Genomic DNA, 71,910 nt, shown 5'->3' with positions numbered 1-71,910 from the left:
TCTATCTCCCGTAACCTTTTGACAGTACCCGCTGGTATTGTCAAAAGGTTATTGGAGATAGACAACATGCGTTGTCAGCAGTATTACAGACATGCGCAGCTGGAACTCCGAAGTGGCTTATTTATAATGTGCTCTAACAAACACAAGCTTGGGGCAATGGTTTTGTTAATCTCCAGCGAGCACGCCCTCTTGTGGCTCACCAGGGAGTAAGGTTTTCTTTCATTGATCTTTGCAGTATAGTTGTTACAGGAGCAACAAACCGTAAGGTTGGTGCGGGGGTGGGCTATTAATTGTATAAAATCGAACGGGGATGATATTTTTGGTTTATTTCTTAGAGGGTATTGACAGGGTTATGGAACTGAGTGTTGCGATACTTGCTGCCAAGTGTTGAGTCAGTGTCCATCCCGAGACTTCTACCGTCTGAGATCACTTTTTGACGGTAAGACACCATGACGTGGGGCCGGCTCACACCAAAGAGCGTCTGTTTGTTCGTCTCATGTTTTCTAGCACCCTTCAACCCGGTGGTCAGCTTTCCAGCGGCTCAGCCAAACTTTGATCGCCTGGATGCCGCCATTTTCCCTCCACGACCACCTGCCGGAGTAAAGCAACCATTCCCGGGGTTTCTGGGCGGCGAGGCGGCACCAAAGCCACGGCTTGTGGTCCCTCTGATGCGACTCGACGATGCTAAACTTTCACCACCCGGTCACTCATTCCAGGACAAGACGCAACTGTTCCCACCACGGTCGTATCACTTTCATATCAGACCGATCAAACCCCAAGAACCGATGCCGTCCAACGCCTCTCACTCCCCGGTCGTTTCTTCGGCACGTGACTCCAAGGTGAAACAACGTTTCACCAACATGTTCTTCAACAGCGACGCGTATTTCCCGCCCATTCCGGACCTGCCACCGCCGCCAAGGTCGCCATCACGGCGGGCCCAGAGAAAGAGAATTCGCTCCGAGTACGACCATCACCAGTTTCCACAGATCCAAGAGTTTCCTACGATACCGAGATGGATGGAAATGCTCGGCGGCAATAACCGGCCGTTGCCCTATGACTTCGCAAAAGACACCATAAAGAGTCCCATGATGTGACTGGTGGACAAGCCACCGCATGCAGATGTATCAAGGTAAGAACACTGGACATCGGTGTATAAATCAAGTTAGCACTAAATCTGTTAAAGGGTTTGGGTACTTTTTGTAACACAAAACACAATGACCACAGATTTTCACCGTTTCAAAAATAACGGTAGTAGAAAGCTTACCTTAAAATATATCTTGCTGATGAGGTGATGTAGTTTTTGAGAAATTAGTAAAACAATGCCATGAAAATACGTTTTTACAAGCTCAAAATTTTGTCTCATGATCACTGAGACGAAAATTATTTTCATGACATTGTTTTACTCATTTCTCAAAACCTACAGCACCTCAGCAAGTAAGATTTTCAGGGAAGCTTTCTACTATCATTATCTTCAAACTGAGTAAGTTTAATGTAAATCTGTGGACGTGGTGTTTTTTGTTGTCCTACAATATGTACATAGACCCTTTAAGTGAATACGTATATTGAAAAACACAGTATAATACTTATTAAAACACATGTGCCAAGACCGTAACAGAAAACCAAACTGAATTTCGGTGGTTCTGACAAAATAAAACGTCCAGCATTTTGTCCCGAAAAGGACAGGGCCCAATTTCATAGAGCTGCTAAGCACACAAATTTGCTTAGGATGACATTTCTTCCATGATAAAAACAGGATTACCAACCAAATTTCCATTTGTTGTATGTTGCTTCTTACTGATATTCAGCTGCATTGTATGCTTGTCCTGAAAATAACGTGGAAATTTGGTCGGCATTTCTGTTTTTAAAGCCATTGGACCCTTTCGGTACGGAAAAAAAAAAAAGTTTACAGATTTACAAATAATTTACAGGGTTTACAGAAGGTAATGGTGAAAGACTTCTCTTGAAATATTAGTCCATGAAATGCTTTACTTTTTGAGAAAACGGTAAAACAATATAAATTCTCGTTAACGAGAATTACGGAGTTGTTATAAACACATGTCATGACACGGCGAAACGCGCGAAAACAGGAGTGGGTTTCCCGTTATTTTCTCCCGACTCCGATGTCCGATTGAGCCTAAATTTCCACAGGATTGTTATTTTATATATAAGTTGTGATACACGAAGTGTGGGACTTGGACAATACTGTTTACCGAAAGTGTATAATGGCTTTAATAAGGGAGAAATTTCATGCTAGCAAATGCATGGTTGACCTCGTCACTTTAACTCGTGGAACATTACTTCTTTCTCGAAAACTATGGCACTTCAGAGGGAGCCGTTTCTCACAATGTTTTATACCATCAACCTCTCCCCATTACTCGCCACCAAGAAAGGTTTTATGCTAATAATTATTTTGAGTAATTACCAATAGTGTCCACTGCCTTTAAATTTACCCCCAAATAAAAAACATGCTACAGTTCGCTCTCACATACAAACTACGGCTGTTCAGCCAATTTGTCTAAATGAACAAACCAACCAACCAACAGTCATCTCAACGTTTTGACCAGTATACTCTGGCCATCTCAATGGTTTGACCAGTATACTTTGGCCATACCCACCTTCTGACCAGTATACTCTGGCTATCTCAACGTGTTGACCAGTTTACTCTGACCATATCAATGGTTTGACAAGTATAAATTTGCCATCTCTACGTGTTGACCAGTTTACTCTGACCATATCAATGGTTTGAAAAGTATAAATTGGCCATCTCTACGTGTTGACCAGTTTACTCTGACCATATCAATGGTTTGACCAGTATAAATTGGCCATCTCTACGTTTTGACCAGTATACTTTGGCCATATCGACGTTTTGACAGTAAACTCTGGCCATCTCAACGTTTTGACCAGTATACTCTGGCCATCTCAATGGTTTGACCAGTAAACTCTGGTAATCTCAACGTTTTGACCAGTATACTTTGGCCATACCCACCTTCTGACCAGTCTGCTCGTGCCATCTCAACGTTTTGACCAGTATACTCTGGCAATCTCAACGTTATGACCAGAGGCCCATACGCTGGTCATCTCGACGCTTTGACCAGTACAGTATACTCTGGCCAACTGGCCATTTTGATTAATAAGCTCATGTCGTGTTGTGGTGACTATTTGCCCATTTCGATTCGACAGCTGGATTAATGACTTTGATGTTTGTGGACAACCCCTCAATAATAAGATTTTTTATTATTATTATTCATGCACACAATTGAAAAAGAAGAAAGCACAAACTCAGGGGCTCTAGAATTTAATAGATTAAGAAAAAATCCCTAATTTTCGTGCGAGTATCAATACTTCAATTCTACGTCAAGAGCTGCAAAGCTCATCATCCAATAACAGTAACGTGATCACTGTCGGGTATAATGCTGGATCGTATGAAGACATGGTCGTAGGTATTAAAACGGGATCAAGTGTGTAGGCACAAGTAAGTCAAAGGAAATCGACTTCATCCAAGGGGGATTAACTTAAATCCAAGAGGATCAAGTACTTTCTAAATATTGCTATTTATACTTTTTGGTGATCTGCGCTACAAAAAAAAAAAAAAAAACACAAAAAAACTTAAATATCAGTTTAATAATAATTATTGTTTAAACTCTTGGAAGTTCAAATATTTTAGCAAAAGCTGTCACGGGAACAAAACAACTCGTCCAAATTTTGTTTTGATTGAACAGAACAATTAAAAAATCTGTGAAAATTTGACTCAATATTATTTGTTATCGAAGTGCGCAAGAGAATACTGCAAGAAAAAAACACTATTGTTGTACACAATTTATGTGCTTTCAGATTCCAAAAGTAAGGTCAGGCCCGAAGTCTTCATTTTAGTGAGAAATTAGCTCTTTCTATAAAACCACGCTACTTCAGAGAATTTCAGAGTACTTCGAGAATTACGGATTTATTTTAAACACATGTCATGACACGGCGAAACTAGCGGAAACAAGTGTGTGTTTTCCCGTTATTTTCTCCCGACTGAGATGACCAATTGAGCCTAATTTTCACAGGTTTGTTATTTTACATATTATAGGTTGTGATACACGAAGTGTGGGCCTTATGGACAATACTGTTTACCGAAAGTGTCCAATGGCTTTAAAACAATAATTTGGATTTTCTTATCTTTGTTCTTTTATTTTTTGTTTTTTTTCAGACGACTGGCTTTTTTTGATCAGGAGGAAATCTTCCCGAGCTACGGAAACTCAGAGAGACAATGATCCCTAGACGCCATCTACAACTACAATCTCAAGATAAACCATGCCCGAAGCCCAGGCGGATGTGTCCGACAGGATTTCTGTTCCAGATCGGAACTTTTCACTAATTTTTTTCTCTCTCGTAATTTTACTTTAAATAGAACATTTTTATCGTTTGGCTACAATCTCTGCGACTCTGTGTCATTGCCAATTATTCAGAATTAAGGAGCGCCATTCAAAAATGGTCATAGCCTAAGGATGCCACGCGGTAAAAGCTCTCCTGAACATAAAAGGTTGTTGTGCGTTTTCGAGAGAGGTTTTTTGATAATGAACGAGGTTTTCTGATAATTATTTGAAGAAAGACTTTGCCACGTAACCTCGTGGTCACTTTATTAAAATAATCTACTCATTTGGGTAGAGATATTTTAGTTCTTACTATTGTTCATTTAGGAATAAGAAGGGACCCAGACAATTTCCCCCTTCGAACCTCGTTTTCGGTTACATCGATTTAAATGGGAATGCATTCACTGTACAAAAAAAAATATTAGTCAAAACAACGCTAATTAGTCGTACGAGACATGATTTTGATGTAAGTTAGTCAAAATCATGTCTCGTACGACTAATTAGTGTTGTTTTGACTAATAGTTTTAGAGTGTAGGAGGATGGAGGAACTCTTATAGGAGAAACATCCACGAGGCAAGATTGTTTTCTTCCTTTCTTTTCTCTATCTTTAATAAACTCAGATGATTTCATCCATACTGTACATTTCCTTCATCGGAGTCAACATACTATTCAGTACAATAGACGGGACATCCATCTTGTATTTCTCCCATTTAAATCAGCGCCACCAAACCGAGGCTCGAAGAGCAATAATAGTGCATGTTTTAGTGCAGAATTGAATCAGATGCGGTATGTACACGGAGCACGTTTTAATATCACTAAACGCTTTCGAAGACATAAGAGGGTTTACTTTGAATTTGTTGGTCTAGTATTATGCCGATAACATGTTCCGAAAAGCAAGTACAGTGATAAGCTGTTTTTCCATAAAACGGGATGAAAGTGTAAAAAGAGGCAGAGATAGGACATATATTCATATCCGTACATAGTACAGTTTGAAGGGGGAAAACGCTCTAAATTGGCCCAGAAGTGATCTTAGGGTGCGTTCGTTTAGCTTCCCCGGGTCGACCCCGGTGTGTGGCGGTTTTTCCAGGACGAACGTGGGTAATTATCTGCACACGCTCGTCCTGGAAAAAGATTACGCCACACACCGGGGTTGACCCGGGGAAGCTAAAAGAACGCACCCATTTATAGGAAGAAACCAACAATTGAGTTCGGCCGTTTTGCACAATAAAAGGGCCGCGACGCGGAGAATTGTATTCAACATGATTTGCACAGTGACATCTACAACCAGTACACAAGTGTCAAAAATACATTTCATACACTTACTTAAAGGCAGTGGACACTATTGGTAATTGTCAAAGACTAGCCTTCACAGTTGGTGTACTTCAACATAAGCATAAAATAACAAACCTGTGAAAATTTCAGCTCAATCGGTCGTCAAAGTTGCGAGATAATAATGAAAGAAAAAACACCCTTGTCACACGAAGTTGTGTGCGTTAAGATGGTTGATTTCGAGACCCCAAGTTCTAAATCTGAGGTATCGAAATCAAATTCATGGAAAATTACTTCTTTCTCGAAAACTATGGCACTTCAGAGGGAGCCGTTTCTCACAATGTTTTATATCATCAACCTCTCCCCATTACTCGTCACCAAGAAAGGTTTTATGCCGATAATTATTTTGAGTAATTACCAATAGTGTCCACTGCCTTTAAGGATGTTTAGTTGCACGTTACGCGAGCAAAACCGTGAACGTGAGCGTCAGAAAATTTTGTTGGAAAATTCTCACGTTTTAAGCGTACGTGAAGTTACCATTTCTCACGTCAGGTACGTACGTGCGGTCGTCAAACGTGAGCATGAAATAAGACCAAAGTTGTGACGTCACACCTAGAAACGACACTGTTTCCTGACATTCATGTTCACGTTTTTGCTCGCGTAGCGTGCAGCTCAACCTCCCTAATAACGTCTCTTGGCATGCATGTCCAGTTATTGTTTGTAATGAATTCATCGGGACAAATGAAAACATGCAGGGGTGGATTTCACAAAGGTAGTCCTAACTTAGGACTAGTCCTAGGCAATGCTAAGAGATAGGACTGGTCCTAAGTTAGGACCAGTAACTCATCCTAACTTAGGATGGTCCTATCTCTTAGCATTGCCTAGGACTAGTCCTAAGTTAGGACTACCTTTGTGAAATCCACCACAGGACATAGATAACATTACAGTTTGGCTGGTGCTATGAAAAGTTGTGCACTTCCTGTGTGATAAAGAAATCACAACAATGCAAATCGTAGTAATTGGTGCTAAGACTGTTTAGCAAAAACAATAGAATGTTTTTATTGTCACCATTATACAAAAATTAAGTTTAAGAACAAAACAATTAAAACATTTTTTTGCTATGGGCAAAAATGGGCAGGGGACCAGTCACAAACAACTGTATCCTTTACGCGTAAATTTCTGTTTAGCGTAAGTTTTCTTCTTGAGTACATTTCAGTTTAGTTTACATTTCTACTTAGCGTAAGTTTTAGTTTAAGACAGTGGACACTATTGGTAATTGTCGGAGACCAGTCTTCTTACTTGGTGTTTATCAACATATTATGTATAAAATAACAAACCTGTGAAAATTTGAGCTCGATTGGTCGTCGGAGTTGCGAGATAACTATGAAAGAAAAAACACCCTGTTTTATACTATCAACCTGTCCCCATTACTCGTTACCAAGTGAGATTTTATGCTGATAATTATTTTGAGTAATTACCAAAGTGTCCACTACCTTTAAGCTTATAGGTTTCAGTAAAGCGTAAATTTCTGTAAAGCGTAAGCTTCAGTTTGGCGTAATTTTGAAGTAAATGTCTTTAAGCGTAAATTTCGTTTAGTGTAAATTCCTGTCTAGTGTATTTGCTTTACAGCTTTTTAAAGAGCAAAATTTGTAATTTACTGGTCAGCAATTGTTACATTAAAACCGTATCCTACAACTTACTAATACTTCTTGCTTTGTACGAATATACTGCTCCGTAAGTTTCTTGGAACAATAAATTATTTTGACAAGCACGAATGATTGCTTTAAAGGCACTGGTAGTTACTCAAAATAGATGGTAGCATAAAAACTTATTTAAAGGGAACGTACACGTTTAGTAATGACTCAAAACAAATATTAACTTAAAAACTTACTTGGTAACGAGCATTGGAGAGCTGTTGATAGTATAACACATTGTGAGAAACGGCTCCCTCTGAAGTAGCATAGATTTTGAGAAAGAGATAATTTCTCACTAAAATAATAAAAGACTTCCAGCCAGAAGTATTTTATTCCTATCTGAACGCACACAAATTCGTCCAACAAGGGTGTTTTTTCTCTCATCATTTTCTCGCAACTTCGATGACCAATTTAGCTCAAATTTTCACAGGCTTGTTATTTTATGCTTATGTTGGGATACACTAAGTGAGAAAGTGAGACAATTACCAAACGTGTACCTTCCCTTTAAACGAGCAATGAAGAGCTGTTGATATTATACAAATATTGACTGCTTCGAGTGCTATGGTTAAAACTATGACTCCCGAGGCGATCCCCGGAGCGTTCTATTTTCCCGAGGCGAAGCCGAGGGAAAATAGAACGCTCCGGGATCACCGAGGGAGTCATAGTTTTAACCATTGCACGAGTAAAAGCAGTCAATATTTGTTTTATAACACCCCAAACATTTCTGAATACTGTACTATTAAGTTACAGACCTAAATGCTACAATCCACGGACGATGCGAATGCAGATTGCGAAAACTTTTACTGTGCTACTTACTGTGTCATGTAATCCGAAATGGTTACAGACTATTTTATCATCCTCGTACACGCAACGGACGTCTGGGTACTGTACGCCGTGTGATAGTCTTCGGACTAGCGCACGGCAAACCGACGCACTATCACATGGCAAACCGATGCACTATCACACGGCCGTCGTCTAGTAAAACTAAGACATATCATGTGACGCGCTCTAAACCAATGAAAATGCAGAAGATTGGTAAGGGTGTTATAATATAAAACATTGTGAGAAACGGCTTCCTCTGAAGTAACGTAGTTTTCAAGAAAGAAGTAATTTTCCACTAAAATTCTATTTGAATATGATTTCGAGACCTAAGAATTATATTTTGAAGTGAGAAGACTGGTCTTTGACAATTATCAAAGGTGTCCAGTGTCTTTCAGCAGCATCCGGAAAGGTTCTGACGTCACGCAAGAAAGTGGTACAGGAAACAAGTAGCTGTGACATCACAAGAGTAAACCTTGCCCGCAGGCACGGATTGTACACAGCTCAATATAGAAGAAAACTTAAACTCTTTATACAGCTTATTGAGATTGAACCGTGAACAGAATTGGGGCACATCTCAAAACTTGTTCAGCTGTCATTTAGCCTTTAATTGATTTTGTGGTTATTGATTAATATGATACAATTTCAAGTTTAGTGTCTTGCCTGCTAGGAAATGCCCGTTTGTAGAAACGTACACGCTCACTATTTTTGCAGAAAAGGTGACAGGGCTAAAAGCCACAGTCAAGTGTCTCTGGCTTTGACTGTGGCTAATGGCTACAAAACGCTACAACATGGCTACAAAAGTCAAAGAAAGAGGAAGTTATTGGGTCTTGAACTTTGTGCACTGAATATTCTCCGGCCGTTTGCGAAACCACAATTTAGTCATGGGCCCTGGCTTTGACTGCCTGTTGAATCCCTGTAGAAAAGGCGCACATTTTCGAAACTAAGCAACGGAGCCTAAAGCCAGAACCCAAGCCAAATACGTATCTTCGAAAGGACCCAGAGCGTCTCGTCTCAATGAACATGACCGCATTTCAGTTGCATTAATTCCAGAGTTTCGTGACGTCATGAACACCCACTGACGTCAAAAGGATCGATTGCCGAGGAAGAGCCCGCTAGAGCCTTGACAACAATTTTAATAATTATAAATTTAAATCGCAATTAATCTGTCCATTACACTTCCGCACAGGCGCGGCGTATACCAACCGGAAAAAAATATAGTGTTGAATAACAAGAACAAAACGTGGGCGAGGATTTTGTTTTGAGAGAAAAACACGTTGACTTTACTGCTTATTGGGGGGCGAGCTAGCGAAATTACCGTAATGGCGCAACAAAGTCTGCGCCAAGATCCGAAGTAAACAAGACGCTGGGGTCTATTAACCTCGTTCTCAAACTAACGTCCACTCTCTCTCATCCCTTAAAGGCACTGGACACCATTGGTAATTACTCAAAAAAATTGTTAGCACGCATAACAGCTTACTTGTTAGGAACAATGGAGAGCTGTTGATAGTATACAACATTGTGAGAGTTGGCCCCCTTTGAAGTAACATAGGTTTTGAGAAAGAGGTGATTTCTCACTCAAATATTAAAAGACTTCCAAGTCTGAAGCCTTTTATTATGCACCTGAAAGCACACGAAATAATGCATTAATCTTTTACAACATCCGGTTGACGTTGACCAATCAAAATGTTCACATGTGTGTTATTTTATGCATATGTTGGGATACACTAAATGAGAATACTGGTCTTTGACAATTACGAAAGGTGTCCAGTGCCTTTAAGTTCCCCTGGACTTTAATGAACCACACGCTTCCGCACGTTTTATTTGTGACAGCTACATCTGCGGGGCATTCCTTCAAATCAATCGATAATATTCTTTCCGCAACTCTTATATAAAAGCATGAATATTTTCTCTTAGCTAATGGTGAATTAATTATAGGCTATACTAAGTTAAAAAGACACAAGAAGGCCTCGTATCTACATTACGTCTTGGGATGATGGGAGTGTAGTTTCAATGCAGAGAAAGCGTGTATACAAACAAAAGCGTTAAAGGCATTGTTCAAAGTCCAGCCGTCGATTTCACCAATCTCTTCCTAACTTTAGGATTAATCTTAGGACTTAGGGTGAGTTAAAGACACTGGACACTATTGGTAATTGTCAAAGACCAGTCTTCTCACTTGGTGTATCTCAACATAATTTATGCATAAAATAACAAACCTGTGAAAATTTGAGCTCAATCGGTTGTGGGAGTTGTCCCACGAAGTTGTGTGCTTTTAAATGCTTGATTTCAAGACCTCAAATTCTAAACTTGAGGTCTCGAAATCAAATTCGTGGAAAATAACTTCTTTCTCGAAAACTACGTCACTTAAGAGGGAGCCGTTTCTGACAATGTTTAATACTATCAACCTCTCCCCATTACTCTTTACCAAGAAAGGTTTTATGCTAATAATTATTTTGAGTAAATTACCAATAGTGTCCACTGCCTTTAAAGGAACACGTTGCCTTGGATCGGTCGAGTTGGTCTTTGAAAGCGTTTGTAACCGTTTTTTTATAAAATGCATATGGTAGAAAGATGTTGTAAAAGTAGAATACAATGATCCACACAAACATGCCTCGAAATTGCGTGGTTTTCCTTTTACCTCGTCGACTAACACGTCGGCCATTTATGGGGGTCAAAATTTTGACTCCCATAAATGGCCGACCATGTTAGTTCGCACAGTAGAAGGAAAACCACGCAATTTCGAGGCAAACTTGTGTGGATCATTGTATTCTACTTTTAAAACATCTTTCCAACCATATGCATTTTATAAAAAACGGTTACAAACGCTTTTGTTTTGACCAACTCGTCCGATCCAAGGCAACGTGTTCCTTTAAGTTCCGTATCTGAAGACGTTAGGACGCATTGAACCCATCTTAAGTCGGGACGAGTATTGTCCTTACTCGAGATAGGATTAATCCCAGCGTTTCGTGAACTCGGCTGCAGTCTTCTCACTTAGGGTAACTCAACATTATGCATAAAATAAGCAGCCCGTGAAAATTTTGACTCAATTGGTCATCGAAGTTGCAAGAGGTCAATGAAAGAAGAAAAAAAACACCCTTGTTGATAAAATGTGTGCGCTTTCAGATGCATACTACAAGACTTCAGCTGACAGAAGTGAGAAATTACCACTTTCTCTCATTACTTCAGAGGGAGCCGTCTTCTCACAATGTTTTATACTATCGACAGCTTTTCATTGCTCATTACCGAGAAAGTTTTTATGGCAACAATTATTTTGAGTAGTACCAATATTGTCCAGTGCCTTTAAACGATATTCAAACTACGGAGTTCCATACATGACATGAATCTTGCCTATAATATGAGATAACGAGGTATCTCGATACATAGATGGCATGGAAGTTCTGAAGCTCCGTACCGAACTTTAAAAAAAAAAAATTAAATTTGCCCTTATAAGCAGCGCTATGAAGTGGAAATCGCACAGTAAGCACAAAATCGGCCGCTAAGCAGCTCTACGAAATTGGGCCAAGGGGCCGATTTCACAATGCGTTTTGGTCCTCGCAAAGAACGCCGAAATCGATCGCTAAATCCACAAATCCATTGCAACTGAGCGATTGATTTTGAATACAGGATAAATTGCGCCATTTTGTGCTTAGTTACTGGCGGTGTACGTCTTGACGTATAGTTCGTCCGTGAATTAAAGTAAAATGACGCTACATTTACTCTTCGCGGTCTTTTACTGTGGGAGACTCAGATAGCCGATGACAACTATATCAGCGACGCAACTGCTGCGACAAAAATGAGATACTTTCTCGGGCTCGATTATTTTAACCATCATTTGTTACTATGTGTAATGTGGGCGTAGGCATTGACACTGCAGCATCGTCCTTTCTGATTTAGATCATGTACCATTTTTTGTGACAACTCTTTTGATTACATTATTAATTGCATATTTCAAGCTTGCTTGGCGCTGCGTCCTCCACTCAGAGTTTGTCGGCCAAACCATCCTCTGGGAGAGTCGAGCCCACACAAGACAAGGCTTCTCGTGGGAGAAGATGTATCTCCTTCAGAGACACCCTGAAACGAGCCAGCGCTGAGGAACTACGCCCCTGCATGCTTGATTTAAGCAGATGATGTTTTTCCATCAGAAAATACTTTTTTTTTTTTTTTTTTTACTATGTCGACGTTGACAAAATTCACGTGAAAAGGACATTACTTTGTTATTGGCTCGACTTTTTTTCTTTTCTTTTTGTACGGGGGAAAGCAACATAATATGGATGCAAGACAAATAAACCAAAGTTTGTTACTCTTACTTCCAACATCTGTGTTCCCACTCGCACAAGCTACATATTTCCCACTGGGTTTATTCTAAAGTTTTAAGAAACACAATTTTCGTTCAATAATCTCTTTCAAATCAACCCAGGATACTAAATAAATTGAAAGAAAACAAGTTTTACACGATAAGTCAAACACAGTTCACTTTCTTTCTATGTCTAGATTTTACTTTTATTGTATTTGTATTATCCCCCCTTTCACATTAAAGCAACAGCTCTCGGCAAAGCCCGATTGCGTTAGAGGACTTATTTTGTTTCTTTTAAGTTTCCTATATAGGTAACTGTTTGAAACTAGGTTGATTTAATTTGACTAAGCTACTAGAAAGCAACATGACCTCACTTTAGCCATGCAAACACCACCCACACGCGACGCAACTCTATTCATTTGAAGACTATGTCCTCAGTTCACGCCTTCGCAATTTTCTTATAAGTGGGCGGACTAATCCCCAACGGGTGTTACTAAAAAGAAAATGGTTTTTCGAAGGAAACAAAAAAGGCGCACTGGGATTTGTTTGGAAGTCTCGGATGTCACATGTCACATCATCACTAAGTGGGCTTTTGAAGAAAACATTAGACTATAATATTGAGTGAACTTTTTAGCTGTAACAAATTATTTCGGCAGTATTAATACACTACAATATAATATATCCGTGGGGAAAGATGTTTCTTCGATTTTGCTTCATAAAAAGCATTGCCTTCACCACGCATTATGAGCAGTGAGTCCGACTTAAAGGCAGTGGACACTATTGGTAATTGTCAAAGACTAGCCTTTACAGTTGGTGTATCTCAACATATGCATAAAATAACAAACCTGTGAAAATTTGAGCTCAATCGGTCATCAAAGTTGGGAGATAATAATGAAAGAAAACAACACCCTCGTCACTCAAAAAAGTGTGCGTTTAGATGGTCGATTGCGAGACCTCAAGTTCTAAATCTGAGTTCTCGAAATCAAATTCGTGGAAAATTACTTCCTCTCGAAAACTATGGCACTTCAGAGGGAGCCGTTTCTCACAATGTTTTATACCATCAACCTCTCCCCATTACCCGTCACCAAGAACAGTTTTATGCCAATAATTATTTTGAGTAATTACCCATAGTGTCCACTGCCTTTAAATGTCCACGTAATGATTACACAGGATTCTATCAAATTTAGTGCATCCGATCCATTAAATGGTTCTAACTATTATTGAGTTATATGTTATTTCTTGTAAATGTCACATTCGATATCGTCCCATCTTCATGAGAAACGCCAGCTACAGAGGGCGGGCTGCACGATTTCAGAGTTTTCATTGCAGAGTCGCAGCAGAGATTCTGAGAATCTGAGATCAGCCATGTGAAAACACACACAATTTGCAACATTATTTTCTTGCAACTTCGGTGACCACTGAGCCAAAATTGTCACAGATTCGTGGTTTCGAGTCCCATCAGAGTAATCAACAGAACTCTTGAATGTACTGAGTAGGTGAAGGCTTGATGTAGCATGATCAGGCTGTTTACACCACTTTGCATACGCAATTTGTACGCGACACGAAGTCTAAAATGACTAAATAAGTTACATGATTATATAATTTCTCCCAATAAAAAGCCTCTGGGAAAGGTCCCGTTGACCGAAACACCATCAAAGTCGGGAAAATGCTTTTAGAGGACCTGTAAAATACATTGTTGCTTCCTTTTCCACACTAGCCATAAGACTGTTTTACATGCACACAAACCCGAGAAACAACCCTTTTTTTTTATATCTTCCAAATAAGACTGTCTAATGAAATGTTCACACGTAAGTTGGATCCTTAAGAGTATGTATAGCTCGTGGATCGGACTTTTTGAGTCATCGACATATAGTCTACTTACAGGCAACAGCTACCTCAACCCATGTTTACCTGCGGTGAATGTTTTCCTCGACACCAAGGGATTGCCTATATACCTATATATATTATGTACCCAGTCAGTTTCCCTTGTGGTTTATTATTTGATATATATATTATATATATGCACATTTAAAATAAAAAACTACAACAATAAACATGTACTCTTTTTCAAGATAAACAAACCGTTATACGCGCGCAAAACCAAGCTTCAAATCAGCAACTAAAAAAAGTTACATAATTATAAATTATGTAATTTCTACCAATAAAAGCCCCTATTAACGGTCATGAAATCTGGACAAAATAGATTGACTCCAATTTTCTTCTCAAGATGTTGTTGAATGTGGACGAGAGGACCACGATCTCTGAGGAAAATAATGACAATGAGCTTGATGTACATGTAGGACTGCTGTAAAACGTGTACAATGCATCCAATGATAGATCTGTAAAACCATGGAGGTAGGTATTACTCCATGGTAAAACCAATACCTTGTGGATTAAGAAAGGGGACCAGTATACCCGGCAACCCGCAGACACCCATAGTTGATCTCGATCGGGTTGAACCATGAGTTAAACCATAGTTAAACCGACTTAAAGTACTGTGCCTGAACACTCTGAACATTTTAAGAGATGTTAAATTTGCACCGGGATATAGAATATTACTCCTGAACATTGATATCTGATGGAGATCAACGAGGCTGAACATCTGACCGCACACTTCGCGGCTCGTGAGTTACGCTAGACACCTGGGCCCAATTTCATAGTGCTTAAGCACAAAATTCTGCTGAAGCAAAATAATCAATAATGCTTAGTAAAATCAGAATACCGGCCAAGACTCCACTCAATTGTTATGCTAAGTAAACAACAGCTAATACCGGGTCACAAGCAATGTATATGGCATGAAATTTTGGCCAGTAACGTGTAAAATAAGCAAGCTATTTTCGTGCTTAACCAATTTTTTTTGCTTAAGCAGCTCTATGAAATTGGCCCCAGCCTTGAGCGAGCTTATACGGATCCTTATGGATGTACCTATGACCTCACATTCATTTCACATGGCGGAGATTGACAGTCAATTCCTTCCAACATGTAATATAAAACAACATTACAATACATGCAGATAGGTACATGTACATGAATGTTCAAGAACTAAGCATTGTATTCTGCATGCACGTTTATACACTGAAATCATTATATCCAATGAATTAATTGGGTCTGTAAAACCATGCAGGATCCTACATCCAAAGTATTAAAGCTTGTACCTGTCTTTAGGATAAAGAAAGGGGACCGGTCCACATCATAGGCTAATGTGTCATGAAGTACACACAAACATGTATTTACCCATTACAAATAATCTCCAACCTACCACAAACACTACTTCCTACAAAACCGTCAGTGGCGTATCCATTTTCAGTTAGGGGTGGGGGAGCAAGCGAGGACCTGTGGATGTATGGAAACATTCCTTATGCTTTAATCATGATCGGGGAGAGGGGGCAAGGTTTTTGGTTTCGGTTGTGGTAGGTACCACTCAACAGCCCTGTCAGCACCATTCATCATGGTCAGATCGCGGGCATTCACTCTGTACTGGAATGGTACAAGTCTATTCAGAGTCTTCCGGAAGTCGTTCATCTGCATACCATTGTACGTCATCGCAGCATTGAGTGAAGGGATGTTCTCAGAGGCGGCTATGCCGAGGCCACCTCCCATGATGTCGGCCCGAAGAAAGGCAAGGAAGTGAGGGGTGCTGTTGAAGTACTCACGTGGATTACAGAATGGATTCGCCTTCCTGGTGTCGGAGTAATCCTTACTGACGCAGTTCACATAGTCTTTAGAGTGTTGGCAGGACATGACGTCAGCGCCTGGTGTACACAGAAACCAGTTGGTCGTCTCCGTTACGATGGCCGAAAAAGTGTTCTGGCGATTCAGCAATGGCTTGAATTTACGGAGGATTTTAGCAAAGCCGACGTAGTCAACAAGATTTGAGGTGAAAATCCGATCGTAGTTTGGTAATTGTAAGTTCTTATGATGGCTGGGAAAGTCCAGACAGTTTGCCAGAGACACATGTAGACAAAGCCTTTTTTGAGTGATGAGCGATTTCATCTTGAGGAGGAGACTAGTCACGTAGGTGTGGTACATCACCATCGGGGAGGAGCCAGGTCTGGGCACGGACTCTTTCACCCTCAAGCAATCCCACACCATAAAGGGGAACGAATCTGCTCTGATGCAGTACTGGAACGTGTACTCCTCTGGAGCTTTCAGACCATGAGCCTTTTGTTTCGCATTACGCACATTAGCGGAATCGCAAGCATAAAAGGTTGCTAAACTCGTCCGCCCTGTTAGCGTCGGGTTATCAAAAGGTATTGTATTTTGGTGAACTTCCGAAGGTAAGAACAACCCATGGTCAAACCAACTTTCCATCAGTTTCTTATCTTTCTTGCTTAGCTTAGAAAGATATGTTGGGATTGCTCTTTCGTCTTCCTTTGCAAAAATCTCCCGTCTCTGTTTCCGAAGGTTGATCGACGTTTTCTGGTCACGTTGGCAGTTTAAAGAGCGCCAACCTTGCCAGACCTGGCGAAGATATATCATGTCTGCTGAGTCCAGAACATTGATCAATCCTTTACAAGAATCACGGAGATTGTTCATATCCATCGGAATGAGCTCATCCAGGCATGTGACGATTAGGTCGAACTCTTTCTTTTTAATGTGGAGGGAGTACCAGATGGTAGTCAGACGGCTCTCAATTCCCTCGGTGTCTGCAAAACGAGCCAGCATGTAGAGGAACAAGACATTCCTCGCCATGACGAAGGGATCAAAGTCATTCAGGGTGATGTAAAGTTTCCCGGTGTATTCGTCCGGCAGCGAGCCGACCGTAAGTACAGTGCTTCGTAGATCTCCGCATCCAGCTGACAGCACATGGAAATCTCTCACCAGCTCCCTCTTGACCTTCTCGTCGGACCATTCGTTGTCGAGAAGCCGGAGAAAATCCCTTGCGATGGTGTTTCCGAAGTAATACGGCGGGTCGGAGGTCCTCTCGGTCTCTCCTATACTAGTGTTTCTGCTGCCCAACATAGAAGCCAGTGACTTGATGGTTGACTTCAGTGCAGTGCATGCTTGTTTATGCTGTTTCCAGTTGCTCACTTGACACTCCCTGTTACAGTACCATGCATTGCTGCACTGTGCACACTATGAGAAAGACAAAATATATCGTTTATCCTAAAATAAGTCAAAAAGATTAGGTTCTCAAGTCTCAACCACACATTATTGTTAAGAGTTTAACATATTTATTGGCTGCCCGCTTCTCAGGTTTTATTGTAAGTATGGATGAAATCACTGGCTATACAGCAGATAAAATATTGCATGGCTTCCTGACTAGCACCCCGAACAAAGACATTGGCCTATATCACGCATTGTTGCTCACAATGTTGGCACTCTACAAATATATGTGCCTATAGACGATGTGACCTCTGACATCACTCAAAAAACCGCAACATGATTCGCGCGCATACCCCTGGGCAAAACCTTTGTGTTTTGGCAGCCAGCTAGAAAGTGTATGCAATCTTACCATGACTACACGTCTTTTGCCCAGCGAAACATGACGTATACAGAGTTTTGTAAACAGAGGGCGGTTTGAATGTAAACATAGGTCTTATCGTCTATAGGCCTCCACTGATTGCAGTGCATACCTGCATGTTGTTGAGTTCAACACTAACCACCCATTTCCATATTGCTGGTTAATATATTATCAACACATTCAAATTGAAACGAGTGACCCAAATCGCTTCCATGTCCAAAATTAAATGAAAAAAATTTCATTCAAATACTACAAAGTTACAATTACAAAAATACAGCAAACAAAGAGCAAAGTGGCTTGTGCACTACACAGCAATCTGAAAAAGAATTCAACTTGATACAGAGCCGAGAAAAAAGCCGACAGCTAGTACTCGTCAGAGCTGTTGCCACACAGAGGGACCAGTCTTCTTTGGTCACGTGGTTGCTAGACGTCATTTTGTCTCCAAATGCAGCACAACCCGATGTGTAGACTAGTCTGGCACCCTGTGTTTGCCCATGTGTTTGTTGGGACACAAAATGGCTTCTAATCGCCAGTTGGGATAAATTTTCCGTATGCGCCACCACTTTTTCACCCAATTTTATAAAAAGGGATATCTCATTGAGGTAAATTAGGTCCGTCTTATTTCATATCGAATGACAAAGTCGTGGCGCCATACAGAAACTTTTCCGCAAGTTGTCATAACTCCCCCCATATACGGCTCTGGTACTAGAACAGCACCCTCTATATATGTGATTATCTTGTCAATGTTGGCAACAGATTCACCAACAAATTTTAAATAAACTTCCTTTGTGAAACTTTAGACTCACCTCTTTGACATCATCTTTACATCCGCACTCGCTGCACTTCTTGGTGCCGAACACCTCGCACTCTACGGCACGGTGTCTGATGCGATCTCTCTCCCTGCATGCCGCATCACAGTACACAGGCTGAGGGCAGTAGTCGCAGTACATGACGCGGCCTGAGGGAAGCTTCTCCTCGCAACGCCAGCATCGTCCGCGTGGAACATCCATGATCAAGAACCTGGTGTGATGGGTAACATGAACAATTTCCATTATAAACTCACTGAGCAGTATTTATCACAAGGAAATACATAAAAGCAGGAAGGTTTAATTCTAGTAAAAAGCTAACTGGCTCCTCAGTAAAGTCAGTTAGTTTGATGGCATTAGTCATATAATTATGACAAACATTCCATGAAAGACATTTATAATTAATGTGAATATGCGAAACATCCCCATGGCTATCACACAGCAATAACTCACAGTCTCATTCCTAATACATAACATGTACAATTTTGTATATCCGACCATGTATACACAAAATGTACATTATAAACAATATTAAATGACAACAATTGAACATTATTCAACTCTGAGCATACTGATCGAACCGTCGAGTTGAAACCAACAGTTCTTTTCAGAACTACCCCAACTCATTACAGATAGTCATTACATGGTGTTACCGCATACCTTTCCATATTGTGTTTGCACCGTCCATGCAAATTTTCAAATCCTACTTATTATTCAACTCAGTAACATTTTCTTTCATCGTGACGGTAAAACAGAACATGTACAGGTTATTATAAGAGTAGGCATATATCTATAAGGTATAAACAAGTTGCGATAACGTAACCCTCCTGCCGACGGCGTAGGAGGGTTACATTATCGCAACTAAATAAACACAGGATCTAAGGAAATTACAATGCCTAAATAGACATATCAGCATTGTACAAACAACCATAGTGCTTTTAAGTTTTCCCCACGACACTGTCCAGACAATGACTTTGGCATGACATTAGAAAACAATGAGGGTGATCAGATCAAGTATGAATATTTGAGCATTGAAACTACCTTACAAAACTATTGGTCCCGACTCCCATTTTGTACAGTGCATGGTATTATTGGTTAATTTAAAACCAACAATAACAACACTCTTTGGGGAAAACTGGCTGAACTGCAGCTACTTTGACAAAACAAAAGATAAAATTTAGCAACACAAAATGAATGGTCAGAAAATTTACTTAATTTAATAAGTTATAAACAAAACATTAACTTTAAACTTAAAATGCCACATGAGATTTTAACATTCATAGAAGGATATTAATTTCAGTCCTGTGCAGATAATCCGACCAAAGATTGTTTTGGACTATCCGACATAAAGGTGTACAAACCAATAATGCACGTATCAATTGTAGTTCCGGCCCTGGGGGACCCGGGACTTTGGCAGAGGTAGCCGGGACATAGACGGGGATGTGCAAAAACCGTGCACCGCCCTACCGGGAAAATAGCGGGGTCTTTGCCCAGGTTGTACAATTTATTTCCCCGCCCTACCGGGAAAATAGCGGGGTCTTTGGCGAGGTTGTACAATTTGTTTCCCTGCCCTACCGGGAAAATAGCGGGGTCTTTGGCGAGGTTGTACAATTTGTTTCCCCACCCTACCGGGAAAATAGCGGGGTCTTTGGCGAGGTTGTATAATTTATTTCCCCGCTCTACCGGGACAATAGCGGGGTCTTTGGCGAGGTTGTACAATTTGTTTCCCCGCCCTACCGGGACAATAGCGGGGACATACCTAGCCGGCCTTGAATGAAAAGCTGTCCATATTTCGTCGACGGACGCACAGCCAGCAGCAGTGTGGCACGGTTCGATCCGATCCGTTTACGCACGCACACAGGCCGATGTAACCAGTTTCATTTCAGGGCTTTGCGGTAAACGTAATATTTAACAAATTATTTTTGTATTCAATACAAAAGTTAAAATACATTTTATAAAACTTGAAATGAGTATTTCTATTGTTCACATTTCTTCATAGATATAATTTAAAACAAACATTTGATTTAAAAAAGAAAAACAATTATAATATGTTCTTTGTTTAACGTATTTTCTCGTTCCGGTACGCGCGAGACTTGCACAGTCTATTAAACTGGTAATCGCACTGATCAGTGGGTAATCGTGATCAAAAATATCTGTTGGGTACCAGGCAATGTGCTAACTTGACAACTGACTGTTCTGTGTGCGCGCACGTGTGTACGTGTGTTGTGTGATGTTCATGCAATATTAACTGTCAAAAAAGTGCTGTTGATGATCATCCCACGGTTACGTTACATGCACTGGCCCACTCTACTCTAGATCCCAGAGTAAGGACCCCATTGTCAAAAAAACATAAAATCAAACAACAGATATCCTTATCATGGGCTTATAAAACCTGGGAACTGAAATATAAACAAAAACATGCATGTATGCATCAATAATGAAAGCTGATTTTAAAAACGAAGACGTTTTAAATTTTCAGTCCTGATCAATACGACCTCATCAAGCACAACAGCGATCGCAAGTGAAAATGTCAGCTACTGGTCTACATCATATGTATGGCTTCCTTGTGTTGAAAAATAATCATGTTTATTATGCAAATGACGGGTATTGACCGAGCAAAGCATTCTGGGAAATATAAAAAAAGGCACGGCAAAATCGTACACCTGGAAACGAGGTTGACAAGGTATTGACCCCCAAAACAGTGGAAATGATAGACGCACATTAATTTGCAGTTGAGCGTTCCGATCCGCGGCTCTCTGCTGCAAGCAAGGGGTAAATAGCCATCAGTCAGAACAAATGCCCCGCATGTCGGGGCCGGGATAGTGCAAGGTTTGTAACAAATGCCCCGTATGTCGGGGCCGGGATAGCACAAGGTTTGTAACAAATGCCCCGCATGTCGAGGCCGGGATCGTGCGGGGTTTGTTATAAATGCCCCGCATGTCGGGGCCGGGATCGTGCGGGGTTTGTTATAAATGCCCCGCATGTCGGGGCCGGGATCGTGCGGGGTTTGTTATAACATGCCCCGCATGCCGGGGCCTGTGTATAGCCGTGGATGTACAAAAAACAAGTGCCCCGCCCGGCCGGGCCGTAGCGGGGCATGGCAGGGACTATCACGCCGAGCCATTTTTACATCCCCGGCCAAGTCGCCGCTAGTCCCGGGTCCCCCAGGGCCGGGACTACAATTGATACGTGCATAAAGATTCCCATACCTAAAATGATGGCAAGTTAAGCCACTTGAGGGCGCTATTTGATTCATCAAAATCAAACTGTAGCAGAATCCGAGCGAACAAAAAAGGGTGTTATAATACTGTAAGATTAAAATAGGTATAGAATAAATGAACCTTGAAATAAATTGAACTTGAGGAACTGTGTGGCTTTAATACATGCACGGGATTTCCCACGCACGTATAGGTCCAGCTTGTATATTTATAAAGTATTAATATTATAGACCTATCTGAGTGCAATTGTTTTTTAACGAGTCCGTTTTATATCTACATGGTCGTTCTCTGCCATGTGTTGTCTGTCTGCACTTGCAGTTATAATAATGTCAAGCCTTACACAAGTTGCGATAACGTGGCCCTCCTGTCCGCCGTCGGGAGGGAGGAGAGTTCTTTATCGCAACTAGCCTTACAGTTACACAAGTTACAAAAATTAATTCATTAGTACCATAGTAAGTACATTCATTCATTACATGTCACGACGCCGTCCCAACTCACCTTGGCAAAGGGAAACTCCGTCACTATTATCCAGGTCGTCTCTAGTGTCTATAGCCAGCTCTCCAAATCAATCTGGGATTCTGTGAATATTATTATGGGAAGGGAATGAAGTGCGTAGAATGTATGCTACCCTTTGAACCCCTCCGGCACAAAGAATGATTAATTACACACTCTTTTGTTGATTTCACTGTGCCGGAAATTTCTTTAACTGGGAAAAACACATTGAACACAGTGATTGCGAAATATGCGTGTGATGGTTTTACACAGGGATAATCCATATTTTTAACAGAGGGTCGTATTCCTTACTGGATTGCTCTACACAGTGTGTTTGTTTACATTATCTGACAAGTAAAATTCTGCAAATTTAAGAAAAAAGGAAAGTGTGAATATATTTCACAGAAATGGTGATAGAGTAGTGCTGAAATTACGCAACATTTGTATGACACTAACACAAGGTACAACGTACACCCCTTTTAGAATATTGGATCAACCCTAGACCTTTCATTGCGTTTAGGGGAACAACCTTTTACGTGGAACAGATTTCGCAACTCAAGTACAGCGTTTGGATTATTACATAGTTTTATTTGATAGTCAATACTGTGGGGGTAGAATCAGTCATCAAAATAATGCAAGAAATTAATGAAGAAAATAATAAAGAAATCAAATACAAGCAGGTCGCTTCACCACAAATAACTACAGTAGAACGCCAGGAACATGTCACCAGTATAGTAAAAGATTAGCTGGAAACCACTAGAAAAAAATAAGGAAAGCTAGAAGACAAGCTATGTTCTACAAACTCGTCAATAATTTAGTTGAAATCCCTCTTCAAGACTATGCACAACATTCCACTCGACCCTCCAGAAAACACTATCTTCAATTCCATCAAATTCGTCACACAACCAAAATCTACGGCAGCAGTTTTTTCCCGGCCACCATCAAGGACTGGAACGCCTTACCCGGTAGGGTGATTTCCAGCATCTCATTAGATATCTCCAAAGACACTCTCACTAAGAACTTCGAAAATTAAAGGAACACGTTGCCTTGGATCGGTCGAGTTGGTCTTTGAAAAGCATTTGTAACCGTTTGTTATGAAATGTATATGGGTGGAAAGATGTTTTAAAAGTAGAATACAATGATCCACACAAACATGCCTAGAAATTGCGTGGTTTTCCTTTTACCTCGTCAACTAACAAGGTCGGCCATTTATGGGAGTCAACTTTTTGACTCCCATAAATGGCCGACCGTGTTAGTTCGCAAAGGAAAAGGAAAACCACGCAATTTCGAGGCAATGTTGTGGCGCAAAGCTGGTGTGATGTGTCTTAAGGCAACTATACAGATACAGATACAGAAAAAGACCTTTGATGCATGGCTTTCAAATCACACCGGGAACGGGATGAAACTTTTTTCAGATTCAAAGTGTTATATTTTTTATTTAAAACTACATGTTTCTAACAATGTTGTATAATATCACTAGTTCTCCAGTGGACACTAATAGTAAATACTCAAAATAATTATAGCATAAAATCTACGAGTAATAGGGGGAGGTTGATGTATATAAAACATTGAGAAAAACGGCTCCCTCTGACGTAATATAGTTTTCGAGAAAGAAGTAACTTTCCAGAATTTAGAATTGTGTGAGGTCTTGAAATCAAGCATCTGAAAGCACGCAACTTCGTGTGACAAGGACTTTTTTCTTTTAAATTAATTTTGCAACTTCGACGACCAATAATTGAGCTCACATTTTCACAGGTTTGATCTTATGCATTATATGATACACCAAGTGAGAAGACTGGCCTTTGACAAGGTGTGCAGTGTCTTTGATGGTCATACACTGTTGGAGAAATTAATAAAAGTGCATCCCGCTAGCCCTGAATAGGACCTACTATTGGTATTTATTTATTATTATTATTATTTTTTTTTAAAGACCAGTCTTTCTCACTTGGTGTTTCTCAACATGCATAACTTTTTTTTTTACTTAGAAAATTTGAACTCAATTGGTCGTCGAGGTTACCTAAATGCAGCAACTTTTTTTTTATTGTTTGTAGATCTTGGTACATATTCTCAATTCTCAACGCTATTATTAAATTCAAACGAGAAAAGAAGATGACGATGATGGAGATGGTTGTTAAACAATCTGCTTAAATACTCTGCTTAAAGTACCGGTGGGATTCGAACCGGGGTGAAAAGCAAGGCAAGACACCAACCTGACTGCCTAAGTAGTTTCTATGCCCTTGAATGATGGGAATTAAAACATCCTCACAAGATTGCTTCAGAAAAAATGCATTTTGCATAAGACGAAAAATCAACACTTATATCAGTGTTGAAATCGATAAATAAGTCTTCCTTTTGTTGACCCCTGTTCAAACTTGCATATGTCATTTTGATTGTACTCTTGTATGTTTAAATACCATGGAAACTATGATAGGCTGCTATTGATATTTAAAGGCAGTGGACACTATTGGTAGTTACTCAAAATAATTGTTAGCATAAGACCTTACTTGGTGACGGTATGAGGTTGATGGTAAAAAACATCGTGAGAAACGGCTCCCTCAGAAGTGCCATAGTTTTCGAGAAAGAAGTAATTTTCCACGAAGTTGATTTCGAGACCTCAGATTTAGAACTTGAGGTCTCGAAATCAACCATCTAAACGCACACAACTTCGTGTGACAAGGTTTTTTTTCTATCGTTACTATTTTGCAAGTTCGATGACCGATCGAGTTCAAACTTTCACAGGTTTGTTATTTTATGCATATGTTGAGATCACCAACTGTGAAGGTTAGTCTTTGACAATAACCAATAGTGTCCACTGCCTTTAAAGGTGCACATAAACTCAGCCAGTTGGAAAAGAACAATAAAATAGGGAATGAAATAATTGCCTTTAAGACCATAATTTAAAAAGATTAAAGGCACCTGGAAATAGGATTTTTTTTCTTTTAAACATAAGAGTATATGTTTATTAACAATAAAACCATTTTTTGAGTAATTTTTTGTCACGATTTATATGTTAAAAAAAATTAATTAAGTGACTGGGGGGTTGACTCCGCCTACCCCTTTTGTGACGTATGAAAAGGAAGACATTGCCTCGATCAAACATAGACCCCCCTCGATGCGTAGATAAACACACGTGCAAAAGTACATGTAATTCTAAGACGTGAGTTTGTACGCTGCGAAAAAGGTTTTTTTCTGGCATTTTCCGGCTATGCCGACCAGGTGTATTGCTGCTGCATGCAGCAAAACAACTAAAGATGGGGTCAGTCTTCATCTGTTTCCTGCAGATCCCAAGTATAGGCGGTTGTGGGCTGCGAAAGTCAGATTAACTAGAGCAAAGTGGTCCGGTCCACGTGCAAAAGTACATGTAATTCTAAGACGTGAGTTTGTACGCTGCGAAAAAGGTTTTTTTCTGGCATTTTCCGGCTATGCCGACCAGGTGTATTGCTGCTGCATGCAGCAAAACAACTAAAGATGGGGTCAGTCTTCATCTGTTTCCTGCAGATCCCAAGTATAGGCGGTTGTGGGCTGCGAAAGTCAGATTAACTAGAGCAAAGTGGTCCGGTCCGACGTCTTTTTCAGCGCTGCAGCGAACACTTAGAGCCGTCGTGCTTCGAATCCTGGATACACAACTCATTTGACGTGACGAGAAGAGCTATTCTTAAACACGACGCCGTCCCAACAATTTTTCTAGCTAGTGGGAAGTCGAAGAAGGTATCTGAAAGACGTGACGAACTCAGAGGAGCATTTGCTAAACGTGAAAAAATTCGGATAAGTTTGAACTTTGAGGGTATGTTTTTAGCTTTTGCCAAGTGACACGAATTTTTTGTTGGTACCGCATGCGATTCACCGTGCGTGCAGGTCCTATGTGACCGTCCGCCCATTATACAGCAGCCATAGTGCGTGCGTGCAGTTTGCTCCGTGGCCGTATTTCTATAATAATACGTAGGCAGACCCACATCTTACAACCCATTTGGTCACTAAAAAGTCGCATAGTTAAATAAAAATAGCAGCAATAGCTTTTGTAAAAACCACTAGGCGTTCAACATGTTCAAGTTTCAATGTACGTATGTGTGTAAAATCGTGTCTAAATTTGTTTTGATGTGCCATGTTCCCAGACGTAATGCACGGGGGCCCGACTACAAATTTTCTCTCCAAATATCGCGCCTTGAAATACGTCACAAACAGCGCCCTCTCGGGTCGGGGCCTACTCGTAAATTTGTAAATACAATCAAAACTAAGATTTTTAAACCTTAGTTAAATTTTTATTCACATTTCTCTCATAAAAACATATTTTAGTGACAAAAGCTTTATTTAAAACAAATACCACTTCCAGGTGACTTTAAAAAGATAACACGTTCAATTAATAGTTTACAATATCAAGTGCATTGAAAATGTATTTGTAAAAATAGTATTTAGATGTACATTATTACTTATTACATTATTACAAATTCACCTCTAAAATGCTACAAATACAATCATTCTGTTGAATTATGCATGATGTGTCCTATGAATAGTGACCCTTGACCTGTTGAGTTAACGATAATACATGCCCCAACATGGCGACGTCCAGAATATGTTCAACGTGTGTCTTGGTCCATTTGGGTCATAAAACTGAGTAAGTCGAACAAAATAATTATATATCTACACCTTCCACCGGCATATCATTAAACAAACCCAAAAACAAAAGACAATACACCTATACCCTTAAAAGCCCCACCGATAAAAGAAATTATGATTAGATTATTATTCTAATATTTACAACTGGGTTTACAATTTTTAGAGCACAGAATAAATAAAAAAAAAGGTTCAACCAAAACAATATTGGTGACACACTTTACTGTTTTGAAAAAGTTCTCTTTGTATGCATTGTAAGTTAATTTGTAATAGAAATAGGCCTTTAAAGTCACCTGGAAGTGGTATTTTTTCAAAATAAAGCTTTTGTCACTAATATATGTGTTTTGATGAGTGGAATGTGAATAAACAGTTAACTAAGGTTTTAAAAAATCAGTTGTTATGTTATTTACAAATTTAAGAGTAGACCCCGAGCCGAGAGGGCGCTGTTCGTGACGTCAATCGAGGCAGACTTTGCCTGAAATGCGTAGAGTAAACACAATTGCAAAGTACATGTACGGACCAAGTCGTGAGTTTGTACGTTTAAAAAAAAAAAAATTTTTTTTTCCGGCAATGCCTACCAGGTGTATTGCTGCTGAATGCAGAAAAACACTTTTTGAAATGTACCAACTCACGACTTATGCGTACATGTACTTTGCACGTGTGTTTACTATACGCATTGCAGGCAAAGTCTGCCTCGATTGACGTCACAAAAGGGGTAGGCTGAGTCAGCCCCCCAAACAACTTCATATATTTTTTAAACATGTAAATCGTGACAAACAATTACTAAAAAAATTGTTTTATTGTTCGTAAGCATATACTCTTATGTTTGAAAGAAAAAAAATTCTATTTCCAGGTGACTTTAAAAGTTTTCGTTTCGTGAATTCATCTTGGTCTTTGTTTAATCCCAACAAAGAAACAAACGAATTAAACCATCGACACTAAACCATGACGTCATCATTAGGGGAGTTTCCTTCAGTTGGAAGAGCCGCATATTCTGCGGGGGACTTGACAGTTTTGTCGTCATCTTTATCAGTGTTGCCGGCACAGCAAAGCTTCAAGCCTGCTCCCTCTGCGAATATAAATGAAAAACACACAAATAAACGTAAACCAATAACAAAAAAGTTCAATATAATTTTCTAACTATATAAATTAACGGTTAGAAGGTTCTCCATAATGATGAATCGAAACGCAGTTATATATCTGTGAAGTTAATAATTCACTAACTATAACAATCACTGTAAAACTATATGTTGTACCCACTTTTTAAACATGTTTAAACATGTTTATCATTTTGACACCTGCTTAAAGGCACTGGACACCTTTGGTAATTGTCAAAGACCATGCAGTTGTGTATCTCAACATAACATGCACAAAATAACAAACCTGTGGAAATTTGAACTCAATTGGTCGTCGAAGTTGCGAGACTAATAATGGAAGAAAAAACACCCTCGTCACAAGAAGTTGTGTGCTTTATGCTTGACTTTGAGGTCTCGAAATCAAATTCAAATATTATATTATGTTAGTGGAAAATTACTTATTTCTCGAAAACGACGTTACTTCAGAGGGAGCCGTTTCTCACAATGTTTTGTACTACCAACAGCTCTCCATTGCTTGTTACCGAGTAGCCTTATGCTAACAATCATTTTGAATAGCTACCAATAGTGTCCAGTGCCTTTATATTGTTTGTAGGATTCTCACACACAAAGGAATCTAAACATATTTTAGGTTATACATGTGAACAAAAGTGGGTACAAAACATAATGCTTAAAGGCAGTGGACACTATTGGTAATTACTCAAAATAATTAATAGCATAAAACCTTTCTTGGGGACGAACAATGGGGAGAGGTTGATGGTATAAAACATTGTGAGAAACGACTCCCTCTGAAGTGCCATAGTATCGAGAAAGAAGTAATTTTCCACGAATTTGATTTCGAGACCTCAGATTTAGAACTTGAGGTCTCGAAATCAACCATCTAAAAACGCACACAACTTCGTGTGACTAGGGTGTTTTTTTTCTCTTTCATTGTTATCTCGCAAGTTCGATGACCGATTGAGCTCAAATTTTCACAGGTTTGTTATTTTATGCATATATTGAGATACACCAACTGTGAGGGCTAGTCTTTGATAATTACCGATAGTGTCCACTGCCTTTAACTATTTTAAGAGTGTTTTTTCCTTCTTCAAATGATTGAAGGGCTTACTTCCGAACTGTTCCCCTTCCTCGAGGGTGTCGGGCAGGTTGAAGCCCAGTGTTTCCGGGAGCAGCAGGGTGAAAAGTCCGGCCAGTACGGAGCTACCACCGAAGACAAACAGTGGAAGAGGATGCCAGTACTTGCCCAAGATGAGTATGATGGGGGCGAGGATGCCACTTACACGGGCAACCATGGAAGACATGCCCATGCCCATTGTCCTGTTGGAATCGGAAGGAAAAAAAATCGAGTAAAAATTCGCACTTTTCGAGTAGACATTTTCTAGTTATTATTATTATTTATTTGACCCACAAAACAACCACACAATTACAAAGGAGCAAATACTAGAAGATAAAGAGAAAGAATTACTAATTTAAAACAAAACAAGTAAGCTTTATAAAACAAACAAGTAAGTTAGAAAGTGTTAAACAATCATTAAAGGGAATGTACACGTTTGGTATTTACTCAAAAACAAAAAATTATCTTATAAACTGACTTGGAAACGATCATTGAAGAGCTGTTGATAGTATATAAAACATTGCGAAAAAACGTCCTACAGGGTGCTTTTTCATTCATCATTTACTCGCAACTTCGAAGACCAATTGAGCTCAAATTTCCACAGGCTTGTTATTTTATGCTTCTATTGGGGTACATCAAGTGAGAACACTGGTATTTTGATAATTACCAAACGTGTTCGGTGCCTTTTAGTAAAACAAGTAAATAGTGAACGTAACAGATACAAAATATTAAGTAAGAACAGTTTATAGACAGCTTATAGCAACGGTAGTCTCTCGCGTATATCAAACTCGTGGAAAGATGTTGAACCAAAACTATCCGTTATGAAATCAAATCGTTTTGCAATATATAGGTTTTCTCTGTCAATTTCGGCAAATGAGCAGTTAATGTATCAAGCTATTCTGTTTCGCGCGAAATCGGATGCTACTGAAAAGGGTCATTCGATTTCGTTTTATGGTTAGTCAAATGTATTGTTGCATCATCCGATTTTAACAAAAAAAATCATTCAATTTAAGAAATCATCAAAGCAGCATTCAAATTCGCAGACGCTTCTTGAGGCGTGTGTGTCACGAAAAAGAATGACGATACGCTAAATTGAACAGAATTCTAATGGAATTTGACTCGATTCAAAACGAAATTGATTGGTCGAATTCTGAATTTGAAACGCAGTAACAACTGGAGAGGCAAACTACTTTGATTCGAACGCATGAAAATGAAATTGACTGCTCATTTGCCGAATTTGACCGAGAAAACCTATATTATTGTAGGCCTCTACAAAATTCTTGAAAATAAAAATAATTATAGCAGTTTGTTGGAAATACAATTTCAATGTTCACATTATCCCTATTAATTATTGGTAAAAGTTTACATTTGGAATTAATAGAATTAGCTGTTGCAAACCAATAAAAGTTCACGGGCTGATGTTTCGACCCTAGCAGAGTCTTTCTCGACTCTGTTAGGGTCAAAACATCAGACCAAAATATTCTTTCCATTACTTATTGTGCTTAAAGGCAGTGGACACTATTGGTAATTGTCAAAGACTAGCCTTCACAGTTGGTGTATCTCAACATATGCATAAAATAACAAACCTGTGAAAATTTGGGCTCAATCGGTCTTCGAACTTGCGAGATAATAATGAAAGAAAAAAACACCCATGTCACCCGTAGTTGTGTGCGTTTAGATGGTTGATTTCGATACCTCAAGTTCTAAATCTGAGGTCTCGAAATCAAATTCGTGGAAAATTACTTCTTTCTCGAAAACTATGGCACTTCAGAGGGAGCCATTTCTCACAATGTTTTATACCATCAACCTCTCCCCATTACTCGTCACCAAGAAAGGTTTTATGCTAAAAATTGTTTTGAGTAATTACCAATAGTGTCCACTGCCTTTAAGCAGCTCTATGAAATTTAACACCTTTTTACATTGCTCTTGTCGCTGAGAAAAACGGAACAAAAATGTCAGACAAGAACATCAGAAACAATAGGGGCAAATATTATCACAGATATTACTGAAAAGACAGAGAAGTTATAAAATTTGTAAATGAAATCTCGTCCAGAATCATAGATTTACACGTACACGGTCTAATGATGATAATATGAAATGTCATACTTTGACGAGAAACTAATTTCCCGTGACCCAGATGGCCGATCGATCTCAAACTTCTACATGTCACTTTGTCAGTTTATGTATATTGTTGATAACTTAAAGTGCTCACTCATAAATAATAAAAAAGAAAAAAAATATACAAACCTTGTGACGGTAGGGTAAATCTCAACGGAATATAAGTAAACTAAATTAAAGGCAGCAGCAGCAGCAAACTTTCCAACCATAGCCACAACAGCTCTAGCCACACCGGGTGCTGCAAATAAAATGAACAACAGACATACAAACAATCAATGTTTAAACAATATTCATTTAATAATAGGTAACTCCATTACGGTAAAAAGGGTGTGTGTTACCAGTAACTATTTATCCCCCTACTCCTATGGCTGAAACAGGGTTACGCCCTTTACAGCCTGTAAGGATGTTGTCATGGGTATCATCCACTAGGAGCTACCTACTCCTGGGGCTGAAACAGGGTTACCCCCTTCACAGTCTGTAAGGATGTAGGCAAGGGTATCATCCACTAGGAGCCATCTACTCCTGGGGCTGAAACAGGATTACCCCCTTCACAGTCTGTAAGGATGTAGGCAAGGGTATCATCCACTAGAAGCCATCTACTCCTGGGGCTGAAACAGGATTACCCCCTTCATAGCCTGTAAGGATGTAGTCATGGGTATCATCCACTAGGAGCCATCTACTCCTGGGGCTGAAACAGGGTTACCCCCTTCACAGTCTGTAAGGATGTAGGCAAGGGTATCATCCACTAGGGGCCACTTACTCCTGGGGCTGAACAGGGTTACCCCTTCACAGTCTGTAAGGATGTAGGCATTGGTATCATCCACTAGGAGCCACTCCTGGGGCTGAACAGGGTTACCCCTAGCCTACCCCCTTCACAGTCTGTAAGGATGTAGGCATGGGTATCATCCACTATAGGAGCCACCTACTCCTGGGGCTAAAACAGGGTTACCCCCTTCACAGTCTGTAAGGATGTAGGCATGGGTATCATCCACTAGGAGCTACCTACTCCTGGGGCTGAAACAGGGTTACCTCCCTTCATAGCCTGTAAGGATGTAGGCATGGGTATCATCCACTAGGAGCTACCTACTCCTGGGGCTGAAACAGGGTTACCCCCTTCATGTAAGGATGTAGTCATGGGTATCATCCACTAGGAGCTACCTACTCCTGGGGCTGAAACAGGGTTACCCCCCTTCGTAGCCTGTAAGGATGTAGGCATCGGCATCATCCACTTGGAGCCTGGATGGTAGAGCAGAAAGCACTACCTCCCCAACTTTACGAAGCAATTATGGTTAGGTTTCTTGCTTACGGACACTATTAGCGTAACCGGGACTCGAACCCACACTCTGCTGATCAAACACCAGAGCTTGGATCCGGTGCTTTTTAACCGCTGGGCCATGACACGCCATTTTGCTGCACACCGGGGCCCAATTTTTTTGTAGAGCTGCATGCTTGAAGCACAAACAAATAGCTAAGCACAACAGAATTATGCTTACCAGAATAAGGTTACCAGCAAAATACTAGAGTGGCCTTCAGGCCTTGTGTATCTGGTGACTTGCATTACAACAAAAAATGTACTCACGTATACACATAGTAATGAGACAGGCAACACCACTTGTTGTATAAGCGGATGACGTGGTGAAACGTCTTCCATAGCGGTCAACCATCCACCAACTCAATAGAATGCCTGGTATCTCGACACCACCAGAAACAAAGCCAGCAACATAGTCGTTTATACCGAGGGCAGACGTACTCAGAGACAATCCATAATATACCATATTCACAACAAACCTGCAGGGAAATAGATAATTTTCATAATATTTTTGAATTGTTAAAAATGAACACAGATTTTGTTTAATGTTTTTTTTAATTATATATAATATATATATTTTGTTTATAAATGCAAGTCGCTAGACACCCAAAGCCTGAAGGCCACGTCAAGCGGGCTACAAATTAGCTTGTTCCCCCCACCTTCAAAACCCTTTTGCAAGATTGCATATGATCATAGAATAACCATTGACAATTTTGAAATCTCTAAACAAGTGTACCAAACAAGGTATCAACGATTTACTATGAAACGAAACTTAAATTGAGAGTTTGTTTTTATGTATTTTATGTATAAAACTCCTCACTTACCAATCATAGCAAATGATCAAACTTTTCTTTCGCAGATTCGGAGTCCGCAATAGATCAAGTTGGGTTATAGGACGAGTAGTAACCTTTTCCTCTGTCTGACCGTGGGGTACCTAAACAGATTGGTCAGTTGTGTTATATAACTATTAAACCATAGTAGTAGTAGTAGTACAAGTGATGTTTAATAAGTAGGATTTGAAACTTTGCATGGTGTAAATACGATATGGAAAGGTTTGTGGTAACACCGTGTACTGATATCTCTAATGAGTTAAGGTGGTCCTGAAAAGAACCGTTGGTGATCAAACCGTCGATTTGAAACCAACAGTTCTTTTCAGAACCACCCCAACTCAATAGAGATAGTCATTACATGGTGTAACCACAAACCTTTCCATATGATGTTAAATGGATACAATAAATACACAAATACAATGAAATAAAATTAATAAAAGAAACGGGCTTTAAATTGCGAGGTGATGTTTGTCAGCTGCACCCACATCCCCAACATGGGACCAATCAAAACACAGATATGGAAAGCTACGTCACTGCACGTTTATCCAATGCCATCATTGTATCCAATAATACCATCGGTTCTGAAAGTACCCGTCTTAGGGGACCAGTCTGGTTTAGAGGCAATCGGTCCCTGACGAATTCGGCAATTGAGGGCGCTATAACACAATTACGCCGCTACACCTTCCCCTTTAAGCTCACCTTAGTGTTCTCCTCGCCCTCGTCAAACAAATTTTCCGGAACTTGGGTCTTATTCACTCTGGCGATCCTTTCTAGGATTTTTTTGGCTTCGCCGAACCTGCCCTTCGAGATGAGCCAGCGTGGAGACTCTGGGAACCAACTTAAGATGAAATGAGACCGGAAAACAATTGAATGAAAGCAACAGTTTGAGCAGGCTCACGGCCTTCAAACTGATATTTAAATTTTGTTGACATCTTATTGCTTCTTGAGATATGATTTTTTGAATTGTTTAACTTCCGGTTTCGACTGGAAGTAAAGGTCAAATGCGGCCACGTTGTGCAAGACATCTGTTCAACATCTCAATCGCTTTCATATGTTGCAAAGTTCTTGTTTGTAGCATTTTTGGTTTTCAAGATATTCATGTTCCAATTATTTAAGGTATATCTAACGTAATGACATCATCAATGACGTCATCTTTCCAAAAATAATGGCAGTTTCATCTACTCACTATTGCCTATGTACATAGGATAAGTTTTTAAGTTTGGAAAAGCTTTACTTTTGTTTAAAATTGCTGGCAAAGGTTGAGGGAGAAAGAAGAAGACGAGGGAAAAAAACCTTAACAAAAACAATAGTAAGCCGAACACCTAAAAAAAAAAAACACTCAACAATAACAATAGTTTTATACTTATACTAATTAACATTAGTGGCTTCTTAAACAACGCTCATATCCGTCACTTATACTCACTTCAATGTGACAGTCATGGCGCTTTAGCATTCATTATTTTCCTTCAAGATACATGCGGGACTACGTTTGAGTTATGAGACAACTCCTTGTTTCATACCACCATGTAATGGCATACCCCCTTCTCTTTACGATAAAAGTGCAGTGGGTTATTGTACGTGCGTTAGACAACACACAGGACCTACGGCTTTACGTCCCATCCGAAGGACGAAGCAATATTGGTCTTGCTTAATACGGACACAGGGACTGGGACGACTCTGCTGATCATAAACAACGGAGCTTGAGTCCGGTGCACTTAATCACTCGGCCATGACACGCTATATATTTCCTTTTTTTACAAAAAATATATACATGCAAACAGAACTGTTTACCAATAACCAGAGCCAATAAAAAGTAATGGTTTTAAATTTACATCAACTTTTTACTACCCAAAATAAAACAAAACAATACAAAAAATAATATTGTCCAAACACATTCAACATCGATCCAAAAGCAATTAACAAACAGACGTTAATCTACTAGCTTCGTGGTGGGACTACATTTTGAATTCTTACCCAGTCAGTTTGTGGTTTATAGCTTGATATTTGGAATAGATAAAGAGCATATACTTAAGGTGACCCCTGGCTTCCGCTTACCAGGTTGTACCGGGGAAAACATTGTATGGTCCCTGGCTGCACGGCAGTTATCAGTTAGTATGGTTTCGATGAAAGAAGGCGGGGAATTAAAAAAAACGAACATTATTTTCTACTCACAAGAACAGAATGAAAAACGGTAGGAATGGCAGAGACATCGTCAACTGCAGGTCTCGCCAATCACGTATGAGGTATGCAAGACAAACCAACACCATGTAACCGACTGAGAAGGCCATGGCTGACACGCTGCCGTACATGACACGCTGTTTGGGGCCCACTAGTTCGCTACCTGTAGGGTTACACAACAAAAGAAGTTACAAAATAGGTTTACAAAATAGGTAATAGGTTACAAAATAGATTAAAAAATAGGTTACCAAATATGTTTCCAAGAAAACTTGGAAGAGTTCAATTCAATTCAATTCAATTCACATTTATATCCATAATGACAAAACCACAGCACTGCAGGATGCATACTCAATGTAATAGCAAACAGAGTACATACGACTGTATTTATGGTACTTGTGCACAACGGATTAAACTATGCCTGTTTCTTTAAAGCTTATACAGTCAAATACAATATAACCATGCTTCGTCCTTCGGATGGGACGTAAAACAGTCGGTCCCGTGTGTGACCCATATACAAGAACCCAGTGCACTTATCGAACAGAGAAGGGGTTCGCCAGGCTGTGGCTGCTAATAATGCGCCGTAGCACATTGTAGACCCTTACAAGGTGCTACATAAATGGGTCTCAGAATTTACAACTTTCAATAACCTCTCTTTCTGTAAATGTATATACTTAGCGCCTTGAGTACGTGCCCCATTTAAGACTTCGATATTACAAAGAAAAGGAACAGTGTGGTGGCTGATTGAATAAGCCAAGGCCAGAAACCATGGATAAACGGTATTCTTCAACAATGGCATTCCACACGCGTTAACTCTATATAGTTCACTCACTCCTACAGTTGGGCCGCAGTCAAAACAAAGAACTTTGAGTCCTAAGTTAGGACTACAGTCGTACTAAAAACTTAAGGCCAGTCCTAAGCTTACTCGCCCTGACTCGAAATAAGACTAGTCTTAACTCTGGGACCGGTGGAATCTACTCCAGGAACCGTGGGAAAAATCTGGCTCAGTCAAGCTACTCTGAAGCATGACAAAAACGACCCATTTTGAAAGTACGTTTTCTTTTTGCAAATCATTGTGAACCATTGTGTGCAAAAAAAATGCTTGAATGCTTCAATTCTGCGGTATCTGTGTCCATGGACTGATGATTAGAGCCGATGACTAGAGTTCCCATGCATAGGGACTTTGATGATCTGTTCAGAATGTTTACAAAAAGACTTTTGTCCCCCCAAAACAGTTAATTTACCAGTAACAAAAATGCATTTCCATTAATCTCCACTGTGCCATGTTGTTGGTTTGTTCGCACAAGGTCTTTGGTGAGGGTTTAAATGAAGATTCAAATGCATAATTCGTATGCCTCAAAGGGTTTTGATACCTTGTGTTTGTGGCCATGACATGAATCACTACTCACTGTGAATACTTGTAGAAGTTTCAGTATTCGTCAAGTTTTTGAGAAAAACGTAAAAATTGCAGAGCGATGTTTTCATAGGTGAGTCGCGTAAAAATACGGTATTACAGGGGTATTCTTTTTTCAGATGTAGTCATTCTTACAAAAATGACAATAAAAACTAGTGGTTAGAAGCTTGCAGAAGCTTTTGATAATACAAAGTATTTTGAAAAACATTTTACTTGGAAATATTGTGGTTACTTAAACTGATATCAGATTTAACTTTGAAACCGAAATTTGAAACTGAGAAGAGTCCCGTTTAACGCTCCTCATATTGTGTTTTCCTGTTGGGGATTAGCATAAAACCTTACTTGGTAACGAGTAATGGAGAGCTGTTGATAGTATAAAACATTGTGAGAAACGGCTCCCTCTGAAGTAACGTAGTTTTCGACAAAGAAGTAATTTTCCACGAATTTGATTTCTAGACCTCAGAATTAGATTTGGAGGTCTCCAAATCAACACAACTTCATGTGACAAGGGTGTTTTTTTCTGTCGTTATTACCTCGCAACTTTGACGACCAATTGAGCTAAAACTTTCACAGGTTTGTTATTTTATGCATATTATGTTGAGATACACCAAGTGAAAACACTGGTCTTTGACAATTACCATAAAGTAGTGTTTGTTTCACCGTCAATTTTTGAAACCTGTCAGCCTCTTCCATTTCACTCATGCATTTGTACAGAGAGTGAATGGGAAAACATACATAACTAGTCGTTTCACGTTGTATTTGTCGTTTGGCAAGCATGCTACCAGAAAAGTGGAGTAAGAGACACAGAACATTAAAGCAAGCTGAATGAAGACGGGCTGGACGAAACAATGCCCGAAGACATGACAACAGACGGACAAAAAAAAACTAATTGACTGGCAACCAAGGACAGGGAAAAGGAAAAGAGGTAGACAGAGAAGAAGATGGAGTGGTGTCAACAGGGTTTATTCAGGAACAACATAGACCAGAGGAACTGCAAGAAATATAAATGAAGGAGGGCTACATCTTTATACACTGGATGAACACAGAATTAAAGGAATTGGGTACTTTTTGTAACACAAATTACAATGTCCAGAGATGTACACCGTTTGAAGATAATGTAAAAGAGTGAAAAACACCACTCTTTACATTTAGAGCTGTCCCGCATATGGCTCTTCAAAAAGAGTGGTGGTTATTTCACTCTTTTAGAGGGGTTTCACTCCAGGACAGAGTGATTAATCACTCAAAAAGATGCAAACTTAAATCTAAAAGAGTGGAAGACCACTCGAAAAAGAGTTGTCCCTCATATGGCTCTTCAAAGAGTGCCTTTTCACTCTTTTCTATTAAGAGAGTAGTAAAAAACGTACATTATAATATTAGTTGCTGAGGTGCTGTAGTTTTTGAGAGATAAAATGAGTAAAACAATGTCAATGTATTGTACAATATTGATGCCATAAAAAAAAAACGATTATGATAATTACATTAAAAAAATAATTGAAAAAGGACGCAACTATACAAATAAAAGTAAACTTGCGGGTAAAACCATGTGTCGTCACTTTTGAGAGAGAGTTGGCCAAGAGCCAGATTTGTTTTGGAAAAAGTATATTCGCACTTCTGCACAAAGAGTTGTGGAGACTTGATAATGTTGTTCTGTTATTCCTTTCTATTATTCACCTCCCCTGAACAGTCCCCTTGCTCTTGTGTGAACCATGAAGGGGCGTGAACCAAGTTTAACAAATAGAGCAGCATCGGTCGGATGCTTGCCATAATTGACAAATACAACGGCTGTTTGAGTATGTAAACTCAAACAATTCACTCTTTGTGCACATTACATGGGTAAAAAAAACCGTTATTATCTAAACGGCCGTTGACTTAACAACAATGGAAGAGGCAAGAGGTTTGAGATACGATGCAAATCTTTCGAATGGTAAGCAGTTTGTTTCGGAAAGGCTTTCATTATTTATGGTAAGTTGTGGATTATTTACAACAAGATAATTTATTATTGTAATAAGTCTCTCGAATTGGTACAAGCAAGTCTGGTTAGCTCATTGACTATATTTATTGCATGAGGGCCTAGTACAAAATAAGCCATACAAAAAAACTATACAATAAAAGAAAACCATATGCCAATAGGGGCCACCATGTGGTTGTAGTTTGTTGTTTCCAGTATTAAAGGGTCTATGTAACTTTTGTAGGACAAAACTAACACAGTTTGAAGATAATGGTAGTAGAAAGCTTCCCTGAAAATATTACGTGCTTTTGTTTTACTCATTTCTCAAAAACTACAGCACCTCAGTAAGTAAAATTTGAAGGGAAGCCTTCCACTATCAATATCTTCAAACCCTGTTAGTTTAATGTAAATCTATGGACATTTTGAAAAGGTACCCAAATCCTTTAAAGTCACCCATGCTTGCAGTATGCAACTATTGAAGGGAACACAATGTCCTTCGAAAAAATTGCAGAAAAGATAATAAGTTTGATGATGTACATTGTGTATTCACGTAGCAAATGTTGGACTATTTCTACAATGGACATAATTGTATACAAACGAGTATGTTTTTACAGCGAATGTCTACTTTGCTGTTTCTATATTGTACATAGAACATTCACATGGGTTTGTACTGCGTGTTTGAATATTTCTATATTGGACATTGGACATTATGTATGTTTGTACAGCGAATGTCCACTTTGCTATTTACATATTGGACATTCGGTGTATATAAAACCATGTGATTGTCTAATGTCCAATAGAGAAATAACAAAGTAGACATTCGCTGTTCAAAACATACATGGTATGCATATGTCCAATATAGAAATAGTTAAAACATTCGCTGTACAAAACTATGCGAATGTGTCATGTCCAACTTCAGTGTCACGGGAAAACAACAATGCCTATACCTCATACATAGATTATCAGGAAAGATCCATAGCTGCGCTGCATTTTGCTGTGATGAAACTTATTCAAGTGAACATTGAGAATTCATGTATGTCTGTACAGTTGCCATTTATATATTGGACATGAGACATTCGCTGTACAAAACTATGTAAATGTATAATGTCCAATATCAAACGAACTTCACTGCCGGGGGGGGGGGGGGGCTTGCTTACCTAAAACATAGGTCATTAGAAAAGCTCCATAGCAGCAGTTTGCAGTGACGAAACGCAGTAAAGTGAACACCTCAAAGCTTGGTGAAAATGACGTCGCTATGGAAGAGATGGAGACCCCAACAAGACTCAAGAAAAACGTCTTTCGTCTGCCAATCCTGAAAAGAAATTATCATATTTTGCTTTAATTTGGTTGTTTAACAAATGCGAAATATATCTATGCAAGAAACACATCGAGTCTTGCAGGAGCAACCCAAAGGACACTTCAGCTATAGCCATGACTCAATTTCAGAGTTGCTTAAGAAAATATCGCTAAACAAAAATGTTCTGCTTAGCAGAAATGAGCAGGATACAAGTCACAAATTGTACACTGGTATTTTGCAAACCAGGTATAAGCACAACTGGTAAGCACAATTTGTTTGTGCTTAGCTACTTTTTTGGTGCCTAAGCGTCTGTATGAAGTTAGGCACTGCTAGTGATAGCGATAACCAGCAGTGCATATCCAAACCAAAGTTGGCCTTAACTTTCTTAATAGATTAGGTCAAATTCAAACCACAGGGAAACCAAACTGTCACTAGGAAATCATCATAAAATTCGTTCACACACCCTTCAACCAATAAGGACTGTTACAAGTTTTCCTTTGTTCAAAGAATACTCGATGAATGGAACCGCCTGCCAATTAAGTCAAACTCAAACCACAGGGAAACCAAACTCTCACTAGGAAATCATCATAAAATTCGTTCACCCACCCTTCAGCCAATAAGGACTGTTACAAGTTTTCCTTTGTTCAAAGAACTCCCGTTGAATGGAACCGCCTGCCAGTATATATAAGAGAAGCGCCTTCAATAGGCTCATTCAATACTATAGGCTAGATAAAATCCAAATTACCACTTTCATAAAGGGGAGCTCACCACTAGTTTTTGTCCACTCGCCACACCACACCTGCAACTTCTATATCCTGTGAGGAGTTTGTTGCAGTATTTGACAGATACAGATACTTATCACATAAATATCCCCTATAAAAAAAAAAATAGAGTGGTTCTCCACCCTTGTGGACTTACCAGTCTCCAACGGATCCCCATATGATTGACCCGGTGAGCAGACCAGCGAACCATACAGACTGTGCAACACCGGGTAGATCCTCCCGTTCGCAAACTAGGCTGAACTGTGCAAACAGAATATGAAATGCACAATTTAAAAACGAGTAAAGGCCCGGTCACACAGGCCCCGATAACGAGAACGAAAACGAGAACGAGAACGAGAACGAAAACGAGAACGAAAACGAGAACGAAAACGAGAACGAAAACGAGAACGAAAACGAGAACGAGAACGAGAACGAGAACGAAAACGAGAACGAGAACGATAAAGATGCACGCCCTCGATTGGTTGAATTGCTCCACGCAGAATACGCCCACGCTTAGTAAACCAATCGAGGGAGTGCATTTTTATCGTTCTCGTTTTCGTTCTCGTTATCGGTGCCTGTGTGACCGGGCCTTAATAATAGGCTAATACATGTTATATCAATGTACAGAATAATAGTAATGATTAGAATTAAAATGCACTGAACACCTGAAAGTGTCAAAGACCAGTCTTCTCATACAATTAAAAACCTGTGAAAATTTGAATAGACCTTATGCATTGACGTCATCCAGCCGCCATCTTTGAGGTCAAACGGTGACGAAACAATCAAAACGCACATAGAATGACCAATGAACAATCTCCTTTTTACCTCAATGCGGGGGCGCCGTACTGAAATGACGTCATGTGCATAAGGTCTATTAAATTGGTCGTCGAAGTTGCGAGAGAACAATGGAAGCAAAATACCATAGTCGTTCAAGTTGTGAGCTTTCAGACTGATGCTTGAATTGTGTATTCAATTCAATTCAAATATTTTAGTGAGAAATTAATTCTTTCTCGTAAACTATCGTTACTTCAAAACAAAGTTGTGTGCTCTCAGATGCTTGATTTCTTTCTCGAGAACTACGTTACTTCAGAGGGAGCCGTTTCTCACGATGTTTTATGCTATCATCAACTCCCCATTACTCGTTACCAAGTGAGTTTTTGTACTATCAATTATTTTGAAGAAATAACAATTATTTTGAGGAAATACCAATAGTGTGCAGTGCCTTTAACGCTTTATCACATACAAAGGAATGCTCCAAAGCGTGAAGTAACAAACAAAAAGGGGGGAAAATGACAAGGTAAGCCTAGATAAATCATTTTTCTCCTTAAAATAACTTTGCATTGTCGTTAAACAAAGTACCCAATGCTCGCACAGCCCAATGTATTCTCATGGTTTGTCTACACCTATCTTAGTTTCCCAGTTCGCAAACTTCCCTTCAATAAAAAAATTCAAAAACTCGTTGAGTTTCCCTTCAGTGAACATTTTTACGGGGGTCGGTCGGACAAAAATTCGACCCTTGGCCATTGATACTAAATATAATAATTGGCCCCCTTTATAAATAAGGAAAAACTAAAACTAAAACGATTAGGCCTATGGAGTGTACGGAAAAGGTGGTAAAAGTAGCTTTTAGTACAGTTCATAGACCCGAGGGGGAAAATGGCACCCGAGGCGAAGCAGAGAGTGCCATTTTCTCAAAATATTGCATGATGGAGGGAAAAGCGCTAATCTATGTGGACCAAAATAAAGAGAGTATAAGGCTGTCAGATTAAATGGCTTTAGAAGACAGCCTAGACAGACAAACTACAAACATTGAGACAGACAAGCAGCCGATTTCACGAAACGCTAGGATTAATCCCATCCCGAGTTAGGACGAGTAACTCGTCCTAACTCTAACAGGACTATTCTTCATGTTACAGTGCAAGGGGGACTAATCTTCAGTCCTAAGATCAGTCCTAAGTTAGGAAGAGTTTGGTGAAATCGACGGCTGGTAACATAAAAACAGACTGGGTTTGCAATGAGAATAATAAAGTTTGAACCCGGAGGCTGCATATTATTATGTAAATGTTGACAGGAGCAGGGACTGACTGTAAAATCTGACAGTGATGCATTATGGAAGAAAAGAAACGCCTTTAAAGGCAGTGGGCACTATTGGTAATTACTCAAAATAATTATTGACATAAGATTATTGACATAATTATTGTCAAAGACTAGCCTTCACAGTTGGTGTATCTCAACATATGCATACAATAACAAACCTGTGAAAATTTTAGCGCAATCGGTCACGGAACTTGCGAGATAATAGTGAAAGAAAAAAACACCCTTGTCACACGAAGTTGTGTTCGTTTAGATGGTTGATTTCGAGACCTCAAGTTCTAAATCTGAGGTCTCGAAATCAAATTCGTGGGAAATTACTTCTTTCTCGAAAACTATGGCACTTCAGAGGGAGCCGTTTCTCACAATGTTTTATACCATCAACCTCTCCCCATTACTCGTCACCGAGAAAGGTTTATGCTAATAATTATTTTGAGTAATTACCAATAGTGTCCACTGCCTTTAATGGTGCAGCCATCTTGAATTTCTCCCATTGATATTAGTGTTACCAAACCGAGGCTGGAAGAACGAAATAGTCTGGTTCCATTTTCAAAATGATTATTAGCATTCATTATATAATCGATATCGAGGAACATGACCAAGATGAAGGCAGCATGATAAAGGTCTATAGGCACAAGGGTCGATCGCACAAAGAACTTAGGTCTAGTCCAAGGAGATAAAAAAAGAGCTAGTCCCAACTAATGACGTAACTCGTACTATTTTCTTTTTTAAATTAAAGGCACTGGACACTATTAGTAATTGTCAAAGACCAGTCTTCTCACTTTGTGAATCTCAACATATGCATAAAATAACAAACCTGTAAAAATTTGAGCTCAATCGGTCGTCGAAGTTGCGAGATAATAATGAAAGGAAAAAAAAACACCCTTGTCACATGAAGTTGTGTGCTTTCAGATGCTTGTTTTCGAGACCTCAAAATTATTCTAAATCTGAGGTCTCGAAATCAACTTCATGGAATACTTCTTTCTCCGTTACTTCCGAAGGAGCCGTTTCTCAGTGTTTTATACCATCAACCTCTCCCCATTACTCGTCACCAAGAAAGGTTTTATGCTAATAATTATTTTGAGTAATTACCAAACGTGTCCACTGCCTTTAATGTATCTATATTTTGTACTACCCCCCTCTCCTGTATACTGATTATGTTACTCAACGATATGGAAGACCAACCATAGTTTTTGATGGATACCATGATGGTCCTACTACGAAGGACTCTACTCATTTTAGAAGAACAGGAGCTTGCTCAGGCCTGACGGTAAACTTTGCTGGTGACATGGTTATTAAATCAAGGAAACAGTAATTCCTTGCGAACAACGTCAACAAACAACGTTTTATCCATCTCCTCAGCGACAGACTGCAAATGGCTGGATGTGTCACAGTTCATGCAAGACATGATGCAGATGTCCTGATTGTCAGAAAAGCAGTGGAGTCTGCGAGATCAATCAGTACCATTCTAGTTGGAGATGACACCGACCTTCTTGTCCTCCTTATCTTCCATGTTGAACTAAATGCAAACAACATTTACTTTACACCTGAGCCAAAGACAAACTCAAAGAAGAGTAGAATTTGGAACATCAAGCTGTTGAAGGTAACTTTGGGAAGCACCGTGTGTGACAACATTCTCTTCATACATGCTATCCTTGGTTGTGACACTACATCACGTATGTTTGGACTTGGGAAGGGTTTGGCCTTAAAGAAATTTATGGAGAATGCAGACTTCTGCGAGCACGCAAAGGTATTCAATCAAACAGGATCAATTTTGAAAGAGGACATTATCAAAGCTGGGGAGATGGCTCTGGTTTGGCTTTACAATGGTAATTCAACAGATGGTCTAGATCTTTTGAGGTACAACAAGTTTTGTGTGAAGGTGTCAACAAGCACTTCCCATGTCGAAGCATCTACTTTGCCACCAACCTCAGCAGCAGCAAAGTATCATAGTCTCCGTGTCTATTATCAAATATTAGAGTTGACGGGGTTGACAGATGATTGGGGTTGGCAGATCGTAGATGGCAAGTATCTACCCAAACAGACCAACCACCGGCGCCAACAACACTACTTGAGGTCATCAGGTGTAGGTGTACAAAAGAATGTATGAACAGAAAATGCACATGCCGAAAGTACGGCCTGCATGCCTTGTTCAATTGCCTGCACTGAATGCCGTGGTTCTAGTTGTGCCAACTCACCGCCACCAGACCTAGATTTAGATGGTTCTGAAGATGAGGGTGACTCATAAGTCAACAATTAAATAATGTAAGGAAATAATTTGATAATTTACAGAGATTGACAATGTTTATATACAGAAATGTGAAATTTCAAGAAGGTTGTCAATCCAGAAAAAAACTCAAACCAATAATATTCAGAAAGTTCAAAAAAATAAAACGGCGGCCATTTTAATTATGCAAATTATGACAAATTTTCAAACAGTTTCGGCATCTTGTGAACCACGGATTTGTTATCTATCCTGAAATATGCATTTTAGTTATTTTAGTTTGGAAATACGTTACCTTAAATAAGAGTTACATTGAAATCAATGAAAAACTTGTTAAAATGGCGGCCATTTTGAAATATGCAAATTAAGCATATTTCCACTAATTGGATTTATGCGGATTTTTAGTATGTCATTAAACAGACCTCAATCAAATGCACTGTGGTAAAAAAAAACTGTTGCAATTTGTTTGAGGTCAAACGGTATTTTTCTACATATAAGGTTTTATGCTAATAAATATTTTACCGATAGTGTCCGCTGCATTTAACTAATTGCAGCAGTTTAACCCCTGTGTTACAAATACATTGTTTTAATAAACCAGAAATAATATTATTACAATAGAGTAAATGTAACCTTACATCTTGATTGATGGTTGATTTGTACTGGGATCGATCGAAGTTCCATCCCGAATCACAGCTGATGATGACATCTGATGAGGCAGAAGAATTCACGTCTGAGCCCCCTTCTCCCTCGGCGTATCGCTTGCACGAAGAGAACACTAGATTACCGTCAGAGTCCAACTCGTACGGGATGCTCCTGTTATTAATTTGTTCACTTTTATTTTATTTTTTGTTTATCTATTTATTTATTTATTTCAAAGACACTGGACACTATTGGCAATGGTCAAAGACCAGTCTTCTCACTTGGTGTTTATCTCAACATAATGCACAAAATAACAAACGTGTGAAAATTTGAGCTCAATTGTTGGTCGTCAAAGTTGCGAGATAATAATGAAAGAAGAAACACCCTTGTCACACGAAGTTGCGTGCTTTCAGATGCTTGTTTTCGAGACCTCGAAATCTAATTCTGAGGTCTCGAAATCAAATTTCGTGGAAAATTACTTCTTTCTCAAAAACTATGTCACTTCAGAGGGAGCCGTTTCTCACAATGTTTTATACTATCAACACAGCTCTCCAATGCTCGTTACCAAGTAAGTTTTTATGCTCAAAATTGGTTTGAGTAATTACCAATAGTGTCCAGTGCCTTTAAATCTTTAGACATTACATAACGATCACAAGTTGGACAGGGGCTATCAATAACAAATAAAACTCAGCAAAAAAGATGTGTCCTCCCAGACCTTGCTCATTTTAAAATAGAAAAAATTCATAGAAATCTAAATTTGTATTGACAATTAAAACAAAAGATAGCAAGTAAAAGCAAACCCAAATATACAACAAGGCCCATAGTTGTCAATTAAAGTAAGCAAACACCACAACGCAGACGAGATGAAATGGGGGGGGGGGGGTGGGGGGGGGTAGTATAAAATATAGATACAATAAAGACAGTGGACACTATTGGTAATTACTCAAAATAATTATTGGCATAAAACCTTTCTTGGTGACGAGTAATGGGGAGAGGTTGATGGTATAAAACATTGTCAGAAACGGCTCCCTCTGAAGTGCCATAGTTTTCGAGAAAGAAGTAATTTTCCACGAATTTGATTTCAAGACCTCAAGTTTAGAACTTTGAGGTCTCGAAATCAACCATCTAAACGCACACAACTTCGTGGAACAAGGGTGTTTTTTCTTTCATTATTATCTCGCAAGTTCGATGACCGACTGAGCTCAAATTTTCACAGGTTTGTTATTTTATGTATATGTTGAGATACACCAAGTGCGAAGACTGGTCTTTGAGAATTACCAATAGTGTCCACTGCCTTTAAATAGATACAATATTTGTACAATTGAAAAAGGAAAGATCGAGGCCCGATTGAAGCACAAACACGAAAAGCCTAAAGTAATACAGAACCTGTTCTTCTGAGCTTCCTGGCACTCCAATGCATTCTCGAAACCAAGACTACTGCTACAGTTAGCTTCGACATCAGCTATTCCAGGAGTTTTACACCAATGGTCCGTGGTGGCTCCTAGAAATACCTGCCCGATGAACTGGCAGCAAGCTGGCAGTTGAAATAACAGGAATCCGGCGATCAGAATTTTTTGAAATTTGCCCAGAACACCGATGTGTTTTAAAATGTTCTCGTACTTCATTGTGTTGTAGAGAGGGTGTATGGATACCTTACTGGTTTAAAACAACCTGTTTCCCCTTCGTTTTTTAGAGGTAATTGCGGTAGTGGTGAATGCATGCGTAGTTATAACCTATCCACAGATGTCCATAAAACCTGGTAAAGTGCACTGAAGCCCCCATATGGTAGTTTGTGTACCAGCACAGAGGCGGGACACACCTTCCCCCGTTGAACGTATAGTGTAATAATTTGGCTAACACGCTCCAACGCTCCAACGACTTCTAAGAAATAGACGTTATACGGTTCAATTAATTCAAAAGGTATTCGTGTATTCACCCTACTGCTGCTGAGGCACAAAGCATCTGCAACTCTAATAGAATAACTTGATGAAGAACTATCTTTTGTAGTTTTGGGCCATTGTGGAAATATAGACTGGCCTTGATTCAGCCGCAAATAATGACAAGCCTGGGGCCAATTTCATAGAGCTGCTTAAGCAACAAATTTGCTTAAGCACGAAAATAGCTCGCTTATTTTACACATGTTACTGGCCAAAATTTCATGCCATATACATTACTTATGACTAGTATTTAGCTGTTGTTTACTTAGCATAACAATTGAGTGGAGTCTTGGCCGGTAATCTGATTTTACTAAGCAATGAATTTTTTGCTTAAGCAATATTTTGTGCTTAAGCAGCTCTATGAAGTTGGGCCCAGCAGAGATCGAGGTAGTAGCCTGGACATGTGACGTCGACAAAGGCTCGTGATGTACGCCAGCAGAGAGTAGCCTCTAGCCATAAAGCTTGCACAAGGATTTGTCACTGCTTATTTTTGCATTATTGGTCCTTCTTTCAGACGGAAATTTAACTCTGACTTTAAAGTCACCTGGAAGTGGTATTTTTTCAAAATAAAGCTTTTGTCACTAATATATGTGTTTTGATGAGTGGAATGTGAATAAACAGTTAATTAAGGTTTAAAAAAATCAGTTCTTATGTTATTTACAAATTTAAGAGTAGACCCCGACCAGAGAGGGCGCTGTTCGTGACGTCAATCAAGGCAGACTTTGCCTGTAACGCGTAGAGTAAACACAACTGCAAAGTACATGTACGGACCAATCGTGAGTTTGTACGTTTTTTTTTTTTTGTTTTTTTTTCCCGGCAACGCCGACCAGGTGTATTGCTGCTGAATGCAGAAAAAACACTTTTTGAAATGTACCAACTCACGACTTGGACGTACATGTACTTTGCACGTGTGTTTACTATACGCATTGCAGGCAAAGTCTGCCTCGATTGACGTCACAAAAGGGGTAGGCGGAGTCAGCCCCTAAACAACTTTATATATTTTTTTAAAAATATAAATCGTGACAAACAATTACTACAAATTTTTTTTTATTGTTCGTAAGCATATACTCTTATGTTTTAAAGAAAAAAAAATTCTATTTCCAGGTGACTTTAAGTACGTAAACTGCGTCAACCATGGTATTTGTTAAAAAGTGTCAAAACAGTTTTGTTTCGTAAACTGGTTTCTTGAATGTGATGACCTTGCTACTCTCGGTTGGCTACTCAGATCGTTCTGACAATCCTTTTGTTTCACACTTTGTCAATATAGTTGTCCGCGAGTTCTTTAATTACGTGTTAATGTTCCCTTTACTGTCAATTTTATGTACTGTAATCTTTTTTATCTTCTCGCCCCACAGCCCCCGCACCCCTTTCAATGGTGGTCCTCATTGTTGATTCTCAGTGCACGGTCTGCGCTCCCATCGACTGTGAGTGGGGGATAGTATGTATTGCCACATGCATGGGAAGAGGATTGGGAACAAATGGTGTTTAAAGCTTTGCATGGTGTGGAGAAATATAGTAACTATACATATGAATAGTAAACTTGCAGGTACAATCATGTTTAAAAAAAAAACTCTTTTGAGGGAGTGTTATGACTCTGAAAAGAGCCGGTTTGGTTTCGAACAGTTAATTTTGCTCGTCTCCTAGTTTACTTTTAGGACTGGGAATGTTTAATGCCACATTGCAAATGTGATTCTCATTGCATTTAGGCCGGGATCGTTTTAGGTCAATCCCTTTCAATAATCACCTTTCACCTACACTCATGATGCAGTAATAATATTAATGAAAATTTATAAGGCGCCGGTATCCGCCATGACTGACGCTCATGGCGCACTGACAAAAAGAAAAGAAAGAAAAGAAAAGAACAACCAATTAATCACAAAAACGTGAGGAAAACAGGTGGGTTTTTAAGCAGGATTTAAATACAGTCAATGAAGAAGACTGACGAATTTCAAGGGGTAGAATGTTCCAGTAGACGATCTAGACTTTTGTAAAGGCATTCGCCACTCGCGTGTGTGGTCTCCCGTTCCAGTCGCCACGAAGACCTTTTTGTCAAAACGCATTTTTAGTTTTCCCGTAATGCTTTAATGAAAACAAAATTCAGAAAGTCCGATTTTAAGATAACCTTTTTCTTTTCTTTAATAAAGACATTTTAAAAGAAATAAAGTCTTGTTTTTTTTGCCAAAATAATTGTCTTTATCCAATCTTCAAACTCGTCATCGAGTAAGGTTTTCAGGTCAAGCTGTGTTATATTAAAGATGTCTGTTCGTATTTTTCCTTCACAAATCAGTAGGAAGGTTTCCTAATCTGGTTATTAAGGACAGTATTTTTTTCTCTTTTTTTCTGCAGTTCGCCCAAATTAATGCTAAAAGCCACTCTATAGGTATATGGCTATACAAGGCAGAAAACTCCGATCAGTTTGTCTTTTTGTGTAATCCCTTAAAATAATTATTATCATAAAACCTTTCTTGAATGTGAGTAATGGGGAGAGGTTGATAGTATACAGCATTGTGTGAATACGGCGCCCACTGAATTGTGACGTAGTTTTGCGAGAAAGAAGTAATTTTCCACAAATTGATTCCGAGACCTCAGAATTAGATTTTGAGGTGTCGAAATCAAGCATCTGAAAGCACACAACGTCGTGTGTCAAGGGTGTTTTTTTTTTCTTTCATTATTATCTCGCAACTTCGACGACCAATTGAGCTCAAATTTTCACAGGTTTGTTTATTTTATGCATATATGTTGAGATACACCAAGTGAGAAGACTGGTCTTTGACAACTACCAATAGTGTCCACTGTCTTTAAAATCCATTACAATTTTTATGAACCCACGACCTTTTCAGTTCTAAGAGATATACACACTGAAGAACCGAAATCCACCACAAACTAGATTGCCAAGTTTAAAGGCAGTGGACACTATCGGTAACTACTCAAAATAACTATTAGCATAAAACCTTACTTTGTAATGATTAATGCGGAGCTGTTGATAATAAAACATTGTGAGAAACGGCTCCCCCTGAAGTAACATAATTTTCGAGAAAGAAGTAAATTTCCACGAATTTGGTTTCGACACCTCCGATTTAGAATTTGAGGTCTCAAAATCATGCATCTGAAAGCACACAACATCGTGTGACAAGGGTATTATTTTCTTTCATCTCGCAAGTTCGACAACCAATGTTGAGCTCAAATTTATCACAGGTTTGTTAGTTTATGCATATTTATGTTGAGATAAACCAAGTGAGAAGACTGGTCTTTGACAATTACTAATAGTGTCCAGTGTCTTTAAAAGGAAAAGGCACGACAAGGAACATGTCACACAATTTCCAAATGGATGGGCACTTGTCCAATCTTTTTACAATGTAACAAGCCTACTTTATGAAAAGGTTAAATTCCTGTTAACACATTGTTAGTATTAAGCCAAACTGTTCAATACTTCATTAAAGGAACACGTTGCCTTGGATCGGTCGAGTTGGTCTTTGAAAAGCGTTTGTAACCGTTTGTTATTCAATGCATATGGGTAGAAAGATGTTGTAAAAGTAGAATACAATGATCCACACAAACATGCCTCGAAATTGCACGGTTTTCTTTTTACCTTGTCGACTTACACGGTCAGCCATTTATGGGAGTCAAATTTTTGACTCCAATAAATGGCCGACCGTGTTAGTTCGCACAGTCAAAGGAAAACCTCGCAATTTCGTGGCAAGTTTGTGTGGATCATTGTATTCTACTTTTAAAACATCTTTCCAACCATATGCATTTTATTAAAAAAACGGTTACAAACGCTTTTTTTTAACCAACTCGTCCGATCCAAGGCAATGTGTTCCTTTAATAACGTATTTATCACTACATTCATTTTGTATAAAACATTTACACTGGTATCAACTTGTGTCCTTCCAGCCTCATTTTGGGGAAGATCAACTTTTGTTGGTACATAAGAGAAAGAAGATGGCGGCCAGAAAGAAGGCATGTCAGCATTTTGTTTTGTTTTACACCACAGTGAGGGGTTTAGAACTATAATAATCCCGATTCCAGGCTTGAGAGGAGACTACGTTATTAATAACGGCGTTTTGCAAATGCTCCCTAGTCAATGGGGGGGGGGGGCGAATTCCATATTATATCTACACGGGCTCATCTGCCCCATTGGAGGACTATTTAAAAAAAAGCGTTGCAACGTAGTCTCTTACTCAAGCCAAAACCCCTCGTTGCTCTTCAAACTTCCGAAGATTCTTCTGAATAGTAATAGGCCAATAAACCTAATAATATTAAATTCGCTCGTTTAAAATACCAATGCCTAATAATGAATATACTAACAAAAAACAATCCAAAAGATAAGGTAACACATTCAAACTGGGAACTAATAACAACATTGAGCAAGTTCTAGCAAGTGACTATAGTAAACTGTAGACCTTTATCATGCTGCCTCCATCTTGGTCATGTTCCTCGTATCAAATAGCAATAATGAATGCTAATAATCATTTTACAAATAGGTACCAGACTATTTAGTTATTCCAGCCTCGGTTTGGAAACATTGATATCAATGGGAGAAAATCAAGAAGGGTGCACCATGATAAAGATCTATTGTCGACCATTGGACGATTTTGCCTGGTACCCAGGATGTATCTCATAAATGTAATCATGCAGGAACTAACGAGTAGTGGTTGAAAAATGATCGCAGCTTTAACTTGGCTTATGTACACTGCATACAGTCAACAGAGAGTAAGCTTTCCAAATTTTTTTTGGTGTTTTTTTATTGGTCCGAGGTGATTGTCAGTTCGCTCGTCCCCAGCGCCTTGCTTTAACCGAAGGCGCTGGGATGGGCAAACGTATCATGCACGCATATTATTTTAATAATGCGCAGTCCCATCATGCATCACACTCAACACTGCACCGTATTTCCATGCACTGCATACGTGACGTACTTCCTGAACAAGAATCTGTGCAAGCGATTAGCCCATCCCAGCGGTCCTGGATAGACTGGCCGCTGGGGCCGAGCGAAGATTGTCAGCTGCACGTTTACTTCGGACCAATCAAAACACAGATAAGGAAATATATAACGTCACTGCACGTGTATCATTGGTTTGTAAAACCAATACCTGTCTTTCAATGCAGTAAGACAGAGGACCAGTTTAGAGTCCATTCAGCTCACACCGCACTTGGAAACATCGGACAAACGACAAAGTCCGGATCGTAGGTCTCAACGGAGAGGGAGTGCTCGGCGACGGCAGAGGGCGGGCTAGGGTGATTCTTGTTGTTCTTCGTCATCCGATCTGGCTTAGCGTATAACGCGTCCATCTCGTCGCCATCTTGTCTCCCATCGTCTGTCGTCACGACTGGTGAAGGGATGACACCGGTGGTGGCGTTTTCGTCTTGGGCTGCGTCTTCGTTTGTCACGTCGTGAACTCGGAACATCCACTCTGGAGTGGGTATGTTAACCATCACCTCGATTGTTTTCAGCCGAACCGAGTCTCCCAAAGCCAGATCCTGATGCGAATTGCTCAAAATCGACAGCCTCGGTGATTTTATCCAGAGCCTCCCACCTCCAGCTGCGGGATCTTTTTTCTTAGTGTAGACTACGAACATGTACACCGTCGCCCCGACGACGAGCAGGGCACAGAGGGACAGAAGGCTGAACACTACAGCGCTAGCACGGTGTGCGGTTCGACTGCCGTCAGATGGGCTCTTCTTTTTCGGATAGATTTTCCCCGCGCATTCGTTCATGCAATCTTGCGGGGCGTCGGTAAAAAAGTTGATATCACCATTATGATTCTCCGCGGTCGTGTGGTTTTGTGTGGTTTCTATTGCCCCATCTTGCGTGGATTTCATGACTGGGTGCGAGATGGGCTTGGTCTCAGTCGTGTCTTGAAATGTCATGGCGATTGTAGTACTCATTGTAGAAACTTCAACAGTGTGGGATTCTGGGGATGTTGTCTGTTGACTCGTGATCTCAACTTGAGTGGTGGATACGTTTAGTTCTGCAAAGCTAAAAGTGTCCGTAGTCCCCGACGTGCTGTCTTGATTTCTGGCGGTCGTAGTACTGAGTGAAGAGACCTCATCAGTCTTTGCTGCAGGGGTTGTTGGCTGTTGAGTCGGGATTTGGGTTGTTGATAAGAGTAGTTCCGCCGAGCTAAAAGTCCCACTAGTCCCTGATGTTCTGTCTTGGTTTCTGGCGATCGTAGTACTCAGTGAAGAGACCTCATCAGTCTTTGCTGCAGGGGTTGTTGGCTGTTGAGTCGGGATTTGAGTAGTTGATACGTGTAGTTCCGCCGAGCTAAAAGTCCCACTAGTCCCCGATGTTGTGTCTTGGTTTCTGGCGATCGATGTACTCAGTGAAGAGACCTCATCAGTCTTCGCTGCCGGGGTTGTTGGCTGTTGAGTCGGGATTTGGGTTGTTGATAAGTGTAGTTCCGCCGATCTAAAAGTCCCACTAGTCCCTGATGTTCTCTCTTGGTCTCTGGCGATCGTAGTACTCAGTGAAGAGACCTCATCAGTCTTTGCTGCCGGGGTTGTTGGCTGTTGAGTCGGGATTTGGGTTGTTGATAAGAGTAGTTCCGCCGAGCTAAAAGTCCCACTAGTCCCTGATGTTCTGTCTTGGTTTCTGGCGATCGTAGTACTCAGTGAAGAGACCTCATCAGTCTTTGCTGCAGGGGTTGTTGGCTGTTGAGTCGGGATTTGAGTAGTTGATACGTGTAGTTCCGCCGAGCTAATAGTCCCACTAGTCCCCGATGTTGTGTCTTGGTTTCTGGCGATCGTTGTACTCAGTGAAGAGACCTCATCAGTCTTTGCTGCCGGGGTTGTTGGCTGTTGAGTCGGGATTTGGGTTGTTGATAAGTGTAGTTCCGCCGAGCTAAAAGTCCCACTAGTCCCTGATGTTCTCTTTTGGTTTCTGGCGATCGTAGTACTCAGTGAAGAGACCTCATCAGTCTTTGCTGCCGGGGTTGTTGGCTGTTGAGTCGGGATTTGGGTTGTTGATAAGTGTAGTTCAGCCGAGCTAAAAGTCCCACTAGTATGTTCTGTCTTGGTTTCAGTGGCGATCGTAGTACTTAGTGAAGAGACTTCAAGGGTCTGTGCTGCTGGGGATGTTTTCCGTTGACTTGTGAACTCCATTCGCGTCGTCGATACGTGTAGTTCCGCCAAGTCAAAAGTCTTTGTTATCGCATTCTGAACGATGCAACGCACCATCATGCTGTTGTCCTCTGCAGTTAGCCTCGTGATAGTAAAAGTAGACGAGTCTCCATTATTCACAACAGAAAACCTTCCCTTACTCTCATATACCTTGATGGTACTATCTCCTGATCCGTACAGCCATCGATACCTCTGCACCGATGGGATGGCCGTTCCACGGCATCGGAACGTCGCATTGTCCGCAATGGCCGCGTTCAGGACGCTCGGGGTGACTTCGGCCTGTATGGGCACAGCAAGAGGTGTCACGCTGCAGTTCATGCCTTTCCGTGTTGTTGAAAATGATGACCCAACCAGGCAGGTGAACTCAGCAAAGTTGTCCGTTTCGGCAAGAGTCTTGACAAACGAGATGCCGTGTTCATTGGCCAGGTTGGCCTTTGGTTGGATTATCTGAAACGTACCGTCCATCCACGTCAGCATGTCAGGGGAGATGGCTCTTGGAGCGATGCAAGAGAAGGTGACGGTCTGCCCAAGAGTTGGGGCCTCGGGGTAGATGCTGCAACTCATAGTTTCGTTGTTAGTTTCTTGCACCGTGACGGTGAGCCTGACGGGTTCCGCTCGCCTTGTCCCGTCTACGTCAGTAGCCCTACACTGGTACTGGCCAGAGTCAGCTACTTCTGCATTGGTAATCCTTAGGTTATATATAAAGACACCACCGACGTTACTGGTGTCCAGAGAGTATCTTTCTGCACCGAACAGGTTCTGGACTGCCCATACGGACTGCCCATACGTTACAAAGAACCCATCACTTATCGTCGTCTTGTACCAATACATTATCATAGCCTCTTTGAAGTTTTTAGGATCAATCGAGCATTGCAGAATGACAGATTCACCGACATGAACAGTCACATTGCCGGGTGTGTCGATAAAACCAGCTGCCGTCAAACACGGAAAAAACACGGCGAATGTAATCACAAGAGCACAACAACACAACGCCATTATTTTGGTGTGGAGTCAAGAACAGTCCAGTAGAAAAGAACAACTCTGGCCGTAGTTTATTAAGTCTGTTAGGGAGTTTAAAACGTTGAGTGTCTCTTCTTGAATGTTGTGCTGGGTTATATGTGAATAAATAATGAACATTCTCGGCTTCGGCTTTGGATTCGGCTTCGGGCTCCGTTCTCTCATCTGAAGCCCTTATGGGCACGTGTGCATAATATTATTGTCAAAAACAACCGCGGGGCCAAGCTAGCCTGAGCCATATCTGGAGCCAAGGTCGTGTATTCAAAAAGGGCTGGATTTTTGGATTTTTGTTTTGTATCCGGCTTCTGCTAACAGATGTTGGTTTGGGTACCAAATATCGTTCGATGTTTCCTGCTCAATGTCTTGGCAACTTGAATTCCAAGCCAGAAATAATAAACTGCCAGTTCGCAATCCGGGAAAAACATTAAAATATGTTTAGGCTTTTCCGTTTGCAGCTTGTTCTGAGTTGATTTGGTTCCAGACAAATGCGGATGGTTTTATGGACATTGTTGGACACGGCCCAGCTTAATTCTATTTCTATTTCTCTCCACAAGTTCATTAAAGACACTGGACACTATTGGTAATTAAAAAAAAAAAGAGTCTTCTCACTTGGTATATCTCAACATATGCATAAAATAACAAACCTGTGAAAATGATAGGTTAATTGGTCATCGAAGTTGTGAGATAACAATGAAAGAAAGAACACCCTGGTCACACAAAGTTGTGTGCTTTCAGACGCTTGGTTTGGAGACCTCAAATTCTAAACTTGAGGTCTCGAAATCAAATACGTGGAAAATTACTTCTTTCTCGAAAACTACGTCACTTCAGAGGGAGCCGTTTCTCACAATGTGTTATACCATCAACCTCTCCCCATTACTCATTACCAGGTAAGGTTTTATGCTAACAATTATTTTGAGTAATTACCAATAGTGTCCACTGCCTTTAAAATTAAACACAATAGAGATATAAAAGATATGGAGAAGGCAAGATTGAGGAGGACAACGTTTCCTTTAACCTAAAGGTTCAGTCGGCCGATAAAAACATTTATAAAAGGCTGGTACACAGGTGAAAGGGAAAATATTAAAATATAAACAGTTAACAACTTTGAGTTGTATGGGTTGAATAAAAAAAGAAAACTGTTGAGTGCTGCTTTGATTAAAGAGATAGGTGCCAAACGACAGAGAGGCAATGAGTTCCACGAGGCATGAGCGCTTTGAACAAAAGGAATAATTTAAACGTCTAGATATAAATAGAAAAGGAAATTTAAAAATCAGGGAAATCAATGTTTAGACCATGTGCTGACATATCGGGTGACTTAGATATAAAGTCAGACTCATTGTTTAGTGTTCATTTCTTTTATTTTTGATTCTAGTCTCAAGGCACAATACGTCTGTAGCCCATTGAGCCAGTCACACTTGTTTGGTAGGGCTCACTGCGACTAGTAAACTAAAACTAATTATTAAAAATGTTTTTGTTTGTAATTAAAGACTTTGCGTAAAGACTGTACACCGATAAAAAAGCTTTTCCAAAAACGTGAACGTGCACATTGCGACGGCTGTTTAGAAAGTATATTTGCATGGAGAGTGTATGCATACTCAAACAGCCGTATAAAATGTAATTTGGCAAGCATGGCCTGCCTTCATGCCAAAATGCTGCTGTACTTTTTCTCCCTTCAAAATAAAGTCATCAAAAGCCAATCTGAAGTATAAGGCAACACATTCAAACTGGAAACTAATAACAACATTGAGCAAGTTCTAGCAAGGGACTATAGTAAACTGTAGACCTTTATCATGCTGCCTCCATCTTGGTCTTGTTCCTGGTATCAAATAGCAATAATGAATGCTAAAAATCATTTTACAAATAGGTACCAGACTATTTAGTTATTCCAGCCTCGGTTTGGAAACATTGATATCGATGGGAGAAAATCAAGAAGGGTGCACCATGATAAAGATCTATTGTCGACCATTGGACGATTTTGCCTGGTACCCAGGATGTATCTCATAAATGTAATCATGCAGGAACTAATGAGTAGTGGTTGAAAAATGTTCGCAGCTCGAATTTGGCTTATGTACACTGCATGCAGTCAACAAAAAGTATTAAAGCTTTCCAAAGTATGTGTTTTGATTGGTCCGAGGTGATTGTCAGTTCGCTCGTCCCAAGCGACTTGCTTTAACCGAAGGCGCTGGGATGGGCAAACGTATCATGCACGCATATTGGTTTAATAATGCGCAGTCCCATCATGCATCACACTCAACACTGCGCCATATTTCCATGCACTGCATACGTGACGTACTTCCTGAACAAGAATCTGTGCAAGCGATTAGCCCATCCCAGCGGTCCTGGATAGACTGGCCGCTGGGGCCGAGCGAAGATTGTCAGCTGCACGTTTACTTCGGACCAATCAAAACACAGATAAGGAAATATATAACGTCACTGCACGTGTATCCAATGAAATCATTATGTCTAATGACATCACTGGTTTGTAAAATCAATACCTGTCTTTCAATGCAGATGAAGACAGGGGACCAGTTTAGAGTACATTCTGTTCACACCGCACTTGGAAACATCGAACAAACGACAACGTCCGGATCGTAGGTCTCAACGGAGAGGGAGTGTTTGGCGACGGCAGAGGGCGGGCTAGGGTGATTCTTGTTGTTCTTCGTCATCCGATCTGGCTTAGCGTATAACGCGTCCATCTCGTCGCCATCTTGTCTCCCATCGTCTGTCGTCACGACTGGTGAAGGGATGTCACCGGTGGTGGCGTTTTCGTCTTGGGCTGCGTCTTCGTTTGTCACGTCGTGAACTCGGAACATCCACTCTGGAGTGGGTATGTTAACCATCACCTCGATGGTTTTCAGCCGAACCGAGTCTCCCAAAGCCAGATCCTGATGCGAATTGCTCAAAATCGACAGCCTCGGTGATTTTCTCCAGAGCCTCCCACCTCCAGCTGCGGGATCTTTTTTCTTAGTGTAGACTACGAACATGTACACCGTCGCCCCGACGACGAGCAGGGCACAGAGGGACAGAAGGCTGAACACTACAGCGCTAGCACGGTGTGCGGTTCGACTGCCGTTTTCAGATGGGCTCTTCTTTTTCGGATAGATTTTCCCCGCGCATTCGTTCATGCAATCTTGCGGGGCGTCGGTAAAAAAGTTGATATCACCATTATGATTCTCCGCGGTCGTGTGGTTTTGTGTGGTTTCTATTGCCCCATCTTGCGTGGATTTCATGACTGGGTGCAAGATGAGCTTGGTCTCAGTCGTGTCTTGAAATGTCATGGCGATTGTAGTACTCATTGTAGAAACTTCAACAGTCTGGGATTCTGGGGATGTTGTCTGTTGACTCGTGATCTCAACTTGAGTGGTGGATACGTTTAGTTCTGCAAAGCTAAAAGTGTCCGTAGTCCCCGACGTGCTGTCTTGGTTTCTGGCGATCGTAGTACTGAGTGAGGAGACCTCATCAGTCTTTGCTGCCGGGGTTGTTGGCTGTTGAGTCGGGATTTGGGTTGTTGATAAGAGTAGTTCCGCCGAGCTAAAAGTCCCACTAGTCCCTGATGTTCTGTCTTGGTTTCTGGCGATCGTAGTACTCAGTGAAGAGACCTCATCAGTCTTTGCTGCCGGGGTTGTTGTCTGTTGAGTCGGGATTTGGGTTGTTGATAAGTGTAGTTCCGCCGAGCTAAAAGTGTCTGTAGTCCCCGACGTGCTGTCTTGGTTTCTGGCGATCGTAGTACTGAGTGAAGAGACCTCATCAGTCTTTGCTGCCGGGGTTGTTGGCTGTTGAGTCGGGATTTGGGTTGATGATAAGAGTAGTTCCGCCGAGCTAAAAGTCCCACTAGTCCCTGATGTTCTGTCTTGGTTTCTGGCGATCGTAGTACTCAGTGAAGAGACCTCATCAGTCTTTGCTGCCGGGGTTGTTGGCTGTTGAGTCGGGATTTGGGTTGTTGATAAGTGTAGTTCCGCCGATCTAAAAGTCCCACTAGTCCCCGATGTTGTGTCTTGGTTTCTGGCGATCGTAGTACTCAGTGAAGAGACCTCATCAGTCTTTGCTGCCGGGGTTGTTGGCTGTTGAGTCGGGATTTGGGTTGTTGATAAGTGTAGTTCAGCCGAGCTAAAAGTCCCACTAGTATGTTCTGTCTTGGTTTCAGTGGCGATCGTAGTACTTAGTGAAGAGACTTCAAGGGTCTGTGCTGCTGGGGATGTTTTCCGTTGACTTGTGAACTCCATTCGCGTCGTCGATACGTGTAGTTCCGCCAAGTCAAAAGTCTTTGTTATCGCATTCTGAACGATGCAACGCACCATCATGCTGTTGTCCTCTGCAGTTAGCCTCGTGATAGTAAAAGTAGACGAGTCTCCATTATTCACAACAGAAAACCTTCCCTTACTCTCATATACCTTGATGGTACTATCTCCTGATCCGTACAGCCATCGATACCTCTGCACCGATGGGATGGCCGTGCCACGGCATCGGAACGTCGCATTGTCCGCAATGGCCGCGTTCAGGACGCTCGGGGTGACTTCGGCCCGTATGGGCACAGCCAGAGGTGTCACGCTGCAGTTCATGCCTTTCCGTGTTGTTGAAAATGATGACCCAACCAGGCAGGTGAACTCAGCAAAGTTGTCCGTTTCGGCAAGAGTCTTGACAAACGAGATGCCGTGTCCATTGGTCAGGTTGGCCTCTGGTTGGATCTGAACCGTACCGTCCACCCACCACGTCAGCATGTCAGGGGAGATGCCTCTTGGAGCGATGCAAGAGAAGGTGACGGTCTGCCCAAGAGTTGGGGCCTCGGGGTAGATACTGCAACTCATAGTTTCGTTGTTAGTTTCTTGCACCGTGACGGTGAGACTGCCGGGTTCCGTGCGCCTTGTCCCGTCTACGTCAGTAGCCCTACACTGGTACTGGCCAGAGTCAGCTACTTCTGCATTGGTAATCCTTAGGTTATATATAAAGACACCACCGACGTTACTGGTGTCCAGAGAGTATCTTTCTGCACCGAGCAGGTTCTGGACTGCCCATACGGACTGCCCATACGTTACAAAGAACCCATCACTTATCGTCGTCTTGTACCAATACATTATCATAGCCTCTTTGAAGTTTTTAGGATCAATCGAGCATTGCAGAATGACAGATTCACCGACATGAACAGTCACATTGCCGGGTGTGTCGATAAAACCAGCTGCCGTCAAAAACGGCAAAAACACGGCGAATGTAATCACAAGAGCACACCAACACAACGCCATTATTTTGGTGTGGAGTCAAGAACAGTCCAGTAGAAAAGAACAACTCTGGCCGTAGTTTATTAAGTCTGTTAGGGAGTTTACAAAGAGGAAGTCTCTTCTTGAATGTTGTGCTGGTTTATATGTGAATAAATAATGAACATCCTCGGCTTCGGCTTTGGATTCGGCTTCGGGCTCCGTTCTCTCATCTGAAGCCCTTATGGGCACGTATGCATAATATTATTGTCAAAAACAACCGCGGGGCCAAGCTAGCCTGAGCCATATCTGGACCCAAGGTCGTGTATTCAAAAAGGGCTGGATTTTGGGATTTTTGTTTTGTATCCGGCTTCTGCTAACAGATGTTGGTTTGGGTACCAAATATCGTTCGATGTTTCCTGCTCATTGTCTTAGCAACTTGAATTCCAAGCCAGAAATAATAAACTGCCAGTTCGCAATCCGGGAAAAACATTAAAAATTGTTTAGGCGTTTCCTCATAGGGGAAGTTTTGCAGCTTGTTCTGAGTTGATTTGGTTCAAAACAAATGCGGATGGTTTTATGGACAATGTTGGACACGGCCCAGCTTGTTATATTTCTATTTCTCTCCACAAGTTCGTTAAAGACCCTGGACACTATTGGTAATTGTCAAAGACAAGTCTTCTCACTTGGTGTATCTCAACATATGCATAAAATTACAAACCTGTGAAAATGTTAGCTTAATTGGTCATCGAAGTTGTGAGATAACAATGAAAGAAAGAACACCCTGGTCACACAAAGTTGTGTGCTTTCAGATGCTTGATTTCGAGACCTCAAATCTAAACTTGAGGTCTCGAAATCAAATACGTGGAAAATTACTTCTTTCTCGAAAACTACGTCACTTCAGAGGGAGCCGTTTCTCAAAATGTTTTATACTATAAACCTCTCCCCATTACTCATTACCAAGTAAGGTTTTATGCTTCCAATTATTTTGAGTAATTACCAACAGAGTCCACTGCCTTTAAAATTAAACACAATAGAGATAAAAAAGATATGGAGAAGGCAAGATTGAGGAGGACAACGTTTCCTTTAACCTAAAGGTTCAGTCGGCCGATAAAAACATTTATAAAAGGCTGGTACAGTCATTTGACCAGTTCGGGATCATTGACCAGTTCGGGATCACTTCAACTTTGCAATAACCAAATAAACTGCGCCAATAAAGTATCTAAACACTTACAAATAGTCAGATTTATCGGAACCTGAATTAGTATGCCAAAGAATAATTATTCATTTCTATTCACCGTTAATTTGTGCACATTTTGACACATGTTATGTTGCGCTACGATGTTGTTGGGTGGATTTATGGGCACTTGAGTGGCTTAAGGTCGAATTTCAAAAGTTGCAAAAGCCCCTATTCACCCCAATTCCAGAAGGGAACTCACACAAGCCTCACACACAGACAAAATCAAGACAAAAGACACAAACTCGTTTCGTTTACTTGACCATGAAATTTATGGCCGTATCTTTAACTCTAAAACTGCTGATATCCTGTCCTCAATACTTGGTGTGTCCTCCATCACTGTTAACGGCAAGGAGTCGTCTTCTCATACTCCAAACGAGACATCTGATCTGTCCCTGGTCAATCCCCTGCCATTTCCTGATCAGGATGCGTCGCAATCCCTCGAGAGTGGTGTCAGGCTTGATGGACTTGTTCACTTTCCTCTGCTGCAGAAGTCACACTCGGGCGGCCACTCCTTGGCAGGTTGTCCACATTTCCCTGAGCTTGGTAGCCATTCCACCATTTTACTGACCGTCGCTGGTGACGTTCCAACTTGATGAGCTGCAGCTCGAATCGACATACCGGCTTCTATCAAACCAACGATCCGTCCTCTTTCCTGTTTGGTCAGTTGAGCCATCTTTCCTGTTATCTTGAAACACCTTTCCCTGTCTTACCATAATCAGGGATTCTGGCTCTTAACCCATTTTGTTGTATGCCTCCCATCTTTGACCCCTTTGCTTGGTTACTGACAATTATTGCTGATGTTCATCGCAACCGATTTATCCAAAACGCGACAAACAAATCATTTATAAAGGGCGGGCAAAAGAAACGCTGATCTTACTCGTCACAATACAACGATTTAGCTTGAATAGGGGCTTTTGCAACTTTTGAAATTCGACCTTAAGCCACTCAAGTGTCCATAAATCCACTAAACAACATCGTAGCGCAACATAAGATGTGTCAAAATGTGCAGAAATTAACGGTGAATAGAAATGAATAATTATTTTTTGGCATACTATTTCAGGTTCCGATATATCTGACCATTTGTAAGTGTTTAGATACTTTATTGGCGCAGTTTGGTTATATCACTTCTCATTATTACCAATTTCTGTTGATAAATGTAAAGATTAACACTCATTAAACCAACAAACCCAAAATAAGGTACCAAACATCATCAGCAAATAAATTATGGCTGTTTTTCTGAAGGTTGTCTGCGAAATTTATCATTTTTTTGTGTAAAAATGTTGGTTGAAAAACACTGTTAAAACTTCTTACCTTTAGAATTGGAGTGCCGGGGCAAAAAATATTTATGTAAAATGATAAAAATGTGTAAAAAAACATTCCTGTAAATACTGTGCAGACACCTTGTTTTTTTGAGGAGACGAAGTTACCAAAATCTTCTTTAGGGGGGCAACTTACCCTTGACCAGTTCGGGATCACTCAACATCTCATTGCGTCAAATGGTGCCGCACTAACTTACTAAGTATGGTAAAATCATACTACTGCAGTAGAAAGTTTATTCAGATGATTTTGAGAAACATTACTTCAACAAATTCTTTTAGATTTTTTTTTTTTTGAGAAATTTAAACTTGGAGGGGTCGATAATGCTTTTTAGGTTCGCTTCACTTTTTCATTTGCCTTTGCTGTTGTTTTGTGGTTTTGTCACTTGGTTTTTGCGCTGCTATTGAAGACACTTGCATGACATTCACTAAACAAATGAAGTCCAAGTCCATTTCAACACACCTCTGAAGTTTTGTGTCCTTGAGGGACAGTTTTATGAATGGGAGTATGGGTTTGCAATAAAGGGCACTCTACTGATTCAGAATAGATTCAACTGATCCTGAACTGGTCAAACAGGTGACAATATTTTTCTTAAAGCCTCTTCAAAAGAACTAACCTTTTTTTGTCAGTGAATACTTGGTGAGTTTTATGTCATGTTTAGGAAAACTGATAAACTTTTTTGTTTAAGATATCAAAGAGATTGCAACAAAAAACAATGTGAATTCAAAAAGTGATCCAGAACTGGTCAAACGACTGTACACAGGGGGAAAAGGAAACAAAATTTAAAATATAAACAGTTAACAACTTTGAGTTGTATGGGTTGAATCAAGAAGAAAACTGTTGAGTGCTGCTTTGATTAAAGAGATAGGTGCCAAACGACAGAGAGGCAAGAGTTCCACAAGGCATGAGCGCTATGAAACAAAAAGGAATAATTTAAACTTCTAGATATATATAGAAAAGGAAATTTTAAAATCAGGGAAATCAATGTTTAGACCATGTGCTGACATATCGGGTGACTTAGATATAAAGTCAGACTCATTGTTTAGTGTTCATTTCTTTTATTTTTGATTCTAGTCTCAAGGCACAATACTTCTGTAGCCCATTGAGCCAGTCACACTTGTTTGGTAGGGCTCACTGCGACTAGTAAACTAAAACTAATTATTAAAAATGTTTTTGTTTGTAATTAAAGACTTTGCGTAAAGACTGTACACCGATAAAAAAGCTTTTCCAAAAAAGTGAACGTGCACATTGCAACGGCTGTTTAGAAAGTATATTTGCATGGAGAGTTTATGCATACTCAAACAGCCGTATAAAATGTCATTTGGCAAGCATGGCCTGCCTTCATGCCAAAATGCTGCTGTACTTTTTCTCCCTTCAAAATAAAGTCATCAAAAGCCAATCCAAAGTATAAGGCAACACATTCAAACTGGAAACTAATAACAACATTGAGCAAGTTCTAGCAAGGGACTATAGTAAACTGTAGACCTTTATCATGCTGCCTCCATCTTGGTCTTGTTCCTGGTATCGAATAGCAATAATGAATGCTAATTATCATTTTGCAAAAAAAGGTACCAGACTATTTGTTCTTCCAGCCTCGGAAACATTGATATCAATGGGAGAAATTCAAGAAGGGTGCACCATGATAAAGATCTATTGTTGACCATTGGACGATTTTGCCTGGTACCCAGGATGTATCTCATAAATGTAATCATGCAGGAACTAATGAGTAGTGGTTGAAAAATGATCGCAGCTCGAACTAGGCTTATGTACACTGCATGCAGTCAACAGAAAGTAAACTTTCCAATGTGTTTGATTGGTCCGAGGTGATTGTCAGTTCGCTCGTCCCCAGCGCCTTGCTTTAACTAAAGGCGCTGGGATGGGCAAACGTATCATGCACGCACATTGGTTTAATAATGCGCAGTCCCATCATGCATCACACTCAACACTGCGCCATATTGCTATGCACTGCATACGTGACGTACTTCCTGAACAAGAATCTGTGCAAGTGATTAGCCCATCCCAGCGGTCCTGGATAGACTGGCCGCTGGGGCCGAGCGAAGATTGTCAGCTGCATGTTTACTTCGGCCCAATCAAAACACAGATAAGGAAAAATATAACATCACTGCACGTGTATCCAATGACACCATTGTGTCCAATGACATCATTGGTTTGTAAAACCAATACCTGTCTTTCAATGCAGTAAGACAGGGGACCAGTTTAGAGTCCATTCAGTTCACACCGCACTTGGAAACATCGGACAAACGACAAAGTCCGGATCGTAGGTCTCAACGGAGAGGGAGTGCTCGGCGACGGCAGAGGGCGGGCTAGGGTGATTCTTGTTGTTCTTCGTCATCCGATCTGGCTTAGCGTATAACGCGTCCATCTCGTCGCCATCTTGTCTTCCATCGTCTGATGTCACGACTGGTGAAGGGATGTCACCGGTGGTGGCGTTTTCGTCTTGGGCTGCGTCTTCGTTTGTCACGTCGTGAACTCGGAACATCCACTCTGGAGTGGGTGTGTTAACCATCACCTCGATGGTTTTCAGCCGAACCGAGTCTCCCAAAGCCAGATCCTGATGCGAATTGCTCAAAATCGACAGCCTCGGTGATTTTCTCCAGAGCCTCCCACCTCCAGCTGCGGGATCTTTTTTCTTAGTGTAGACTACGAACATGTACACCGTCGCCCCGACGACGAGCAGGGCACAGAGGGACAGAAGGCTGAACACTACAGCGCTAGCACGGTGTGCGGTTCGACTGCCGTCAGATGGGCTCTTCTTTTTCGGATAGATTTTCCCCGCGCATTCGTTCATGCAATCTTGCGGGGCGTCGGTATCAAAGTTGATATCACCATTATGATTCTCCGCGGTCGTGTGGTTTTGTGTGGTTTCTATTGCCCCATCTTGCGTGGACTTCATGACTGGGTGCGAGATGGGCTTGGTCTCAGTCGTGTCTTGAAATGTCATGGCGATTGTAGTACTCTTTGTAGAAACTTCAACAGTGTGGGATTCTGGGGATGTTGTCTGTTGACTCGTGATCTCAACTTGAGTGGTGGATACGTTTAGTTCTGCAAAGCTAAAAGTGTCCGTAGTCCCCGACGTGCTGTCTTGATTTCTGGCGGTCGTAGTACTGAGTGAAGAGACCACATCAGTCTTTGCTGCCGGGGTTGTTGGCTGTTGAGTCGGGATTTGGGTTGTTGATAAGTGTAGTTCCGCCGATCTTAAAGTCCCACTAGTATGTTCTGTCTTGGTTTCAGTGGCGATCGTAGTACTTAGTGAAGAGACTTCAAGGGTCTGTGCTGCTGGGGATGTTTTCTGTTGACTTGTGAACTCCATTCGCGTCGTCGAAACGTGTAGTTCCGCCAAGTCAAAAGTCTTTGTCATCGCATTCTGAACGACGCAACGCACCATCGTGCTGTTGTCCTCTGCAGTTAGCCTCGTGATGGTCAAAGTAGACGAGTCTCCGTTATTCACAACAGAAAACCTTCCATTACTCTCGATGGTACTATCTCCTAATCCGTACAGCCATCGATACTTCTGCACCGATGGGATGGCCGTTCCACGGCATCGGAACGTCGCATTGCCCGCAACGACCGCGTTCAGAACGCTCGGGGTGACTTCGGCCTGTATGGGAACAGCAAGAGGTGTCACGCTGCAGTTCATGCCGTTCCGTGTTGTTGAAAATGATGACCCATCAAGGCAGGTGAACTCAGCAAAGTTGTCCGCTTCGGCAAGGGTCTTGACGAACGAGATACCATGCTCATTGGTCAGGTTGGCCTCTGGTTGGATGATCTGAAACGTACCGTCCATCCACGTCAGCATGTCAGGGGAGATGCCTCTTGGAGCGATGCAAGAGAAGGTGACGTTCTGCCCGAGAGTTGGGGCCTCGGGGTAGATACTGCAACTCATAGTTTCGTTGTTAGTTTCTTGCACCACAGTGAGACTGCCGGGTTCCGTGCGCCTTGTCCCGTCTGGGTCAGAAGCCCTACACTGGTACTGGCCAGAGTCACCTACTTCTGCATTGGTAATTCTTAGGTTATATGTAAAGACACCACCGACGTTACTGGTGTCCAGGGAGTATCTTTCTGCATCGATTCCTTTCGTCCGAACAGACTCGCCAACTGTAACATACAAACCGCTGTGTGTAGTTAACTTGTACCAATTCATAATCATAGACTTTTGAAAGTTGATAAGATCCACCGAGCATTGCAGAATGGCAGTTTCACCGACATGAACAGTCACATTGCCGGGTGTGTCGATAAAACCAGCTGCCGTCAAAAACGGCAAAAACACGGCGAAGGCGATGACAAGAGCACACCAACACAACGCCATTATTTTGGTGTGGAGTCAAGAACAGTCCAGTAGAAAAGAACAACTCTGGCCGTAGTTTATTAAGTCTGTTAGGGAGTTTAAAAAGTGGAGTGTCTCTTCTTGAATGTTGTGCTGGGTTATATGTGAATAAATAATGAACATTCTCGGCTTCGACTTTGGATTCGGCTTCGGGCTCCGTTCTCTCATCTGAAGCCCTTATGGGCACGTATGCATAATATTATTGTCAAAAACAACCGCGGGGCCAAGCTAGCCTGAGCCATATCTGGAGCCAAGGTCGTGTATTCAAAAAGGGCTGGATTTTTGTTTTGTATCCGGCTTCTGCTAACAGATGTTGGTTTGGGTACCAATTATATCGTTCGATGTTTCCTGCTCAATGTCTTAGCAACTTGAATTCCAAGCCAGAAATAATAAACTGCCAGTTCGCAATCCGGGGAAAAACATTAAAAATTGTTTAGGCTTTTCCTCATAGGGGAAGTTTTGCAGCTTGTTCTGAGTTGATTTGGTTCCAGACAAATGCAGATGGTTTTATGGACATTGTTGGACACGGCCCAGCTTAATTCTATTTCTATTTCTCTCCACAAGTTCGTTAAAGACACTGGACACTATACTATTGGTAATTTAAAAAAAAAAGTCTTCTCACTTGGTGTATCTCAACATATGCATAAAATGACAAACCTGTGAAAATGTTAGCTTAATTGGTCATCGAAGTTGTGAGATAATAATGAAAGAAAGAACACCCTGGTCACACAAAGTTGTGTGCTTTCCGATGCTTGATTTCGAGACCTCAAATCTAAACTTGAGGTCTCGAAATCAAATACGTGGAAAATTACTTCTTTCTCGAAAACTACGTCACTTCAGAGGGAGCCGTTTCTCACAATGTTTTATACTATAAACCTCTCCCCATTACTCATTACCAAGTAAGGTTTTATGCTTCCAATTATTTTGAGTAATTACCAATAGAGTCCATCTGCCTTTAAAATTAAACACAATAGAGATAAACAAAGATATGGAGAAGGCAAGATTGAGGAGGACAACGTTTTATTTTACCTAAAGGTTCAGTCGGCCGATAAAAACATTTATAAAAGGCTGGTACACAGGGGGCAAAGGGAAACAAAATTTAAAATATAAACAGTTAAAAACTTTGAGTTGTATGGGTTGAATCAAGAAGAAAACTGTTGAGTGCTGCTTTGATTAAAGAGATGGGTGTCAAACGACAGAGAGGCAATGAGTTCCACGAGGCATGAGCGCTATGAAACAAAAAGGAATAATTTAAACTTCTAGATATATAGAAAAGGAAATTTTAAAATTAGGATCATCAATGTTTAGACAATGTGCTGACATATCGGGTTACTTAGATATAAAGTCAGACTCATTGTTTAGTGTTCATTTCTTTTATTTTTGATTCTAGTCTCAAGGCACAATACTTTTTTAGCCCATTGAGTCAGTCACACTTGTTTGGTAGGGCTCACTGCGACTAGTAAACTAAAACTAATTATTAAAAATGTTTTTGTTTGTAATTAAAGACTTTGCGTAAAGACTGTACACCGATAAAAAAGCTTTTCCAAAAAGTGAACGTGCACATTGCAACGGCTGTTTAGAAAGTATATTTGCATGGAGAGTGTATGCATACTCAAACAGCCGTATAAAATGTCATTTGGCAAGCATGGCCTGCCTTCATGCCAAAATGCTGCTGTACTTTTCCTCCCTTCAAAATAAAGTCATTAAGTGGTGTCTGTTTGTGTAGGTTACATTTTGTTTAAAAAAAAATGCTTTGTGATAATGCCTTTGTGAAAATTTCAGACCCTTGCTAATGGACTTATAGGGCCCATTGTTTAATCTTGGCTTTCAAATGAATCCCATTGCAGTATCGCATTCATAGCCGTGACACTTGTGTCCCTAAGCCAGACACTTAACCAATGCTTCGTCTTCGGATGGGACGTCAAGCCGTTGGTCCCATGTGTTATGTAACGCATGTAAAAGAACCCAGTGCACTTATCGAAAAGAGAAGGGGTTCGCCCGGTGTCCCTGGTCCGATCGGCAGCAAATTGCGCCACAGCACCTTGTAAAGCATTACATGGTGCTATCAGAATTAGGTCTCATAATTCAAACGTAGTCCCACATCTTGCAGGAAATACTGTATGTTACAGCGCCAGGAGCGTCACTGAGTGACAGACATGTGCGCTATATAAGAAGCCACAATTATTATTATTATGTTATTATGTTATTGTAATCTCTATAATTTCATTCACATAATATGTACCTTTTTGTTGGAGTGCGATAAAATAATTATAACTGAACATTGAACTTTAGTATGTAATGATAAAATTGTGTTTCATGGTTATTATCGCGATAACTTTAGCGAGTACGATCGCGATATTTATCACAGTTATTATTGCGATATTTATCGTACTTGATTTGGTTCCAAACAAATTAATGCGGATGGTTTCCTGGACATTGTTTATTGTATATATCTCCACAAGTTCATAAAAAGTACACACAAGAGAGATATAAAAGATATCAAGAGGGCAAGACTAAGAAGGAAAATGTGCATATTTCTAAAACCTAAAGGTTCTGTCTGCCGAGAAAAACGTTTATAAAAACCGTGTAGACATGCAATACTCATGGGGGAAAAGGATGACAACTTTCAAATATACAGTTGGTTTTTGCCAACCGATGTTGGAAAACTATAGAAAGCCGTAATTGAAACGGAAAACAAATAGACAGAAGTTGTAGAAATGTTACAAGTTTAATTTGTTGAAAGCAAATCAACAAATCGAAAGAGATATTTCTTAATCTTTACAAAAGCAAATAACGAATTATGGCATTGTTTGTTTTAGCACAATTTTTTTGCCAACATTCTACTTTGGTCCATGCCAACAAGCGCAGTTTGTTTACCAACAAAAGGTCTATTATACACAATTGTTCTGATAGCGCCCTCTATTGAATCAACCTCCTCCAGCCCATAGCCTGAACATCGGTCATTCCCCGTCCATCTTCACATTTCACCTACACTCATTTCACAAAGAGACACGCAGTCGAATTCTACACCAACATTGCATGACTGTACATACACACGTGGACACAAGTAAGCTTTCCATGTCTGTGTTTTGATTGGTCAGTCCAAGGTGATGTTTGTCAGCTGCACAAACACTCGGACCAATCAAAACACAGATTCGGAAGCTTTAAGTCACTGCATTTATCTACTGTGACATAATTGGGTCCAATGGAATCACTGGATCTGAATAGCAAGTACCTGTCTTGCGGATAAAGACAGTGGCCCAGTCTAGGATAGAAATCAGTGGGTGCGTTCGTTTAACTTCACTCGGTCGACCCCGGTCTGCCCCGGTATGTTCGAATAGCTTTGACGGGGATCACCCGGCTCAGCCCCCAGTGCCCTGTTTGTGGAGTATGTCACTTGGGGGTGACCTTAGACTGGGCCCCTGTCTTAATCCGCAAGGATAAAGACAGGTCACAGCTTCTCATATCCAGTGACTCCATTGGATACAATAGTATTGAATAAACGTGCACCCAGTATGCCCAAACAGTACACTGCCCTCAAGCCGGCAATACAATTTGACTGCGTATCTCTATGGGTGCGTTCGTTTAGCTTCCCTGGGTCAACCCCGATGTGGTGTATTTTATTTTTTTCCAGGACGAACGTGGGCACACAATTACCCCACGTTCGTCCTCGAACCTGGAAAACCCCCAGACACATCATCACGTGAGCCTTC

General features: G+C 40.6%; 6 protein-coding genes across 6 annotated transcripts; 1 reads left to right on the top strand and 5 right to left on the bottom strand.

Moving 5' to 3' along the window:
- Positions 1-449: 449 nt before the first annotated feature.
- On the top strand, positions 450-4,472 carry LOC139947608 (uncharacterized). Its single transcript, XM_071945556.1, has 2 exons — positions 450-1,129; positions 4,190-4,472. The coding sequence occupies exon 1, from the start codon at positions 450-452 to the stop codon at positions 1,092-1,094; it is 645 nt and encodes a 214-aa protein (XP_071801657.1). The 3' UTR covers positions 1,095-1,129; positions 4,190-4,472.
- A 7,099-nt stretch (positions 4,473-11,571) lies between these two features.
- On the bottom strand, positions 11,572-22,612 carry LOC139947180 (uncharacterized). Its single transcript, XM_071945045.1, has 3 exons — positions 22,415-22,612; positions 18,699-18,912; positions 11,572-17,504 (listed from the first exon to the last, which is right to left on the bottom strand). Exons 2-3 carry the CDS (start codon positions 18,900-18,902, stop codon positions 15,792-15,794), a joined length of 1,917 nt encoding a protein of 638 aa, XP_071801146.1. The 5' UTR covers positions 18,903-18,912; positions 22,415-22,612; the 3' UTR covers positions 11,572-15,791.
- A 418-nt stretch (positions 22,613-23,030) lies between these two features.
- On the bottom strand, positions 23,031-47,851 carry LOC139947190 (organic cation transporter protein-like). Its single transcript, XM_071945057.1, has 11 exons — positions 47,420-47,851; positions 46,030-46,207; positions 41,237-41,340; positions 40,179-40,333; positions 35,657-35,825; positions 34,184-34,322; positions 33,479-33,588; positions 32,925-33,133; positions 31,475-31,583; positions 29,222-29,430; positions 23,031-28,088 (listed from the first exon to the last, which is right to left on the bottom strand). Exons 1-11 carry the CDS (start codon positions 47,656-47,658, stop codon positions 27,958-27,960), a joined length of 1,752 nt encoding a protein of 583 aa, XP_071801158.1. The 5' UTR covers positions 47,659-47,851; the 3' UTR covers positions 23,031-27,957.
- A 5,258-nt stretch (positions 47,852-53,109) lies between these two features.
- LOC139947411 (uncharacterized) lies at positions 53,110-56,085 on the bottom strand. Its single transcript, XM_071945314.1, has 3 exons — positions 55,046-56,085; positions 54,669-54,760; positions 53,110-53,792 (listed from the first exon to the last, which is right to left on the bottom strand). Exons 1-3 carry the CDS (start codon positions 56,083-56,085, stop codon positions 53,110-53,112), a joined length of 1,815 nt encoding a protein of 604 aa, XP_071801415.1.
- A 1,500-nt stretch (positions 56,086-57,585) lies between these two features.
- LOC139947283 (uncharacterized) lies at positions 57,586-61,343 on the bottom strand. The gene is made up of 3 exons (XM_071945169.1): positions 60,304-61,343; positions 59,450-59,586; positions 57,586-59,308 (listed from the first exon to the last, which is right to left on the bottom strand). Exons 1-3 carry the CDS (start codon positions 61,341-61,343, stop codon positions 58,653-58,655), a joined length of 1,833 nt encoding a protein of 610 aa, XP_071801270.1. The 3' UTR covers positions 57,586-58,652.
- A 3,642-nt stretch (positions 61,344-64,985) lies between these two features.
- On the bottom strand, positions 64,986-68,268 carry LOC139947229 (uncharacterized). Its single transcript, XM_071945105.1, has one exon. It carries the CDS (start codon positions 68,177-68,179, stop codon positions 66,086-66,088), a length of 2,094 nt encoding a protein of 697 aa, XP_071801206.1. The 5' UTR covers positions 68,180-68,268; the 3' UTR covers positions 64,986-66,085.
- Positions 68,269-71,910: the final 3,642 nt, after the last annotated feature.

The sequence above is a fragment of the Asterias amurensis genome, chromosome 14, assembly GCF_032118995.1.
Source record: "Asterias amurensis chromosome 14, ASM3211899v1".
Taxonomy (NCBI): Eukaryota; Metazoa; Echinodermata; class Asteroidea; order Forcipulatida; family Asteriidae; genus Asterias; species Asterias amurensis.
This window is presented reverse-complemented; position numbering and strand designations above follow the sequence as displayed.

Coding starts and splice junctions, on each gene's coding strand:
- LOC139947608 (XM_071945556.1), top strand. CDS start 450: ATGACGTGGGGCCGGCTCACACCAAAGAGCGTCTGTTTGTTCGTCTCA.
- LOC139947180 (XM_071945045.1), bottom strand. CDS start 18,902: ATGGATGTTCCACGCGGACGATGCTGGCGTTGCGAGGAGAAGCTTCCC. Junction 17,505..18,698: donor GTAAAGATGATGTCAAAGAG/GTGAGTCTAAAG, acceptor TCTTTCTCATAG/TGTGCACAGTGCAGCAATGC.
- LOC139947190 (XM_071945057.1), bottom strand. CDS start 47,658: ATGAAGTACGAGAACATTTTAAAACACATCGGTGTTCTGGGCAAATTT. Junction 46,208..47,419: donor CAGGAAGCTCAGAAGAACAG/GTTCTGTATTAC, acceptor AATTAATAACAG/GAGCATCCCGTACGAGTTGG. Junction 33,589..34,183: donor AGGGCGAGGAGAACACTAAG/GTGAGCTTAAAG, acceptor CAATCTGTTTAG/GTACCCCACGGTCAGACAGA.
- LOC139947411 (XM_071945314.1), bottom strand. CDS start 56,085: ATGGCGTTGTGTTGTTGTGCTCTTGTGATTACATTCGCCGTGTTTTTT. Junction 54,761..55,045: donor TTCACAAGTCAACGGAAAAC/ATCCCCAGCAGC, acceptor TCAACAGCCAAC/AACCCCGGCAGCAAAGACTG. Junction 53,793..54,668: donor GGGGACTAGTGGGACTATTA/GCTCGGCGGAAC, acceptor TCTCGCACCCAG/TCATGAAATCCACGCAAGAT.
- LOC139947283 (XM_071945169.1), bottom strand. CDS start 61,343: ATGGCGTTGTGTTGGTGTGCTCTTGTGATTACATTCGCCGTGTTTTTG. Junction 59,587..60,303: donor TTCACAAGTCAACGGAAAAC/ATCCCCAGCAGC, acceptor TCAACAGCCAAC/AACCCCGGCAGCAAAGACTG. Junction 59,309..59,449: donor CACTCAAGTTGAGATCACGA/GTCAACAGACAA, acceptor ATGGGGCAATAG/AAACCACACAAAACCACACG.
- LOC139947229 (XM_071945105.1), bottom strand. CDS start 68,179: ATGGCGTTGTGTTGGTGTGCTCTTGTCATCGCCTTCGCCGTGTTTTTG.